The sequence below is a fragment of the Pelecanus crispus genome, chromosome 10 (assembly GCF_030463565.1).
Source record: "Pelecanus crispus isolate bPelCri1 chromosome 10, bPelCri1.pri, whole genome shotgun sequence".
In the NCBI taxonomy this organism is placed as follows: Eukaryota; Metazoa; Chordata; class Aves; order Pelecaniformes; family Pelecanidae; genus Pelecanus; species Pelecanus crispus.
The window spans coordinates 20,308,845-20,379,321 of NC_134652.1; the positions used below are offsets into that span (position 1 = coordinate 20,308,845).

At 42.9% G+C, this 70,477-nt stretch overlaps 4 protein-coding genes across 8 annotated transcripts; 3 read left to right on the forward strand and 1 right to left on the reverse strand.

The window, feature by feature from the left end:
* The first annotated feature begins 10,798 nt into the window (after positions 1-10,798).
* On the forward strand, positions 10,799-20,218 carry SLC16A12 (solute carrier family 16 member 12). The gene is made up of 6 exons (XM_075717857.1): positions 10,799-10,908; positions 12,927-13,030; positions 14,282-14,425; positions 16,862-17,453; positions 18,568-18,827; positions 19,956-20,218. Exons 1-6 carry the CDS (start codon positions 10,799-10,801, stop codon positions 20,216-20,218), a joined length of 1,473 nt encoding a protein of 490 aa, XP_075573972.1.
* A 5,217-nt stretch (positions 20,219-25,435) lies between these two features.
* Positions 25,436-32,908, reverse strand: LOC104029981 (interferon-induced protein with tetratricopeptide repeats 5). The gene is made up of 2 exons (XM_075717603.1): positions 32,825-32,908; positions 25,436-27,447 (listed from the first exon to the last, which is right to left on the reverse strand). The coding sequence occupies exons 1-2, from the start codon at positions 32,827-32,829 to the stop codon at positions 26,010-26,012; spliced, it is 1,443 nt and encodes a 480-aa protein (XP_075573718.1). The 5' UTR covers positions 32,830-32,908; the 3' UTR covers positions 25,436-26,009.
* A 4,902-nt stretch (positions 32,909-37,810) lies between these two features.
* On the forward strand, positions 37,811-50,669 carry LIPA (lipase A, lysosomal acid type). 5 transcript variants are annotated; one of them, XM_075717279.1, is made up of 10 exons: positions 37,892-37,913; positions 39,717-39,837; positions 43,460-43,658; positions 44,052-44,161; positions 44,795-44,907; positions 46,283-46,293; positions 47,051-47,063; positions 48,274-48,345; positions 49,403-49,474; positions 50,215-50,669. In XM_075717279.1, the coding sequence occupies exons 1-10, from the start codon at positions 37,905-37,907 to the stop codon at positions 50,446-50,448; spliced, it is 954 nt and encodes a 317-aa protein (XP_075573394.1). In that variant the 5' UTR covers positions 37,892-37,904; the 3' UTR covers positions 50,449-50,669. The 5 variants fall into 5 exon arrangements, with proteins under 5 accessions (XP_075573393.1, XP_075573395.1, XP_075573397.1 ...); XM_075717278.1 differs by lacking the exon at positions 46,283-46,293 and having other exon boundaries at positions 37,811-37,913; positions 44,795-44,931; positions 46,917-47,063; XM_075717280.1 differs by lacking the exon at positions 46,283-46,293 and having other exon boundaries at positions 37,834-37,913; positions 43,460-43,664; positions 44,031-44,161; positions 44,795-44,931; positions 46,917-47,063.
* Positions 50,670-58,116: 7,447 nt separating this feature from the next.
* On the forward strand, positions 58,117-59,011 carry CH25H (cholesterol 25-hydroxylase). The gene has a single exon (XM_009492456.2). The coding sequence runs from the start codon at positions 58,117-58,119 to the stop codon at positions 58,939-58,941; it is 825 nt and encodes a 274-aa protein (XP_009490731.1). The 3' UTR covers positions 58,942-59,011.
* Positions 59,012-70,477: the final 11,466 nt, after the last annotated feature.

Sequence of the window (70,477 nt, forward strand, 5' to 3'; positions counted from 1 at the left end):
AATTTTCAGGTAAGTGGTTCTTGTTGTTAAGCATTTGTAACAGTGCTGGAGAGGTACTGAATTTATGGAGATCTGAGAAGCTGAATGTGTATCCTGCTTATATAGATGCACATAATCCTCAGGCTTACTGGCTTGCACAAGGAAAATTTCAGTGGACCAACCTGCCAATCTTCTCAGAAAAGCATAAACTTTGGTTTTATCTAGAGGCGGGACAGAGCCATCTTTAAGCAGAGAAGAAAGCTGAGGATATAGAGTAGCAGCCTTAAGATGTTCAGTGGTGTTATTTTTATTTAGGAACATAGGGTTGGAAAGGACCTCTTGGGTTGTTTTTAAACAAGTCAAAGTCATAATCATACAGCTCTTGATAAATAGCCTCTGCTGAAATCAAAACAAGCTGTACTTTTTCAGTTAAATAGATAGCTAAAACAGGGTGCAGAATGGGACAGCTCTTTATTGGAGAAAATATATTAAATTAGAAATAGCCTTTGAATCCCAAGAGCTGTACGGAATTAGAGTCTATTTCCTGTGTATTTAAGAACAACTTGGAATCTAGCTGCCTGCCTGACTGCTGACTGTAGTGCCTACCATAGTATGCAGTTGCTGGGGGGCAGGAAGGAAAAGAAGGCTGAAAAATTGCCATTTCTTGACAATCCACTTGATAAACCCTTCTGCAGCTGTCGGCGTCTTGTGTGCTCATATCAAATACTGGGTCCTACTTGCATGTGCTCTACTGTATTGGATGAGATGTAGGAAATCAGTAAAGGGGCTACCAAGCCTCTGGGGAGGACACTGGTCAGTGGGGAAGGGAGATCCCTGATGCCATGGAAGTAGGGAAACCTCTGACAAGAAGGTAATTGGCTATTAATTGGTAATCAGTATTCTACCAGTTTTCTGTCTTCCCTTGAACCTGCTCCTTGGTTTAAGCTCATTTCTCTACTGCAGATTGTTACAGATAAGGTCATCCTTGATCCTTCAAGACCTAAAAAATTAACTCTTTCAAAACATGTTAAATATTTCATCTTAAACATTTCTTACGATCTGCTGTCACATAGCACATACAATGTTCGTCTTTGTTATCTAACATTTTTATTTCTCTCTCTCTCTCCCCATTCTTCTATCCTTTGCTACTCGTTCTGTGCCCTTTGTTCTTTTTTATTCATAGTTCTTTTCTTCTGGTTTTTTTTGTGTGTGTGTTTGGGTTTTTTTTTAATTAAAGAGGCAGCAGTCAGAGAAAAGGGAACAGAAAGCAAGAGTATTAAAGCAAGAGGTTAACATGAATTAATGTAGCAAATGACTACAAATAATTAATGCATAGTACACTCTTAAGGTCAAGAAAAGTAAGAAAGATAGTAGAACTGTCCTAGAGCTACATGAATAGGGTAAATATAGGAAAATATTAAGACTGCCCTAGAGCTAGGTGCATAGGGTGGTAAATGTAGTAAATACATGCAATTCCATTACCTTTCACTCCAAGCATTAATGACTTTTCTCCAGCTATGCTTAAGCTGCTTTATACTTGTTCTTCATAAAATTAATCTGCACGAATGTTCTCAAAGTGACTTTGAAAGCTGTGTACGTTGTTCACAAGAAAAATAGGGTTTAAATTAATTGGGTGCAAATGAACCTATTCTGGGAGCGTGTCCTGCCATTATGGACACAGAGACTGTCACAAGTTTCTCAGGCCTTGCCCCAACCCATCATCGCTGTGAAGGTAGCAAATTGCACATTCAGTTTTTGTGTATGTGTGTATATATATATATATCTTACACTGATCCAGAAAGAAAATTCTAGATGTCTCCTTCTCATTCTTCTCTCATGTGCATCTCTGTGTTATCAAACAGGTAAAAGTCAGTGTTGGATTCTGTGCTTATTTATGCTGGTATACATATTTGGGCCAGCTCCTTTGGGATAAACTGCACAAAATCCTTCCATACAATTCTGAAAGAAATTGCAAAGGCATCTTAATGCACATCCATTTTAATTCTGTGTAGCCAGGATAGTGCAAAGAAGCAGAAAGTAGCAGGGTGAGATGCCCGGTATGGTCCGGGGGCTGTGTGCTCCTGCTGTGGAGCGGCTGTGATACAAACCCGACCTTGTGCCTGTTCCTCTGGCTGAAGCCATCCTCCCAAATGGAGCATTTTCAAAAAGCATCCTAACTGTTTGGCAGGTGAGGTAGCATTTCTTGAGATGATGGAGCTGCCCAGGAACATCAATGCTGTAAACAGAGCAGCTGAACAAGGTAGGAAAAATGCAGCCCCCCGGTCCCCAGGCAGGCTGGTGTGACCGTACCTGCTATTCGTCCGTCCTTCACCATGCAAAGTCTTTGCATCTTCACATCACACTGTTGCAATATCATTATTGAATAGATTTGTTTAAGGAAGAAAATCTTTATGGTGGAAGGAGGGGCAGACAGAGGGGGCAGCGAGTGCTTTGCTGGCTGCGTGCCGTGTTTTAAAAGGTCAGTCGCTGTGCTGGCCAGTTGCTAGGCTGCCGTGGATTTCTGTGCTCCTTTCCCTGGCAAAAGGGACCTCGTGATGAGGTGCAAGGTTATAGTAGTACCTTTTTAGTAACTTCTCCCACTCCTTTCCCCTGGCTGAGCAGACCGAGTAAGGCAGGTGCTCTTAGGAGCAGTTATTTTCTTTCCAGGGTTCTCAAAAACACCTGCTGAAGTAACCGATAGGTTATTTATCCTGCCAAATTAAACCTAATGTATTAACTTGGGGAACAGAGTCACTGTTCAGTGAACTGTCAGGGCATGCTGGGTAACTGAGGCTTTCTTAGTGATTAGCAGAATTTGTTGCCACCTTCACCCCACTTAATCTTCTTTGAACTCACAGCAAAGCACACTTAATGCTTGAGTGAAAATTATCTACCAAAGGTTGCAAAGTGCAGAGCTCTTTCATGAGCTTTTCTTTTAACCCTGCTTTCCTTTAGCGATCTCAAGCAGCAGGAACTTTTATGCGTGTCTGAGATGTGTTATAATACCAACCAGCGCTGCCAGTGGGAATCAGGTCTTACAGTGTGAAAAGTGGAGCAGATATGCAATAGGAGTCTTATCCTGCACTGGAAAGGTTAAGAAAAAAATGCAATATGACAGCAAACTGAGGTAGGGCTGGGAAGGGGAGGACATGGTTGCTCAGACAAAGCATGTGCTTTCTGCCTGTTTGACTTTTATTTGCAGAGTCCACAATCTGTACTATCTGTAGTACGGATAATTATAAAACAGCACCAGGGTGTAAGCAAATGAAGTTTTTTAACCTCAGAATAAAATTTCCAGGATGCCATAGTAAATGTTTATTAGACATGTGCAGCAACAAGAAAGGTAATTATTTAATTTACCTGTTAGTTCAGTGTCTATGACAGGCATAGTACTCCCTGAAGCAAGTGTGAAGTCAAGGAGATGAGGTTTGCTCTGGTCCTACTGTGGTGAGATTGGGTGGCCTGTTTCTGCGTTGGCCAGGTATTTCTTATAATATGGTTGTTTTCAGTTGCTTGTAACCTCATTAAATGTTTGCTGTTCATGCGTACGTTGGCAGGCAGGGTTCTGTGAAAATAACAGCAAGTGATCATGTAACCAAATACCTAATCTATGTTTGCTTAGCCTGATATGATATCAAATTCTTCCCAAGTATGTTAACATACAGCTAAAATGCTAATTAGGGTCTCAGACCCTATCTGAAGCTTGCCTGAGAAGTTGGGCCAGAGATCTAGGCTGAGGTCCTGGCTAGGGCTCTGTACATGGAGATTGTTGACTCCTCTGAAAGATTTTTTGTATATTTCTGCTTACTGAAGGGTTACTGTTACCCCCTCTGGCATTCCTGGAATTCCTCCTCCACCCTTAATAATGAGAACTTGAAATGAAATCTTCATCCCTCTAGAAGGGGCAGTGAAATATACTGCTCAGATCCAAAATAAGAAGCCCTGCCTTGCCAAGACTCTGCAGAAGTGCTGCAAAGGTATGTCTGAATTGCTCGGGATCTCTCTGTGATGTTTCATGTGCTTATAAAACCCACCAAACATCATTACTTGTGATTGCCAGGAAACCTTGAGTAAAATAATTTGAACTTTATCAGTGCCCTGTTAATTCAGGTGGCTGTCATGGATTCTTATGGGCTATTCAGTCATCCAGGCATTTGAATGTAACATATTAAACTTGCAATAACACAATAAATCCACCTTTGAGGCCCTTAGTGTTAGATCAAAGTGTGGTGGCCACATGGTGCAAAGCACTGGTACTTGCTCTGCTTGTTCACATGAATTTGGCAGGATAATGTAATGGGAGACTTTATTGCCAAATCGGGTTATAATCTCTTTGTGCTGCTCTGGCTTCATGATAGATTGGATATCAGGTTTTCTTGTGGGTAGGTTAGACGCAGACACCCACAAAACTGTTGAATTTTGTTTTCCATCTAAGGTAGACTGGGATGTGGTGGTGGTTTCATAGGATCATAGAATGGTTTGGATTGGAAGGGACCTTAAAGAACATCTAGTTCCAACCCCCCTGCCATGGGCAGGGACACCTTCCACTAGACCAGGTTGCTCAAAGTCCCATCCAGCCTGGCCTTGAACACTTCTAGGGATGGGGCTTCCACAGGTTCTCTGGGCAACCTGTTCCAGTGCCTCACCACCCTTATAGTGAAGAATTTCTTCCTAATATCTAATGTAAATCTACCCTCTTTCAATTTAAAGCCATTACCTGTTGTCCTATCACTACAAGCCCTTGTAAAAGTCCCCCTCCAGCTTTCTTGTAGGCCTCCTTCAGGTACTGAAAGGACCCAATAAGGTCTCGCCAGAGTTTCTGTTCTCCAGGCTGAACAACCCCAACACTCTCAGCCTTTCTTCATAGGAGAGGTATTCCATCCCTCTGATCATTTTTGCGGCCCTCCTCTGGACTTGCTCCAGCAGGTCCATGTCCTTATTATGTTGGGGGCCCCAGAGCTGAACACAGTACCCCAGGTGTGGTCTCATGAGAGCAGAGTAGAGGGGAAGTCACCTCCCTTGACCTGTTGGTCATGCTTCTTTTGATGCAGCCCAGGATATGGTTGGCTTTCTGGGCTGCAAGCACACGTTGCTGGCTCATGTTGATCTTCTCATCAACCAGCACTCCCAAGTCCTTCTCCTTAGGATTGCTCTCAATCTATTCTCCACCCAGCCTGTATTTGTGCTTGGGATTGCCCCGACTCACGTGCAGGATCTTGCACTTGGCCTTGTTGAACTTCATCAGGTTTGCACGGGCCCACTTCTCAAGCCTGTCAAGGTCCCTCTGGATGGCATCATTTCCCTCCAGCATGTCAACTGCACCACACAGATTGGTGTCATCAGCAAAGTTGTTGAGGGTGCACTCAATCCCACTGTCCATGTTGCCAACAAAGATGTTAAATGATGCCAGTCCCAATACCAACCCCCGGGGAACGCCACTCGTCACTGGTCTCCACTTGGACATCGAGCCATTGACTGCAACTCTTTGAGTGCAACCATCCAGCCAATTCCTTATCCACCAAGTGGTCCATCCATCAAATCCATGTCTCTCTCCAATTTAGAGACAAGGATGTCATGCAGAACAGTGTCAAATGCTTTGCACAAGTCCAGGTAGCTGACATCAGTTCTCTTATCCATCAACACCGTAACCCCGTTGTAGAAGGCCACCAGATTTGTCAGGCATGATTTGCCCTTAGTGAAGCCATGTTGACTGTCACCAGTCACGTCCTTATTTTCCATGTGCCTCAGCATAGTTTGCAGGAGGATCTCCTCCATGATCTTGCTGGGCACAGAGGAGAGACTGACTAGCCTGTAGTACCCCAGGTCTGTCTTTTTTCCCTTTTTAAAACTGGGTGTTGTTTCCCCTTTTCCAGTCAGTGGGAACTTTACTGGACTGCCACAACTTCTCAAATATGATGGATAGTGGCTTAGCAACTTCATCTGCTAGTTCCCTCAGGACCTGTGGATGCATCTCATCAGGTCCCATGGACTTAGGCACCTTCAGGTTCGTTAGAAGGTCTCCGACCTGATCTCCTACAGTGGGCAGTTCTTCATTCTCCCAGTCCCCGCCTTTGCCTTCTGCTGTTTGGGTGGTGTGGCTTGAGTAATTGCCTGTGAAGACTGAGGCAAAAAAAGTCGTTGAGTACCTCAGCCTTCTCCATATCCTGGGTAACCAGGTGTCCCATTTCCTTCCAGAGAGGGCCCATATTTTCCCGAGTCTTCCTTTTATCACTGACATATATAGAGAAGCTTTTCTTGTTGCCCTTGATGTCCCTGGCCAGATTTAATTCTATCAGGGTTTTAGCTTTCCTAACCTGATCCCTGGCTGCTTAGACAATTTCTCTGTATTCCTCCCAGGCTATCTGTCCTTGCTTCCACCCTCTGTAGGCTTCCTTTTTATGTTTGAGTTTGTCTAGGAGCTCCTTGTTCGTCCGTGCAGGCCTCCTGGCATTTTTGCGTGACTTCCTCTTTGTTGGTCTGCATTGCTCCTGAGCTTGGAGGAGGTGATCCTTGAATAACAACCAGCTTTCTTGGGCCCCTCTTCCCTCCAGGGCTTTATCCCATGGTACTCTACCAAGCAGATCCCTGAAGAGGCCAAAGTCTGCTCTCCTGAAGCCCAGTGTAGCGAGCTTGCTGTGCACCCTCCTTGGTGCCCTAAGGATCTTGAACTCCACCATTTCATGGTCACTGCAGCTAAGGCTGCCCTTGAGCTTCACATTCCCCACCAGTCCCTTCTTGTTGGTGAGAACAAGGTCCAGCATAGCACCTCTCTTCATTGGCTCCTCTATCACTTGGAGAAGGAAGTTATCATCAAAGCATTCTAGGAAACCTTCTGGATTGTGGATGCCCTGCTGTGTTGTCCCTCCAACAGGTACGGCGGTGGTTGAAGTCCCCATTGAGGACTGGGGTTTGTGAACGTGAGGCTGCTCCTATCTGTCTATACAGGCCCTCATCAGCTCGGTCTTCCTGATTGGGTGGCCTGTAGCAGACCCCTGCCGCAATGTCACCTTTTGCATCAAATTGTACTGCTTGATGATCTGGTCATTCACTGATCCAGCATGAAGAATCATGTACCCGCTGCCTTAGGCATCAGATAACTTGATCGATATTTGCACATATTTAATAAGACAGTTGTTGCTTGGAACTATACAAAAAGGATGTATAACTGACCCTATTAGTTAAAGAGAAACAATCAGTCATTAGTTCATGTCAGCTTACTCAAAATGTAACATAAACCCTGCAAAACTGACTGTTGTCTGGATGTATGGTTGCTCACAAATTGACAGCACATGCTGGAAGGCAAATACAGAATGTGTCAAGTGGCAAGTCCATGGATGTGTCTGTCTTCTGTATCACGTGCCCAGCATCTTCTAATTAACTTTTGACTGAAGGCATTTTCAGCCTCCCTCATAGATTTTGTGAATAACGCTATACTTGCCTACACACGTACTTTCTTATTTTACTGCATTAGCCAATCTCTTGTACCTTTTTTCCTCAATTTGTCTGTGTTTGTGTCAGAGTTTGTTTCAGAACATAGTGGGGACAGAAGGAGGGTGTGGGTACACACTGGCACTGCTGTATGTTTGTCCTGAAGCAAATAGGTAAGGTCAAAACACGAACTTTACACTTCAAGCAAAACATCACAAGGCTTGTGAAGAGGCCAGTGATGTCCTTGGGGTCATGCAGGCACCTGCAGAGGCTGCTCAGAAAGCTCTGTCAGCTGCATTGGCATTTTTTTGCTGTGTATTAGAAAGTTGTGTTGGAAAAGGCAAACTGTCCTGGTCTCCATTCCAGGGTTTTCATTGATCTTTTATGTATGTAAGTCCTAGCAATTGAATACCTCAAAGCTGAGGTTTAAAATTGTAAACTCATTTGGATCTCATTTGCTTTGTGTGTTTTTTCTAATTAGCTGTAGGAATGAACTTGTAAAGACTGCATCCAGCTGGGACCCTTTAAACTCACTTAGAAGCCTTTATGCATGAGATACCAGGTTTAGTGGCTGCTTAAAAAAGCTCTTGTAACCCCAGCCATGAATTCTTGTTTGATCTTTGTGAGCTGCTGTGACCATTGCTATATAACCTAAACTATAGCTACATCAGATGTCCCGTTTGAGATGTGGCCTATTCTTTATAAAGAGTGAAGCACGCACATAATCAGGCGGAGCGGAGCACTGTGTATCTCTCTAAAGAGCCACGGAAATGGCAAGCAAAGCAGGTCATTAGAGATTTTCTTTTTATCATACCTGAGCTCTCTTCTAGTTCATTACTGTGGGTTATATTGTAATAGCACTTCATGCTGCAGTGAAGATCCCTATTGTGCTAAACTCCATATAAACACAGAGAATAACACAGACCTTGCAAAGACTTTATAATACAATTTAACTTATGATGAAACAGATGTTTGTGACAATGGAAGAGAAGAGAATAAAGACAGCATTAGTACATGTTCTAATGCTTATTGTGGGCATTGCTTTGAGCTGTGAATTATTACAATGCTTTATAGAAATATTTACTTACAAATAAATATTAGCAAAGCCTATTATATGAAGAGAGAAAATAGGATAGTAATTTTTATTTCCAAATAGTATACAGCATTTTTGGCCTAAAGTAAAATGTGTGATAGCTAACAGGCTGACTAGCACAGAAGCACAAATAAGTGGGACTTGACGAATACACAAAGACCTGGAACAGATATTTAATGGTAGCTTTTTTTAGCTTGTGTAACTGGGTGGTGGTGGTATAATATATTTTTGGCACCTTTTGTGGGTATTTCTTTTCACCGATGTTTTTCAAGGATACATTTTCAAACATGGTTACCTTAAATCACTGCTCAGAAGTGTTGACAAGCACACATTTTGTCGTGAGGTTACGAACGGTTCTCTTCGCTGTTCACTTCCTGTGCCAGTTCAGGTGCCTCATACGACAGCACAGCCAATGGCTTTTGGACTTAACCCCTGTCTTTGAAAATTGCACTTGATTTTTCTATTTTTAGTATTTATGGGCTGTGTTGTGTTAGCGTATAGGGCTTGATCATGCCCTGTATGATCAGCTGCAATTCTTGGGCTTTGAAAGCCAATTGGGTACATTAGGATAACGCTCCTTATTCTTTTTAAATCAGAAGACTACCCAAACTTTTTAAAAAGAGTCCACTGATTCTCTTGTACAGTGTTGTTACAGGGTATTATTTACAGCCTAGTAGGAATTCAGCTAAGCTTTCAAAGTGTTGTGCTTTTTGTTTGTTTTGTCATTCCTGTTTTCTCCTATTTTGTTCACCTTTAAGTTTGGCAATGTGTATATGTTTTCCTGAAATAATTTTGTAATGCTTTTGAGATGCACCTTCTGATATCTCAGAGGGGCAGCCAATGAATACTTCTCAAAGGTTCACCTGTGGTGATATTTAGGGTTGGCTCTGGGGTGCCTTGCTGTTTTGGGTCAGGGAGTTCTGGGCTTTGCAGAGCCAAGCCTTGAGCATCACCTGGCCGAACGGCTTCAAGGACTGAGAAGGCACATTAGTAGCCATGTAGCTTGAGCTGCACTTTTGAGGAGCTCTGCAGCCCTCTTACGTGCTGTAACAGGTAACAGTTCCTGGGAAGCTTGTGGTCCTTGTTAGCGGGAATGCTGCATATTCAGTATCTGTCATATTAGGTGATGCAGAAGCTATTTGAGGTTTCTTTCTAAGCAAAACTGAAAGATATCCCAGATAGTTTGCTTATGTCTTATAAATCTTTGATTCACCCAGGGGCTAGGTGCCTTCTGGTGATGGCAAAACCATGGTCTGAAACCCAGCACTGACAGCCAGTGCTGCGTGTTCCTTCACTGAGCAGAATGGGGTGTTTTGGGTCCCTCAGTCTAGCCCTGCCATGCAGTCACTGATGCAGGAAGGACTAAGGGCTGTTGGTCCCTGGCTGCTGGTGACACCCACAGTATTAGCAAAGCTACTCCAACACACCACTCAGTTACTCATACAGGGTCCAGTGGGCGCCATTTGGTCTCCCTGCAGTGTCCTGCAGCACTCAGTGTGCATTTAGAGTCCATGTTATGGCCTGGATGCAGACACTGCTTTGATTTAAGTGGGTGAAAGAGGGGGACAAGCTAGCTCTAACCTTCAGTGAATCATCTGTGCTCAGAAAATGAAGTCACCATGTCCTGCCTGATTACAGCCTTCGTCTAAGGTTTGGCTTGTGAGAACAATGAGGTCATTTCATCATCGGATCTTCTCTGATTTTGCAGCGAATGTTCCCTTTTCATACAAAGGTGAAAACTGTATTCCCTCAAACAAAAACTTCGCACTAAATTGTGTACAAGGAAGAATAGCTGCTTTGAGTGGAGACTGCAATTGAAAATACAATTCAGGCCAGGGACTGGTGTGAGCAGGGGGAGCCCACTGAAGGTAGATGAGCTGCAGTGGCTGGCACCAGTGAAGTGTGTGACTACGTGTATGTGCTGTGACATTTGTCGGGGAAAAGGGTGTCGTGCTAGGATGTAACTGCTGGGCAAATTACCCTGAAATAAATGAGAGCAGACACGGGGACAAATTCTGATGGCACTCGTGCCTCCAACAAATTTTCATAAACTGCATTTGAAAGAAAACCTTTGCTTTTATGCAGTAAAGACGAAGCAGCGTGTCCTAGCCCAGCCATGCAGGTTGCAGCACGTGCGACGTACCCTGATTCCCTCTCTGCCTGTTTTTTCTCTCTCTCTCCCTTCAGATGGCCAGTAACCCGTGTGCCCGGCAGCCCCGGCCTGCACTCGGCAAGCCGGCCGGACTCAGCCCCTGCCACTGAGGCAGGGAGGAGGGAGGAACCGCCCCGGCCTGCGCCATGGCCTCGCCCCAGCGGGCCCGCCACGCCGGCCCTCCCGATGGAGGCTGGGGGTGGATGATCGTTGCCGGCTGCTTCCTTGTCACTATCTGTACCAGGGCCGTGACGAGGTAAAGCGGCTGCTTCTTGTCTTTCTGACCTGTTCGTGGCATTACCCCTTTTTCTTTTCCCCTTAGGAAGAGGATTTGGGATCTCCCCTGATGTCCCACAGCCGCAGGGGCTGTCCTCGCTAGCTACAAACCTCTCTCTTGCTACGTTTTTAAAGGCTTCCTGAAATCCCTAAGGCTGTGGGGACGGCTGAGGGATTATGAGCCCTCTGGTTTTAGTCTCACCTCCTCTGACAGCTGCTCTGTCTCTCAACACCCTCTCCTTGATTTTTTTCAGAATCAAAGACTCAGGCAGGCGGCGTTCTTTCAGGCTGTGGTGGTTTGGTCAGGGGCGGGCGGAATCACGCAGGGTCTTTTTGGGTCTGCTGTGTCCCTCTGACCCCACAGCCGTGCTTATTTGTGCTGGTCCCAGTGGGTTTGCTTGGCTCCTGAGTCTATCTGAGAAACCTGTAAATACCCCCTTCCACTGCAAACATTTCAGGTACCATCCTGCCCGAGAAGGTCCATGCCCTAGAGAGGAGGCCCCTCTCCGCACCCTTCTGGTATCCAGAATATGTAGAACATATTTTCTCAAAAAGACTCCTCAGAAATAGAAAGAGCAGGAATAGACTGCTGCCTTGCATTAACGTAATGTATACATCTGGGGTGAGATTGCTTCCACAGCTGCTGTTGGGTGACTTTGATGTCAGCTGGAGACACAGGAGCCTGGTGTGTGTGAACATGGACATTTAAGCTATATTAAGCAGAGAGATAAGCACCCTGGTAAGTGAGGAACACTGAGACAGTGTCTTGTTGGACAGTCAGTGTAATGTAAATACAGTGTTTCCTACCTAAATTTTACATTTCTTTTAAAATAAAGCTGCCAGGTTTAGGGATCTAAAGTCTAGGTTCTTGGAGTCAACAGCATAAAAGGGATATGGAAACCTTGATGCAGTGTTAATTTATGTACACAAATGTACCAATTCCATAATAACGGTAGAGACTTCCTAGTTGGATTTAATTCCTTTTTCGTGTGTGAGATGTGTTACATCCAAGAAATCATTTAATGACTGGCACACATCTAGAGTATATACAAGAATGAAGTATGTGCGAGAAAAAAAGCTGAAGAAAGTGGTTATTCCAGAATGAAACTATGCAGTCTTTTAATCCGTTCTCCTGCAGAGAGAGGTAGAACAGTAACACTCGTTAAGCAGAGCAAAATAACCTCTCCTGGAAACATTTTAATAAACTGTTGGAAGGTCCATGGGCTCCTGCTGTGTTTTGATTCTCTGTTCATGAGGAGTTGCTTTTCACTTGCTTTGCACTTGTGCATCCATGAACACACAGCTATAGGTGGTGTTGGCTCTATAGGTACTATGCTGGCCCTGCCCTGCCAGTTCGTGCAGATGTGTATGCCACCATGAGCGAGCAACCAGGTCAGTGAAGAACTGGGGAGCTGGGGCTTTGTGTACCAGGGAAGCAACATCATGATGTGGGCTATAAATTGCTGGTCATAATTACAACTTCAATTTCATTTCAGTTAAAAATAATATGAGTTATAAAAATCTAGCAGCAGATACCACAGTGAGAAACATGGTATTATAAAATTCATAACCTCTCTGGAGTAATTCTCTGTCTGAATTAGGTTCTACATCAGCCTAATTGTCTACTCCCACTGTTGGGCTAATAGTTGGACACCAATTCAGTTGTTGCCAGTGCAAAACAAGGATTCTTCTCGGGCTGAATCACCCTAGCCTAGGGTGCCTTACACAGAGTACTGTTGGAATTATTCAACTTGCACACATCATTTCATGTCCTGCCCCTCATGCATAAGGTAGCCCTTCATTTCCAATATCCCTTAGAAACTATTTAAAAATTTCTTCATCTCATTGGGATTTAGGCAAACCACAGATTTGATTTTCCTGGGAGCTGGAGAGGACCTTCAAGTCGGTACTCTTTATACCTGAGGAGCAAGACCAGTGTTTTCTGTGATGCAAAATATCCCATGTTCAACAGATTGGTGTTCATGTTTTCTTTCCTAGGTGCATCTCCATTTTCTTTGTGGAGTTCCAAGCATACTTTGGGCAGGATTATGCCAGAACAGCTTGGATCCACTCCATTGTCGACTGTGCTACAATGCTCTGTGGTGTGTATTACCCTTTTAAGACTAATGTGGCTGCTTTTTCTTCAGCTCCATCTGGTTTTAGTGTGTTCACAAGTTGGTGGAGTCAGCTGGGAAAGATAGATCTTGTAGGCTCTCTGGGGTATGGTATATCCAAGCTGCTTCCCCCAGCATGGTTGTGCAGGAAGGGAGTGTCTTCATACTCCAGAAAAGCAGCAGACCTTTGTTTTGTCAAATGATCTAAGTTTTCAGAAATGTACTTTTGTTGAGGTCTAGTGGGACAAGTCGTGTTTGAGAGCTACTAACTGAGCGCTTGTTTCCTTTGCCTTTTGATTGGAATCATATTTGAGTCTTGGCACAGGATGTACATCTTGCCTTCAGATCAAGTCACAGTCACCCTCCTTTTAGCAAACTTGTATGTTTACAAATAGTCTTGTCCCTTAGAAGAAAATTCACTGTTACTAAAAATGACATGCATCAATGCAGCAGTTGTACCGAATTTCTCATGGGTTTACTTTAAGACTGTACAGCTGGGTGAAAATCCATGCCCTAATCCTGTGGAAGAGGGTTAATCCATGAGAATTGCTATGAAAGCACAGGGTCACAGCTGGAATAAAAGAAGCTCTCTTGTGTCAGCCAGGTTATATCTTAGGAAAAAAGAGAAATAAGGATAACTTTTTCCCAGCATTGCAGGTAGCAGAGAGGGAGAGGGCTGGTGATGATGCCCCATGGTAGAGGCAGGGTGATCTGGGAGCCATCAATGTTGGAGAAGTGCAGGAGAGGGGTGGCAGCCCTGGAGATGGTCCAAAAGATGTGAGATCTCTTCTGTTTGGGTCTGATGCAGAGCCCACAAGGCTAGGGAGGAGCGAGGAAGGACGCCTGCAGTTACTGAGGGCTGAAGTGCAAAATCCAGGTGGGGAGAGGTCTCAGTGTTGTAAGCAGGAAGCAGTGAACAGTGTGGGCTGTTGCTGTGGCCTCTGTTGACCCCAAAAACTGCAGAGTATCTGTGTCCCGTAATTACTTTGATCTACTAAAATGGCTGCTGAGAAAGCTACTGTAAATTTCAGTTTTATCCTGACTTTCAGGAAAATAATTTTTAGAAGTTTTTTGGTGCTCGCACCATTGTGATAGGGGGGATGTTGGAAGACCACTCGGGGTAGCTGTGATCGCCGTTTTCTCCTGCTTGCCTACTGCTTCCCTTTCCTTGATGACTGTTGTAACAAACTGTGTGTGAGGACCTGCCATTAACTACCAGCTTTATTTGTTTCTTTGAAGCCCCACTTGGGAGTTTAATCAGTAATCATGTATCCTGCCAAGTTGGTATCATGCTAGGAGGCCTGCTTGCATCTACTGGACTGATTTTGAGTTCATTCGCCACCAGCCTGGAACATCTCTACTTATCGCTAGGAGTCCTTACAGGTAGGAGGCATTCAGCCCCTTTGTTCCTGCCAGGAAAACAACATGGGAGTGTTAAAAATGATGGTCCTTCCTTTCAAGAGGGGTGATCTCTTCTCCATGTCATATTGCCACTGCACTGGTCAATAAAGATAACTCAGACCTGTTCCCCTCATTGTAAAAGAGAGGCTCTGGCTGCCTTGTGAGGGTTTCAGCACTCAGTGAGTCTCATACAGCCCAAATGCAGCATACTGCAAAAGCAACTCTTTGACTTCTGTTAGAGAGAGGACTATGGATGAAGTTCTGAAATTATGGGGGTCAGGAAGGACTGCTGTTGCAGGTGATACACAAAAATGTTTCCTTTTTTGCCTGTGATTTGGGAAGAATTTGTTATGGTAGGAGTTCTAGACTGTCCCAAAATATTTGCATATTAAAAAAAAAAAAGTTTAAATTGAACTGAAAGAGTAAGCAGGCAGAGGAGCACTGGGTAAATACGTGGTACCTCAGCTGTGCACCTTATTTTTGTCTGCATTACATTCCATTTGAAAAGCAAACAAATTGCTGGTTGGTAGTGTTGCTGTAGCAGCTCCTCCATTTGTGTTCAGGTATGGTGGTAAAAAATATCTTTGCTCTGTCCTATCTCCCCATGTTTGCTGTGCACAGAGGAACTTGAGAGGTGCCCACGGTCACACTGACATTCCATCCTCATTAATACTGACCTGGTAGCCACGGTGATATAAGCCCTTGTACTTGGTCCCCTGCTGTTTAGTAACAAGTTGGTGGAATTACTGCAGTTCACATGCTGCCAACAGCTTATTTGTTTTTTTTTTTAAAAAATAAAATCCTTATTGTAGTGCATGCCACTCCTGTATTACAATGTTAATCTTTGACAAATGTGTTCATAACAAATAAAAAGGCTCCTTGTAACTCCAGAGAGTGTGCCACATACCATGCTAATGCCACTGAGGCTTCCTTAGTGAGAACTGCTGTGAATACTGAGGTGAAAAAGCAGTAGTGCTTTGTACATGGAGTTGTAAAGAGCCAATTCTACAAGCAGTGAACTTCTAGTCTGTGGGGACTGATTAATGGAGAGATGAACTGTTTGTAAAGGCTAGAGGTGCTGCCCCAACCCAGGGAGGAGGTGGGAGCATAACTGGTGAAGGTCTCAATCTATAAAAGCCGCAGGACTTGAAACTGTGAGGAGTGAAGCAGAGGTGAGATGGGGGAGTGGCAATAAGCAGCAGAGTTCCTTCTAAGAGGTATGAAAATGTTTTCAGCCCCAAACTTTGCATTTCCACTTTTGACAGGACATTTATTGGCTTTTTTGGGGACCTATTTCCCCCTGCCAACTAGCTAAAAAATAAATGGTGTGTACACCAAATAGAGTATGATTTTCACAGCTCTTGAGTGATGATGAGCTACAGCTCAGGGCTGCTCCTCCAGCAATTCTGCCCACACAGGTCCAACCCCAGCTCTCTACCCTGCTTCTCCCCTCGCTTCCTGAGGGGTGCCAGAGTGGGCACCCACTGCCCAGAGCCCCTCTAATCCACTTATGCCGTCCTGGCAGGCTTAGTGCCCACCCAGCACAGTGCGGCCTTTGAGGAGGACGTGGCAAGCTGGTTACGGCACCGGGTGATTATCTCCTCTATTGGCAAGTTCTGCCAAAGGCAATGGGGACCATTTTACCCTCAGTGTAGGACATGCTCCAAAACCCTTGTCAGGAGCTCATTTCTGCAGCTGATATGTTTTAGTGTTAGGGCAAGCATTTGATGATTAAAATCTGCTCTCTGGTTCTGCAGCAGAGACCGCAATCTTTTTCCCAGTCCAAGAGATGGATCTTATTTGTTTACTAAATTAGTCATGGCTTTGTTTTTTGAGGCTTTTCCCCCCCTCTTTACTTATAGGCAGGGGTTTAAAATGGTCAGGACTCCAAGCAGCTGCTGCTTGGAGTTTGTTTAGCTGACTAAAAAAGGTTTATTGTAGAATATTAGTAACAGAGACAGACTCTTTGTACGGTGTTTCAGAGACCTGAAAATTAATGTTCAGGGTTGCAACAGACCAAAACACAAAGTGGTGCCTCATCAGGCCAGTGTGCCCAGTGCCAGCATCTGTGCAGACCCGGGGGCAAGACCTCATCTTGCATCCAGGAGGGGCTGACACACTATTTCTGACGTTCATTCATCGTCCTTGTTCTTGTTAAGTGAACCCCATCACTTCTTTCTGAGCATTGTTATCGTGGATTAATGATGATCCGTTAGGTTTGTCAAGTCAGTGACCCTGACAGAGGAAGAAAGGAGTCATCCTGGTTTGTCCTCACACTGTGACTGAGCTGCGTGATACATAATCAGAAAAAACTTCCTGTTAATTTGTGCTAATGAAAGTAGGTTACGTGGTTTAATTTAATGTGTTCCATGTGTCATGCTCAGTATTAAACCATCTGCACTGTGCTCTCTCTTCTAGGACTTGGGTTTGCACTCTGTTATTCTCCAGCCATTGCGATGGTGGGCAAATATTTCAACAAAAAGAAAGCGCTGGCGTATGGAATAGCCATGTCAGGAAGTGGAATTGGTACCTTCATCCTGGCCCCTGTTGTCCAGCTTTTAATCGAGCAGTTTTCCTGGCGTGGAGCTTTACTCATACTGGGAGGTTTTGTTTTAAACCTCTGTGTCTGTGGTGCCTTGATGCGGCCTATTGCTCTTAAGGAGGACCGTAAAACTGCTCCTGAGTCTCTTGAACAGGATTATGTCCCCGAAGCGCAGAAGCAAGGCTTAAAGCAAATGTCCATCTGTTCACCTTTAATCAAAGCGTGGTCTCATGAATGTTTATGCTACTGTTCGTGGAAGGAATATGACTTTTTACTGATGCCAGGCTTCATGGTGCTGGCAGTGTCAGTTTTATTTATGGCATATGGCTGTAGCCCTCTTTTTGTCTACCTAGTGCCTTATGCTTTGAGTGTTGGAGTAAGTCATCACCAGGCTGCCTTCCTCATGTCCATCCTTGGGGTCATAGACATCATTGGTAATATCACCTTTGGATGGCTAACAGACAGAAGGTAATGGCTTACAGCTAAGCAAGTGTAAGCTTTAGCTGGTGGGAGGCTGGATGCAAGTGACATGTAATACATATAAAAGTTAACATTATGGACTTTTTCTGTAGGATGTGTAACTTTAAAAAAAAAAAAAACACCAACATGCAGTCTAACTTTCTGAAATGCTTACTATTTAATGTTTTTGTCTGTTCTGAGTTTGTTGAATACTGCTGGTTTAATTTCTTTTTTTCCTGAAGAAATGATGTGTTTGTGCAAAGCTCTTGCATTTGACAGTGGAAACGTAACCCCCACCTGAGGTATGTTGAGCGTGATCCTCTGTACCTATTTCCTAAAGGATGTCACTCTACTTCCTCTGCCTTCCCATCTCTTTTGTGCTGCTGGGGAGGCACAGAAGTCATGGAAAAGGGTCAAAGGTCTGGCCCAACACTGTCAGGCATATACTCAGAAGAACTGACCTCAAATTGTTACACGTTTTCCAGTATATGAGAATTCGCCATGCTTTGCTAACTCAGCTCACTGCACCATCTGCGTGCAGCATCTGTAACATCAGTAGAGACTAGCTAAATTAAGAAGGATTTTGATTTTTTGACACATCCTTTACATGTATTCAGTTTGTGGGGAAAAAATCAATCATTGGTTTTGTGGGGCAGGGAGAAAGAGAATGGCCATCTCGCTTAGCTCACGCTAACTCCAGTGTTTGAGGGCTGATGAAAAGAAAGACAGCTATGAGAAGTATACTGTAATATTTTTTTTGTATAATACTGGGAGCACTTTGCTGAGCTGGGATGTAAAGCCTGATGGAATACTGCTTTGAACATTGAAACTTCAGAGGGCTGCAAAATCCCGGCAGCGGAGTGGCTCCCCTCACTAGGGGCAGCCCGAAGAAACAGCAGGCAGTATGGGCTGCTGCTTACTAGATGTTTCTGCAGCTGTAGGTCGGCAGCTTTCCCTACTTGGGCTCGTCAGTGTTGAGCTTCTAATCTTGAAGACTGTATAAGAAAATGGACTTAAATTTGAGCTATATAAAAGAGAGACTGAAGTGCTGCATGCCAGGGTATAGACACTGAGATGCTGTGTCCAGTGATAACCTTTTTCTCTTCTGTTTTGAAATTTGCAGGTGTCTGAAGAAGCATCGGCATTTTTGCTACCTCTTTGCTGTGGGAATGGATGGCCTCTGTTGTCTTTTCCTGCCGGTTCTCCGAAACTTCCCCTTGCTTGTGCCTTTCTCATTTACCTTTGGCTACTTTGATGGAGCCTATGTAACGCTGATCCCTGTTGTGACGGCAGATGTAGTGGGAACTTCTTCCTTATCATCAGCACTGGGTGTCGTGTGTTTTCTGCATGCCATACCATATCTGGTGAGCCCACCTGTTGCAGGTCAGTTCACAAATGACTTTCCTATAATCTGAATCTTATCACTACTTCAGATTTACCTGTTGGTATGATGTGGGAGAGGAAGGACAGCAAATGCACACTGAATGTGGAGGTAGCCCCTGGGCAGGGAGATAACGCACCTAGACCTTCATAAGACTCTAGATCCCACTTAAGCCTTGATGGGATAATTTCTACATAGAGAATGAGCTGAAATTTAAAAAACAAAACAGTATGGAATGGGGCTCCTAAGAACTGTTACATCACCACTTCATGTAGTTCAGAAATTGTGCAGGTAGAAGGAACAAAAGATTTTGCTGTAAAATTACACGATTTTGAAAATGTTACCTAAAGAGGGCTTCATTCCAAGGGCTTTTTTTTGGGGGGGGACTTAGTATTTTCATCTCCAGACTGCTTTGAACAGGTGGGTGAGACAGCTTTACTACTGTTTGGTCACAGGCTCATCACTGTAATATCAAACTATCACTTTCTCCACCAGTTCCATTACAGTGAAGTAAGGATGAGAGCTGTACTCCTATTACTCTTTAGAAAGAACTTGACAGAGTTTTGAATATTGTGGAAGGACAGAGATCTTTTTTCAAACAGCCATGTATATATATGTCTTGCATATTTTGTCTGCTGTTCACATCAATTCCCAATTAATCTCTGCTTCTGAAGCTTTTAATTTAATTTTCCATAGCAAAAAATACTGCAAAATTGAATTATTTTAAGTGATGCATGAGCCTAGAGCATAGCTCACTAGAAGTTTCTGTATGAGGATCTTATGCATACAATATTTAATCCCAGGGCTCTCTAAGCATGTCAAAAGACTGCTAGTTAAATCTATGCAGTTGAAAGATGTTTGTTTAGTTATTGTGGTGATGACTGCTGTGCCTTTTCTCATGAGTTTGACCTCTAAACAAAAGCCCATAAAAATCTTATCTGCCTGCTGAGGGCAAATCCCTCCCTGCCTCAGGATGTAAAAGTGTAGTGACAGTGATATAAACCTGTATTGTTTGATTGTATTTATATGTGATAACTCCAGAAGTTTATAAAACTCCTATTGATCACAGGATTTGTAAATTATTAGAATTTTGGTGGGCCTTTAAAAACCCATGACTTGTTTTCCTACAGGTTGGCTTGTGGACACAACTGGCAGCTACACTGCATCATTCCTCCTGTGTGGATTTTCTATGATATTTAGTTCAACATTATTGTGCTTTGCAAGACTAGCAAAGAAAATCAAAAGAACGCATTTGTGGTCACTCACCAATGATACTGGCACCAAGCAGCACATCTGGACAAATGGAGCAATAGCTTATTCTGTCACAGCAGAATTAGACCAAAAGGATGTTGAATTTTTGGCTGCAGATACAAACAGCTACAGCAACAGATGACAAGCGCTGTCAGGATTCAGCACTGCACAGCCGTGACTGAGACGGAGGTGGTTCTGTAGTGTTACACTATTGAAGATATTACTCCTGTGAAACAAGGCACCTCTCAGTTAGATTTTTCTGTCATGTCTTAGTTGGCAAAAATCTACATACAACAACAGTAATACCAGGCTAATGCAGTAATAGAAGAAAGCTAGACTGATAATAAAGAGAGTTTGTAGGTACAAATGTTCACAGATTTATTTGAAATCCAGTATGTCGACTCCACAGGTAATCTCAAAGATGGTAATTGGCTATAATCCAAAGAAAACTATAAAGTAATTAGTCACCAGCACTGAAGTTTAAATTATTTCAGAACTAGTATTAATGAAGTAAGCTTTTTGGTCTTCTGGTCTGTCATGTTTCAATGGATTAATCACACCACCAAAAAACCTCCACATTTATCAGTCTGCATTAAACTCTTTGCAAATAACTGTTTCAGATGCCAAAGTTTTGTTTTGTTTTATTTTATTTTTTAGAAAATCTGGCAGGAAACTGTGATTTATGCTGAAAGTATCTCTGGAGCAGCTTTAATTTTTATAGTGTGCCTGAATTTTGTATATAAGTTGCAACTTAACTTCAAATATGGCTTTAGACCTATTTTAAGCTGTCCCTGCTCACTGCAGGGGGGTTGGGCTAGATGACCTCTAAAGGTCCCTTCCAACCCAAAGCATTCAGTGATTCTGTGATTCTATTTTTCTATGCCCCCTACAGCAAAATTTTGAGGTGGTTGCTGCTTTTTTTTTTCCTGGATATCTTTAAATCTTGAATTTCTAAACATTGACATTCCAGGTATGAGCCTCCAGCTGATCCTTGTCTGGGAGGGTAGAAGAGCTGCTGTGGCTCCTCTGCTATCTGAAGAGGAGTAAATTTGTGCTGGGGGACAAGGCATGTTGGTAGACAAACCTGCTTTAGCTGCATTAGTTGGAAGAAGCCCAAAGGCAGCCCAGGAGACCGGAGGAGAGGCTCATGTTTTTCCAAATACAGAGCCTCTTCCTCCTGTAAAATCAGCAGCTGTTGAAAAAATTTAGAGTCCGTGCAAGCAGATGACCGAGAAACTGCCCACTCCACAGGCTATTAGTAAACAGGATGTTGGCAAAGTTGTTTTTGCGTATTCCAGTGGCAAGTCTGTCTCTTCTTGGACCCAGGAGCTGTATCTTCAGATGCTGCAAATTACTCATTTGTGCCAAGTGAAGAGCTGATCAGATCACTTGTTCTGGATGGCCAGAACACAACAGCTGCCATTTTCCAATGGTTTCCTGCTACTTCTGCGAGGAATATACTACAGCTGGCTGCTTCACAGGAGCTATAGACTCAATGTAGCTCTAGCATTGTAGCTGTAGGGTAAATTACAGATGTGATGATTTAATAAATAATGGGATGTTTCTACATTTCCAGAGTGAAACTGTTGTCAGCAATGGAGGAACTTCACATTCTGCAATGCAAATCACTTCTGTGTTTTGATGCTGTATAAAGCTGCATTCATTAGCTGTTCATTAGCAAATTGATCAGAGTCCAAATAATTTTTATCAGTGCTGAACTAGTAGTTTTGTTAATCGTCTGCAGTGTATTCAATGGTTGCTCATAGTGTCCTATTCCAGTCTGTGCCTCAGAAGGGAAAGCAAAATAGACTGATGTTCACAAATTTGATTTAGATCCAAGAGTACAGCCATAGTGGTATGATGTATTTTTTTAATGTATGAATAGTATGTGTATCCAGTAGTTCTATTATTCATGTGTATTTCAAATATAACATATTAAAATTGTTTGACTTCAGTTGTCTGTGCTCAAACAAAGCATTTCTTGCTGCCCTGCTTCAGAAGTGTGGTCAGAGCCAGTAGCATGACTTACATGCACAGACTACAGATTTAGAGACGGGAGTGCAAAAACTGCTTAAAACTAATGACATAACCGACATAACCTTTTTTCAGCTCTGCATGGCAGGTGAGTCATGGACCCGAATTTTGATTTTTAACATACGTTCATAAAAAAAGACAAATTATCCATAAGTATTTCTTAATGAGTTAGGAAGAATATGCACATTTGGGAGGAAAAAAGGGCGGCTTTATTAATTAGTAGTGGTGAAGATACTGGTTTAGCTCTTAATGCAAAAGTTTATATCAAAAAGTAGGGAATATGTGGTCTACAAAGAAGATAAGCTATTTCAACAAGTTATAAGTTGTGGCTGTCATTTACTTTACAAAAAAATTACTTTTTTTACCACATCATGACATGTCAGCAGTTGTTCATGCCAGAACTGCATATTATAAAAACCTGTTGGAATAATACTATGTGCATTTTTATCCCAGTAAACAATACTGTGTAATACATTATTAGCTTTTTTTTTTATTTCAAGATATTTTTTCATAGGCTTTTCCTGGTTTGTGTTTAACTTTGTTTCTTGTTTTAAGTATCTAATTCAGCAGAAAACATTCAACTGATTTTATACATAGACCTTTTGTAGGAAATGATAGAATTATTTCAGGGTTTTCTAACACTGTTTCTGCTCTGAATTAAGCCAATGGACAAAAGCTTATATACCCGAATGATGCTTTCTGTGCATAAAACACACTGTGAAATATCAACCCTGTCATGGATCTCCCGCGCTCAGATACTGAAGGAAGGAAGCATAACAAGAAATGACCTGCAAGTGGAAGAAATGGGAATACAATCCAGGTTTGCAAAACCTCATGCCAAACTTCTACACCCTGGTCCATACAACCCAAACTGAGCAGCTCATCTTCATCCTGCCATGTGAAATGTTTCAGGTGGCACATTATAGAAGTCTCTGGATTACACCATTTTTAAAAAATGATTTATTGTACCTGTGATGTTTTTTTAGAGATTATAATATTCAGACTGTTCTCCACAGAGGCTATTTCCTGGTGTGGCATGGTGTAGCAATAGGCAGAGATACCTGGGCTAGTTGGGAACAATTTCCCCAGCTACCACTGCGTGTTCCCACCAGCCCTGATGAGCACTGATGGATACGAGCTTGAATGGAGCACTGCACCGCTGAGCCTCTCTGGCTTCCTGGGACAGTGTGGTCTGACTTGGCTGCGGTAACATCTGTCCGAGACAGAAACAGACGGATTCTACCTCAGATGAATCCTGCCTGGGATAATACTCTATTCTGTGCAGTGAATGGGAATTCAGTGTGAGTGAGTGAAACTGCTTACAACTGCTGAAATTATTCCATCTGTTTCCATTCCATGAGGTGTGAAATGGGGAAATCATCATTCTTTTGCTGTTACTTATGTTCTATTGATATTTTTTTATCAGATCAGCCTTGGAACATTTAATAAATTGCACCTTGAAAAATTGTGTGAAAACAGCATTGGAAAAGTCAAGTACCTTCTGTTGAAAAGTAATGCTGTTTTCAGAAAAAAAGAGAAAACTGAGCCTGAAACATTTCTGCTAGCTTGGATGATAATTTATCTCCTGAAAAACAAAGGCTGTGCTACTAGATGGTGAATATATTTTATATTGCCACAACAACTCCTCGTCTGCTTTCTAAAGTGTTACAAATTTGTGTGAGAAGGAAGAGCTTGTTTAAGTTAAGCTGTAATAGTACTTCATGGTCAGCATAACAAAGTCCTTAGTAGGGATAGCCTCAATAAATAATACCTTCTTCTAAGTGACTATTCCAGTAGAGTTTTCTATATAATTTGGAAGGTGCTTTTGATTCATAAGTAAATACTTCCTGAAGGGTTATCTTCACTCCTTTTTTTCCCTGCACCACTAGCATAGGCTCCAGTGATGTATTCATACTTGGGTGCAAATTGAGAGGTGTTCGGCTTCTATGTGGGTCTGGTTTTGCCTATTGACTTGGACACTGCAAAATGCGTGTTTCGTTTTGTCCACTTCCCGAAGCTCAAGCTCAGCCTCTTCCCTCTGTTGCCACGCCAGGCAATGCAGCAGCACCACCCTGTGGGAAATAACATTTCTCCTCATTTACAAGGCACTAGGCAAGGACTAGAAGGCAGCGTTTGCACAGAGCATCCCCGGGTAGTACTGCGGTCCAGCGCAATCTCCTCCAGAGCCCAAAGAAGGTAAGGCACAATAAATAGATTTCTTGCATAACTATGCCTCACATTCAATTTCTTCACTGTGGCGAAGATCGAGCTGCTCTGAGTCTTTATTTTTCTCAAAATACTTTATTGCTTCTCCTTATTTCTGCAAGGTTCATTTTCCAGGAGAGAGGCAGGAGAGGCCCTGGTGGCAGGGTGTGGAGGGGAGCACAGATGTGCCAGCAGGGCTTTGGGAACATGCACCACCTCTTCCTTGACATCTTCCCTGCTGCCCTCTGTGCCCTCAGGAGGGTTTGGATGGCAATGATGCTGGCCTTAGAAGCCTCAAGATTGAGAAAGGCAGTGAGGTTGCTTAACATACCCTTTTGCCCACATAGCTGAGCACAGCACCATCGGTAGTCATCAGTTCCTGACTTCAACCCTACTGTTGGCTCCTGCCAGCTTTCAGGAGCGGTGTGTCAGTCCTGCTCCCAGTCCTTCCTGTTCCCCTCCCTTGCTGCTCTCTCCATAGGTAGGGCCACCTCTTTTTGTTAAATTGAAGCTGGCAGGTGGCTGGAAAACAAGGATGGATTTTGCCCCAACCCTTTCTTAAGAAGAAGATGGGGTTGTATTATGTACACTGTTAAGCTCCTGATTACTTTTGCTTGTATTATGAAAGAATCTTTGAGGGAGAGCTGAGAGAGGAGAGGTTTCTTGACGTTTCATCAAGACATTGCATTCTGCTGCCCTGTTCTCCAGTGCTCGAGCAACTCTTGGCTCTAGCTGCACTCTGCACTCTATGTCCAGTTGAGTACATTTCTTGTGTGTGTTTTCTATCCCTGGTTTGTCTCACAAGCATGGCTGCAGATACCCATCTCTTTGACATCTCAAAGACTGCCTTTCTTTCCTCTCCAGATGTTTGCTGTAGCAGTTCCTGAGAGTGCAGTTTTGGGTAAACTAGACAGATGTTCGTTTGTGCAGTTTAATTCTTCAGTGCAACACCTCTGAAGCCAGCTTTGCTAACAGTTTAGGAAAATAAATGGGGCTATCTCCTGACCCTTTCATATCCTGCCAAAACTTTATCCCTGTTACTTTTTTCAAATGGGCATTTCCCTTTCTTTCATCTGCTAACATGAGGATTGGTCAGCAGAGAGATACCAGAAGCAACAGCTGATGGATAAAATGCTCTTTAATAGTTCACAACAATAATACATGTGTTGTCAGCTTTCCAGTGAACTAGCCAAACAGCGGTTATTTTTCATAGGTATGTAAACTGAACAAGTCTTCAACAAAAGTTTCTTCTAAATAACACCTAAAAAGACATTTTAAAATACTTAAAAAAGCATCAGAAATTCTATTTGTGTATAAGCACGCCTTTCAAGTGGATAGATTAAATACAGTATTATTCCCTTATCTTTTTCTCAGTAGAAGGTAAGATCTAATTTCCAGCTTAGAAGTTCTGTGTTCTACAGATCATCACTTAAACACAACCTTTATACCAGCGTTAGCATTGAAGAGTAAGATAGCTTAGCTATTATTTAGTATTTCCAAGCATGCTGTCTTTTGGTGAACGAACAAACAAATGAACAATCATCATCTGCAGTTTCTACATTATCACCAGAAAGTGATGCCACCAGATGTTTTCATCTGGTTGTAACTTCAACCTTAAAAAAAAAAAAATGTTTTGGAAGTCTGTTGAAATGTCCTTGGGCTTGGTTTTTTGGGTTGAAGGATTTTTGGGAGCTTTAGCTTGAGATGGAAAGTCGTAGCTCACATAATGCACTCAGATATTCTTCATTGTCAGGATGTAATGCAATGGCTTTCTCATAGCACTCAATTGCTTCATGTTTCTCACTGCTTAGATTATGAACGAGTCCCAGTGTACCAAAATCTGCTGCATCTCCTAAACCTTGCTGAATTCTCTGTTCCAACAATTTCTTCAGAACATTTCTGCACTTATTCCTCATATAAGAATCTGTTTCAATTTTTAGCCCTTCTATGTAATATCTAATGGCTTCAGATTCTGATTTCATATGAAAATGCTGAAAATTGCCATAATGGTAGTAGAAGTCTTGTTTATCAGTATGAGATAGAATATTTATCTGAAACGCTTTCTGAAATGTCTCTTCTGCTTCTTCATACCTCTTTGCTACTGCATACATGTTTGCTAGATCAATATGGGCAAAAAAAAATTTGGGGTTTTGGTCACTTGCTGTTTTAAAATGAAAAATGGAAAGTCGGGTGAGTTCCTCCACTTGCCTTTGAGGTGGATATCTTGTAGCCTTTTTCAACTGAAACAGCTTTGTTTTGTAGCAGAGTCCTACTTGGTGATGCAAAAAAGCAGATTTTGGTGTCACTGCTAGAGCCTTTTTCAAAATCTCCAGTGCCTTGTCCGCTTCTCCTTTCCTTCTGTAAAATTTAGCAGCATATCGCAGGAGATAAGGAAGATCAGGGGTTTTCTGCATTGCTTCTTCAATGTACCTCTCCCCTTCATCAACTTGCTTTAAGTCCTGAAATTTTAATGCAAGTAATGCCATAATGCAAGTATCCTTTGGATTCAGTTTCGCTGCATGCTTCAGGGGCTCAAGGGACAGGCTTACATCTTTGCATTCTCTGTGAAAACTATCATCCAAACGATACATTGCTATTGCATAGCCGGCATTAAATTCTGGGTTATTGGGTTCACTCTTCAGAGCTTTTTCAAAGCAATCCCTTGCTTTCTGGTAGTATTTTGCCCCAAACTTTAATAATGCCCATCCTTGCTCAGCATAGATCTCTGGAAGCTGAATCTTCTGTTGAGCAGTAATTGAAAGATTTTTGCAGCTGTTTTCTACTTTACTTATATAAGTTTGAGCTTCTTTGTATCTCCCCATGTGGTAATATATCCAGGCATAGTTCCCCCAAGTAACAAGATTCCTCCTGGCAATTTCATCTGGATAATTTTTTTGAGCAACTTCTTCAGCTTTTTGGAGATTTCTCAGGGCTTCCTCATTTGAATTTTTTAGGTGGCATACATAGGATAGTAGATTATAATTTGTGATGTTGTTTTTTGTGAAAAACTCTGTCTGATCGCATATCCTTTCCTCTAGGTCATCAAGATCCACATCCTGCTTCAGCAAAGTCCATGTAAAATGACATTCTAGCTGCAGCAGGGAGTCCTTCAAGGAATTCTTGGAAATGGAACTGGAAAAAATCAAAGAAAAACTTACTTATACTCTATTTGCTTTTTGCTACTCTTATTTTTAAACCAGGCATGATATACTTGAAAAGCAGGCAATACCTCACCTGGTGCCACTAGTCAACAATATTTCAAACAAGCCAAAGCTGTGGGAAGCCATAGGTCTAAAGAGGTGAATAGTTATTTTAGTAATTCTCCTTGCCACCGTATGGGGGCACCTGTTACATAGCAACAGAGCTGGTGGTGGAGATGTCAAAGAGGAGTGCTAGTCTCTATGGTAAAGCTGGTGCACCTCTGGGCCTCAGAACATATTACCTATGCTGGGAACAATTGCTGAAGCCTCCCCAAAAGAGGTAAATCAAATAAAAAACTTCCCCGCAAATATATATCTCATGACTGGAATGCTGCACTGGAGGGCTATAAGCTCTTCAGAAGGGATAGGCAGGGAAGGAGAGGTGGTGGGGTGGCTCTGTATGTTAGGGAGTGTTTTGACTGCATAGAGCTCGACAGTGGTGATGACAAGGTCGAGTGCTTATGGGTGAGGATGAGGGAGAAGGCCAGCAAGGCTGATGTCCTGTTGGGAGTCTGCTATAGACCACCCAACCAGGATGTAGAGGTAGATGAGGCATTCTATAAGCAGCTGGCAGAAGTTTCGCAATCGCCAGCCCTTGTTCTCGTGGGGGACTTCAACTTGCCAGACATCTGCTGGAAATACCATACAGCAGAGAGGCAGCAGTCCCAAAAGTTCCTAGAGCATGTGGGGGATAACTTCCTGACGCAGCTGGTAAGCGAGCCTACCAGGGGAGGTGCCTCGCTTGACCTGCTGTTTACTAACAGAGAAGGGCTTGTGGGAAATGTCGAGGTCGGAGGCCGTCTCGGGCTTAGCGACCACGATATGATAAAGTTCTCAATTCTGGGTGATGCCAAGCAGAGGGGCAGCAAAACTGTTACGATGGACTTCCGGAGGGCAGACTTTGGTCTCTTCAGGACCCTGGTTGGGAAAGTCCCTTGGAAGGCTGTCCTGAAAGGCAAAGGGGTCCAGGAAGGCTGGGCCTTCTTCAAGAAGGAAGTCTTAAGGGCGCAGGAGCGGGCTGTCCCCGTGTGCCGTAAGACCAACCGGCGGGGAAAACGACCGGCCTGGCTAAATAGGGAGCTTTTGCGGGGACTCAGGGGAAAAAAGGAGAGTCTACCGCCTTTGGAAGAAGGGGCGGGCAACTCAGGAGGAGTACAGGGATCTTGTCAGGTCCTGCAGGGAGAAAATTAGAAAGGCAAAAGCCCAGCTAGAACTCAATCTGGCCAATGCTGTAAAAGATAATAAAAAAATTTTGATAAGTACATCAACAATAAAAGGAGAGCCAAGGAGAATCTCCATCCTTTGCTGGATGTGTGTGGGAACATTGTCACCGAGGACAAGGAAAAGGCTGAGGTACTTAACGCCTTCTTTGCCTCTGTGTTTAATAGCCAGACCAGTCATCCCCAGGGTACTCAGGCCCCTGAGCTGGAAGACAGGGACGGGGACCAGAATGGAGCCCTCATAGTCCAGGAGGAAGCAGTTAATGACCTGCTATGCCACCTGGACGTTCACAAGTCTATGGGGCCAGATGGGATCCACCCGAGGGTACTGAGGGAGCTGGCAGAGGAGCTCGCCAAGCCACTTTCCATCATCTATCAGCAGTCCTGGTTAACAGGGGAGATCCCTGATGACTGGAGGCTTGCCAACGTGACGCCCATCTACAAGAAGGGCTGGAAGGAGGACCCGGGGAACTACAGGCCTGTCAGCCTGACCTTGGTGCCGGGAAAGATTATGGAGCGGTTCATATTGAGTGAACTCAACAGGCAAGTGCAGGTCAACCAGGGGATCAGGCCCAGCCAGCATGGGTTCATGAAAGGCAGGTCCTGCTTGACCAACCTGATCTCCTTTTATGACCTGGTGACCTGCCTGGTAGATGATGGAAAGGCTGTGGATGTCATTTACCTGGACTTTAGCAAAGCTTTTGACACCGTCTCCCACAATATTCTCCTCGGGAAGCTGGCAGCTCATGGCTTGGATGGGCGTACTCTTTGCTGGGTAAAAAACTGGTTGGGTGGCCGAGCCCAGAGAGTAGTGGTGAATGGAGTTAAGTCCAGTTGGCCGCTGGTCACGAGCGGTGTTCCCCAGGGCTCTGTTTTGGGGCCAGCCTTGTTTAATATCTTTATCGATGATCTGGATGAGGGGATTGAGCGCACCCTCAGTAAGTTTGCAGACGACACCAAACTGGGTGGGAGTGTCGATCTGCTGGAGGGTAGGATGGCCCTGCAGAGGGACCTGGACAGGCTGGACCGATGGGCCGAGGCCAACTGTATGAGGTTTAACAAGGCCAAGTGCCAGGTCCTGCACTTCAGTCACAAAAACCCCATGGCAACGCTACAGGCTTGGGGAAGAGTGGCTGGAAAGCTGCCTGGCCGAAAAGGACCTGGGGGTGTTGGTCGACAGCCGGCTGAACATGAGCCAGCAGTGTGCCCAGGTGGCCAAGAAGGCCAACAGCATCCTGGCTTGTATCAGGAATAGTGTGGCCAGCCGGAGCAGGGAGGTGATTGTTCCCCTGTACTCGGCACTGGTGAGGCCACACCTGGAATACTGTGTCGAGTTTTGGGCCCCTCAATACAAGAAAGACATTGAGGTGCTGGAGCGTGTTCAGAGAAGGGCAACAAAGCTGGTGAAGGGTCTGGAGCACAAGCCTTATGAGGAGTGGCTGAGGGAACTGGGGTTGTTTAGCCTGGAGAAGAGGAGGCTGAGGGGAGACCTTATCGTTCTCTACAACTACCTGAAAGGAGGTTGTAGTGAGGTGGGTGTTGGTCTCTTCTCCCATGTAGTTAGCGATAGGACGAGAGGAAATGGGCTTAAGCTGCACCAGGGGAGGTTTAGGTTGGAAATTAGGAAAAATTTCTTTACGGAAAGGGTGGTCAAGCATTGGAACAGTCTGCCCAGAGAGGTGGTGGAGTCCCCATCCCTGGAAGTGTTCAAAAAACGGGTAGATGTGGCACTTTGGGACATGGTTTAGTCTAGTCTACCCTTGATTGGCTTAGAGTAGACTTGGTAGTGTGGGTTAATGGTTGGACTGGATGATCTTAAAGGTCTTTTCCAACCTAAACGATTCTATGATTCTATGATAGAGAAAGTGATATAGTGCCTTTCCCATGTCTCTGTGTATTTTATGGTTTGGATTATAAATTTCATTTTGAATTTCCTGCATTTGTACATCCTTGTTTGTTGGATCATAGCACCATTTTTATGATTGCATCCAGTAACTGGCTCTCAGATCCCACCAGTCTCCCCAGTTGCTGGCATTTGGGTGTACAGGTCCCCAAGGATGCAACCCCACTCCACTTGCTGGTACAGACCATGCACTCACTCACTCACCCTATGGATCCCCAGAAGCTGGCTTTGGACATCCAGTAGCTGGTCAGAGATCCTCTCTCTACCCTGGGTGCCTCACCCTTAGACACACGCACGCACATTGACCAGACCCTGTTTACATACAACTGGTCCTTAATACCCCTTTACCCCTCTCTATTTTTCAACATTTGTACCTGCTCAAATCACCCACATCCCTTGTTTCCCTGCCTTTGGTCCCGCTCCTCAGACATCCCATAATAAGTCTTGTGCAATCCCCAAATGCTTTTCCCTGCATCCCACAACGTGGCCCATATCCCTAGGCGGTTCAGACTGTAAGGCACTCCCATGGACCCCTGGTGCTCGATGTCCCCCCGGCCTGTAGGGCTGAGGGTCCCCTGGGAGGCCCGGGTGGGGGCTCATGTCCCTGACTTTGGGGAGCCCCCACCTGCCCTTGTGCATCTGTGCTCCTCCGTGTGCGTGGGGATGAGCTCATGGCTCTTGGGACTGGCCTGGAAGCAGCCGGGGCAGGGTGATATTTGGGTTCCCCCTCCTGCCATTGCCTGCCTGTGCCCCTGTGTGGGTGTGTTGACCAGCTTTTATCACTCGGTCTACCAAAGACAAACTTTTACAATGCAGAGGAGATAACACTTTAGTCCATATTGTGCTCTCACTTAAAGGAGGAATTACACACGACTTTATAACTGAGGCTTTTCAGTCAAATCCCTCTTTGTCAGCAAGACTTCTCTGCTCTCCCTCCTGTAAAACCTAGGGGGTCTAACAGCCTGCGTGGTACAACATGTGCTGCCGCTCAACTGCAAAATCATTTAAAACAGGAGCTGTCTTTTGGGTAAAAAAAAAAAAAAAACAGTGAGTGGAAAGACTGGAAAATTATGAGGCAGCAAAACAAGGAGGAATTGGGAAGCACTTTTTGCAGGTTCTGGGACAGTGGGAAGGACACTGAATACACATTTCCACCCAAGCCACGTGACAAGAGAGGCACTGCAGGGAGGTCAGACAAAAATGGTATTTATAAATGCTGTTAATACATAAGTTTGTCTTACAGACTACTTTGCCTTTCTCAAATACTGCCCAGCTGATGTTTTTGATTGGTATTAACAACAGTTCCTAATTAGAAAGCTGTATGTGAGGTAATTATAGTTCTTCTGGGATAAAGGGAAAGTGAGAGTAAGTTCCCGTTATTATCACTATCTTGTTAGAAACCTTTGGCTACAGGTGAATACCACAGAACAGATACTGGTTGGCAAATCAGCAGGAATAGCTTGAAGCATTTGAGTAGTCACATTCAACTCAAAATGAAATGTGTATTGTTTTTTATCGCCTCAGCTGAAAACCATGACAATGTCCATGGCTGAAAACGACAGTGGAGAGTAATTATTGAAAAGACATTTTTGGAAAATGAATATTCATGAATGTCACAGAAACAGGTTTGTGATGCAGATTCAATACAGTTTAGCTTAGTTCAATACATAATTGGTAAACGCAATTTCCAAAGTTGTCATAAACATCTTGGCTTTGCCCTATTTGAGAATGTGTGTGTGCGCGCCTCTGTGCATACGTGACAGTCTTCAGAAAATGTTACCCCCTGCCCCACTCTTATGCTCCAAGCTGCAGCCCGGAACCTGCACTGCCCTGTTTGGTGGTCCTCGCAGTAGTAGAGATCAGAAAGGAAATTCTCAAATGCGTTGGTGCCAGGCACCCATTTGACTGGGCACCAGCCTGGATTTCATCCCTGAACTGCATGCACACAGTTTTTCTGACTGTCAGCTCTCTTCACGGAGACTGGCCCTGGTTGGGGAAGCAATAACATTACAATATTCAATAGCATCCTTATTTTATCTTGATTCTTCCAGTAAATATTCTGTAAAATATTTTCTCCTGTTTGGATCCCCAAAGTCCCTCGCTGCTTACATTTATGTAAAAAATAAGCATTATTTTCCTGTGGCATAGCAAAAAAGCATCTTTCAGAGACAGGGTTGCTTGCTTACCTCATGGTTCTCCTTCTCTGCTTGCTTGTCTTAAGGTAGTGTCAAAGGAGCACGGCTCACTGTTGTTATGATCTCCTTTTTATATCCTCCAGTGCTCATGTGACCTGTGAGCAATTTAATGGGAAGCAGAAAGTGAAACTTCAGCTTATGTCTGAATCTGCAAAAGAAGCTGGAACAGCCACCAGCAGGGAAATAGAAACTTCTGAGTCACAAAGCTGCTTCTTTCAGCCTGGCTCTGTGCCATGCATTACACTGTGTTGTGAAGAATGCGGCAACAGCTCCTAATAGCTCCCAGCGTTTACTTTGTTCAAATCTAGAGGCATTTACAATAAGAAGAATATTTCAGGCTAGTATAGGCTGACCTGCTTATCTCGCATAGGCTAGGGAAGGGTCATTTTCCCCTCCTGCCTCTGCTGATGCATCTTTGCACAATTTTGCACCATGCTTTAGGCTCCTGTTTTACCGGTATTGTGTTATCCACGTAACACTCACACAACGCCTTATGGCCCCTGCCTGCACTCCTTCATCCTGTGTCTCCAGATCGCAAGGTCCCTGCTGTTGTACCAGGCCTGTATTTCTCTGCGCTACGTCATTGTGTAAGAGTACTAAATATCTCATCCCACCTAGAACAACCGTTTGTTGCTGCTCTCTACAGAAAACTGCAGTTGTACTGTGCAAAGATAAACAAAAGTAAAACAAATTAGATAGACAGTCAATTCAAAAAATCGCTGTTGCAGTTGTGCCAAGCAAAACAAAGCTGCAGGCAGGTGAGGACAAGCTCAAACAGAGCAGGCCTGGCAAGCCTGGGTCCTGAGGCTATGCAAACTCAGCGCAAAGCTTACGGCCTGTGGCTAGCAACAGCGCTGCTGCGTTGCAGGGCTACGCGTTGGCAAAGAGATGGGGCACGGGTTGGGTGCTGGCGCACCTATGGATATAAACAACTCGCTGATGCTTAGTTTAAAAATAAATAAATGCAGACCTGGCTTGATAAAATTGATTTCAGGGGTAACAAACAGATCAAAGAAATAGTGTCTAACATATGTAAATGGCACTGTATATAGTAAAGTCAGATGTAACCTGAAGCTGCAGACCAGTGAAGAAAAAGAAAGGTGTAAAAGTGTGTTAGCAAACATATAAAAATAACCCAAAGTGGATCCTGGGGAAAGGAAGTAGAAACCACCACCATCAGCATCATGTTTCTCCCAGAAAGGACGCCAGTGGCTGATGACTGTTGATGTTACTTGCTCCAGCAGCCTGAAGATCCTGACGTGAATGCCCACAGGAGCAATCTTCTAGGGGAAGGAATAGAAACTAAGAAGTGTCCATGTGTGTGTAACAATTTTAACCATAATTTTACTATTATTGTGAATTTTTCTGTAAGTACTTTAACTGCATTATTTATTCTTTCTCTTTCTGTAATAACTAGGTCTATACTAATGATAATTCTTGCATTAGACTAAGATTTTCATTATACTAACAAAATAATTCTTGTCTTTACCTAACTATGTAAGATTTGCTTCCTCTTTACCCATAAACAAGGTATTTTAAGTAACTTCACAGAACCTCTCTCTGTTCTTGAATCCATTCCATTTTAAAATGTGAGAGTATGTTGTTAAGAAATATGTTTAATTAGGTACTGTCTAATGTCCTTTCATAATTAATATCTGTAGAATTTAAGCCCCCCCCCCCCCCTTGCAGGAATAAGCAAATAAAAATGCATATAAGGGTGCCTCACAAGGCTTCTCAATGTTCCTGGTATATGATAGTGTCAACTCCCCTCATTTTGTGAGTTTTTTAGTGGAGGATGCACAAGGTTGTCCCTCTGTCCTAACAAGCCACGAAGTCATTTATATCAAACATTATTAGCACCTTAGAACTGCTGCTGCCATGTTCATGTTCAACCTCTGCAATTACAGACAAGAATTAACAGTATTCCATGTTTTTATTTATAAATTTATATAATCCCTGATGGCCAGTTTGTATGTTTTCAAGAATTTTAGGTTCTGGCTTACAAAAGTTTATTTTCTGCAGTGTGAACAGTCCGTACCCCCACCCTCACAAGCGTGTAGGAAGCATCTATGTAGGGCGGAGCGAACCTCTGGATCCTGTGGTAAGCCGCACTCATCCTCCGGGTTTGGCCAGGTCGTGGCTCTATCCGTCCGGCTCCAGCGACCCTCGGGCTGTCTGGGGGAAAGCTGGGACAGCCTGCAAGCCCCTGTGGAAGCACTCTGTCCGGGAAGGCTCCCAGTGGTGTGGGCAGTTTCAGCCTGCATGGAGTTGAATTTGCGGTAGGCAGTAACTCTTCAGAACACGGCTGTCCTTTTCCTTTCCCTTCTTTCCCTTCTTTTAAAACCAAACCAAAACAAAACAGTCTCACATATGAGAACTTTCGGTTTCTACAAGAAGTTGGAGAGTCTTAGTAACACATACCCCTCTTGTGTCTCATTTAAGCGATTTTGTGTGTATGTGTAGTGGTGGGGGGGTGTTGGAGCTGATGTTTCAGAGCTCAAGATAGTGCAGCTACTACTCTGAGTAGCACACAACCTTCTAGCAATCAGGTATTTGATAAGTGGTGAAAAGAAGCAGTGAATTGGGAAGGAAAAAAAGATTAGGGTATCTACACAGATTCATGTATTTCATGGAAAATAAAGGTTGCAGGTAGTTGTAGAAAAATGTATTTAAAAGGTTTCTGCAAGGCCAAATTCAAATCTAGACATTAATGATTTGCTATGCTACTAAGTATCTATGTGTTTCTTGTCTCTGTTTCTGTCCCAGGTGTCTGTTTTCCTTGGTACCTAGCTTGGTACATATGGGAAAATGCAGGAATTTTCCTTCTGGAATGCAAAAATTTGCCCTAGTTTCCATATTTTTACAAATTGAGTTGTATCTGCATGTTTTGGTTTCATGCAAATGCCTATTGAATAAAATAAGTGCAGGAAAGTGCTTAAAATAGAGGAAGTAAGAGAATAGTTATGCAATGCCTTTCTGCAGCCATCTTTGTAACTCACTTGGCACAGCACAGGAAAATTGATACGTACTCTACAGCCCCGCTGCTTTCACTTCGGGGAAACTGCCTGGTATCCGAGAGAGCTGCATTGCACAGCAGCAAACGCAAGGACTTCTTGGAAAACACTTGTGCAGAAATGGGCTGGAAACAACAACTGCATTCATACTTAATACAAAGACTTTGTTTACTTGAGTGTTACATACATATGCAAGAATAGGGAATGGCTTCAAAGATATCTGTACATTTTAGGGAGAAAACTCACATCTGTACATTTCTTTGGAGCTGAGATGGATACCTGCTGACAAAGAATTCTCCCCTGGTAGTGTTAGCCCAGCCAAACAATTGCCTGAAATGCAACTTTCATTATTAAAATATTGTAAATTAACTATAGCGTAGTAAATGACAAGGATCGCTTTAAGTATTCTATTTTATGCTCGTTTCGATTTAGCCTAGTTCAGCATAAAATTACTATGTTCGACGAGCAGCAGTTGTGGCATTTTATAACTTGGGTTTTCCCTTAGGAGGGAAGAGTACCCTGTAATTAATTTGACAGAAAGCCCAAGTAAATCGCTGAGCGATATATTTGCTCTCCAAGTTCTTTAAAATCAAATGACCCTAAGAAAGAGGATCCAGGAATGCAAAGGGTTGCGTAGTGTCACTTGTATCGAGTGATGTCTCCATCCATCAAAACAAGGGGACGCTATGAAGACTTCAATGATTTTTCAATTGAAATCTTAATGCTTTCTAAACAAACAGAAACATTTCTGTTCTTGAGGCATTCCTGCTCTACCACTGTGTATTTGGTGTCAGGTTTCTCTATTGCTCTGAAGATGTCATTATGGGTGTAGTAACATGACTATTTGTATCAGAAGATTGAATCTGGTCCAAGTTTTTGCGAGCCTGGTCGCACATCCCCTGACTACAGCCGTGCCTCTCTGGGAAATTACAGGTGTGCAATTCAGTGCCGGTTAGCTGCCCCAGAACACGGAGATCAAACAGGTTTGCAGGAAGCTGATGACAACCCTGCCAGAGCTGTGTGCCTGCGTCTGCCTTCAGCCTCTCCTTGCTGCTGCCTTCACCCTGGAGACTGCCGCGGGCTCTGCGGCGGGGTCAGGGCAGAAAATAAAATACACCCTCGCAGGGCGGCACGGTGAGGGGGTGCTGGAGACTGGAGCAGATGCAGCGGAGGAGGGCTGGGAGGGAAAGGTTACGGGCGCCGCTCTCGGGGCCCAAAGGTTTCTGAAAATGGAGTCCGGGGGGGGGGGGCGCATCTACACACGCGCTGCTTGAGAAACGCTGAATCACGCCGGCTCAGGCAGCCCAAGGCCGCGCCCCCCGGCCCGCCGCCGGGCGAGGGCTCCGGCCTCAGGAGAGGCAGCCGCGGGCGGGGGCTGCGCGGGCTGGGCGGCCACCGCCCCGGGCGGGCTCCCTCCCCGCGGCGCCCGGCGGCGTGGGCCGGGCGGCGCCAGCCGCCGCCGATAGGCCGCGCCGCATGGCCTGAGCGGCGCCGCCGGCCGAGCGCCCTCCTCCCGCCCCGCCGCGGCGGGCTGAGCCGCGCTGGGAGCGGCGGGAGGGGGCGCGGGCGGGCCCCGGCGCCGCAGCAGCTCTCGCCCCGCCGCCGGGCCGCAGGCACCCGAAGGGGGAGGCGCGAAGCGCTGCGGGACACACCCGGGCGCCCGGCCCGGCCCGGCAGCGCCGTGCGGCGGGGGCCGGCCGCGCTCGTTCTGGCGCTCGGGGCCGCACAGCGCCTCCGGCCCGCGGCCGCCTCCCCGCCGCTGGCAGGACCGCGGCCGCCGCCGTCCTCGCCCCGTCAGCTGGGCGGCCGCCCCCGCCCTGTCACGCGGCCCCGTGCCGGCCGCCGCGCCCGGCGGAGGCGGCACATAAGCCTCGGCGGGGCCCGCTCGCTGCCGCCCTAGCGCCGGGTTCCGCTTCGCCGCGGCGCGTCGGGGCCTCCCGCCCCCTTCCCCTGGGGCCAGGATGCGGGGCCTGGTGGTCGCCGCTTTCCTGCTGCAGAGCGTCGCCGGTTCGGGCGCGTTCGCCAGAGGGAGGAGAAACGTGGACCCCGAAACGAACATGAACATCGTGAGTGGCGGCGCGGGGCGCGGCGGTGAGGGGAAGGTGCCCCGGCCGGGCAGCGGGTGTGGCCGCGGCGCTGCGGCGGGGCGAGGAGAGGAGCAGATGGGCTCTGCCCCGGGCGGCCCTTGGCGCCTGCACGGCCCCGCGGGCGCAGCCCGGAGCCTCCCGCCCTCGGCCGCCGCCGGGAGAGCCCCGGGAGAGCTCGGGCACTGCTCAGCGGTCAGCCCGCTGCTGCTTGCGCCGCTGCTTAGGCGTCGTCTTCCTCTTCTCCTTCCAGGTCCTCCTTGGACCCCTGTTGCCTGTGGCTGATCTTTCTCTCACGTATTTTCTGATCCAGACCTGTGCTTTCTGCTAGAGTCGGAACACTCTCTTTCTTAACGGCTAGAAAAGCGCACGTTTATGAAGCGTACTTGTGCTGCTGGCGCGATGCTCCCGTGTTCTTACCCACAGCTGCTTTTCTTCCCATCTGGCATTTACTTTTTTAACCTTATTCTCCTTCTGCAGCAATAGCCAACTCCAGAAAATATTTGCTGTTAGTAACTGGGACTAGTTGCTCTTTCCTCTGCCCCGTCTAAACTGTGCTGTTTTCTTATGTGTGCCAGAAGGTATGTCAAACTAGAAATGCTTAAGGTCTATAATAAAAGAAGTGCTTGAGTTGTCAGTGTCATCTAAATATAATTTCCAGGACTGAAAATAATCATTTAGTCTGAGGCTAATAGCATTTGAATGGAATTTAGCCTTAAAATAATTTTGGAATGTCAGTGTCACTGTGGATGATTAAAGATACATGTAAAAGAAATAGCATGTTTAATTAAATGCTCCTTCTCTTCCTTGCCCAGCAGCCTAAGAGTAGAACACCAATCGTGTCTTGCATTTCTTACATTTTCTCAAGGCACGGTTGGTGTCATAAAACCAATTAAATAGCAAGTTCTCTGTCCTAATGGAGTTGCATCAAAGGAAAGTAGCATAAAAGCCTAAGAGATGGGAGATAAACCTATTAATGAAATCAGTGTTGAACAACTGAGGCTTTTTTGTTGTTATTTTCTTCTTTGGCTTGTCAGCAAAGTCACTTAAAAGCTCTGCAACAGACACGAGGTTTGAGGAGAAAGGTGAGTAGGAAGTGGCACATGGATACGAGCTGAGGTGGCAATGTCAGCAGCTCGCGCGTGTGAAGAGTGTGACCTTAGTGTTTTAAAGCTGCTTTGTGGTTCATTCCGGCACATTGCCTGGACATGATTGTGTCCTCTGTACAACAGAGAATTTGGCATAAAGTTCAGATAGAAATTTGAAGTGTTTTTAAAGAAGCCTTTCCCTTCAGGATACATGAACTCATCCTTCCTTCTCTTCTTCCATGTGCTGCTGTAGTGCCAGTGGCTTTTTGCTGTTCTCACTTGTTTGTTACTGGAAGATACTGCTTTCCTTGAGAGCAGACAGTTTCAATTTTTGTCTGCCAAATCTGTGTCTTGGTGCTTTGCCCTGTTATCATAACCTCCTTTTCAACACTTCAGTCTCCTTTGTCACTGTAAGCAGCGTGTGAGTAACTAATAGACAGTGGATGGGGACAGGCTGGGGAGTCCTCCCAAATTCCTAGGATAAGATTTGTGCTCTGGCTAGTTCCTGACTCCATACTGGAATAAGTCTCATAAGAAAACCTATCTGCATTGAATAGGTGGGTGGTATGGCACATTTCTACCACATCCTTTAATTTCACATTGCTGTCTTTGGAAGGAACCCAGAGTACTTTGCACGTGTTAATGAACTGAGGCGGCTGGCAGTCTGACTCCAAGGTGGTTTCTTTTCTTTCTTCAGAGTCAAATTATTACCTTCAGGGGATACCCTAGTGAGGAGTACGAAGTGACAACAGAAGATGGGTACATCCTTTCCATTAACAGAATTCCTTATGGAAGAAAAGGCCCTGAGAGGAGCAAAGGTAGGATTTATTTGTGCTTGAAAAAATGGGAAGTCATGAAAAAGCCCTCTTTGATTTATAGAAGTTTTGCTTCTGTAACAGTCCAGAAGAAGATTAAAGACTCTATGACCTACGCAGTTAGACTGTTTTATTGGTGAATGTTATGGCCAAAATGGATTAGGCCCATATAGAGTGACTTGAGTAAAGGAAGGGGGAAGGAGTTAGAAAGCTATACTTTCATGGCATTCCCTTTTTGGGACATTAATACAAGCCCTTCACTGTTGTTTGATTTTTTTTTTTTTTTTTTTTTTTTTTTGAGGGGCTGAGAGGCCTGGATTTTCTCAGAAGTGGAAGATAAGGGTTGAGATTTTGTGGGTTTTTTTTAAATAATAAAGTCTCTTGAAAAGAGATCAATTGTAGCATTGTTGGGCTATTTCAAACCCCATTTTTAAAAATGCTTTTTTATAACAAGTAAGTTTGTTAAAAATGCCCGACCATTTTCAGAAGTAGGGGCAGTTCACATGCCTCTTCTGGTGAAATATAACTAAACTATAAGAGTTCCCACTAGATTGTTCACAAAATGATTACTGCCTGATTTCTGCATAAAATAAGAATTAATTTGTTAATTGTAACCTCTCTGAAGCTCCCTTTGCCGTAAGGTACAAGCCAGACAAATACTGCATACTACTGGGGTGTCATATCTTACACAGCTGCTTAAATAGGTAAAACACTATAAGAAGATAAAATCCCTTCAGAACATCTTGAGTACAATACATTTAAAAATATATTGCAAATTAGGGTATAAAACAGGTAGTTGACAACAGTCAGCCCAGACCAGGTGATTTTATGGATGTGATTTGATGGGGGACTGGGAGGAGCATTGGCATGTGCCACCAGAGCACTGTTACGGGCTGTAAGAATTACTGTGAAAGCTGGTATAAAACCATGGAAGGGGTGCAGGGGGTGTACAGGTGAGGAGGTAGGGGAGAGGAAGGATAGGGGGAATGTGAGGTGAAACTTAAGGGAGCGATATGAGCAAAGGTTTTTGCAAGGACTGAATGATGGAATACTTAAAAAATGAGACAAATGTATGTGGAAGAGGAGAGGCGTGTAGTCTTTGACTTGCTATCCTCATGCACTGCATATGGAATTAACAATCTATTTGAACAGCAGTGGCTGAATTTGGTATCAGTCTTGTCGCCACCCCTTATAAAAGTTTCTACAGACAATCGCATGCGTACAGCAGCAGCCTGTTTGCATAGAAATTGTACACATTCTAAGGACTGCCTCAGAACCCTTTGGACTGAAAAAAACCTAGGATGAGAGGTAAAAACATGGAGCTCACAAAAGAAACCAGTGATTGCCCTATAGGCGTGGGTGTGAAGAAGACCCGTGGAAAAACCCTCTCCTCTACCAAAGGCCAAGCAACAGTCTTCCTGACCTTATCTGTTGGTTCTGTATGAGTTAGGATGTTTGCACTGTCCGCCGTCTCTCACAAGGTGGGTGTGTAAAGATCAGTGCATGGAGGAGGCCAGTCAAACCTGGCAGGTGTCTTTGTATTTAAGAATTTCAGAGAAGCCCACAGGAAAAAGACAGGCTGCCTTTGTACCTGTTGATTTTGTCGAATCCTTCATTGATGACATAAGCAAACAGAAGTTTCCTGAGCTGTGGGAATTCTCCACATTCCCCTTGCCACACCCTCGACCCCAAGTTCATGTTTTGCAAAGTGCTGTAATTTTAAAAACAAGGATTACTGAGCACACTTGGGGAAGTGTGATCTCCTAAAAGAATGAAGATTTCAAAGTTCATGTTGATCTTAAGTTTTTATAGACTTGGTATCTTTTCTCAGAAAGATACCAATGATGTGTTACTGCTGACTTAGCGTTATATACGCCCTAATTCTTTTGCAATACCTGCATAATGTGAATAGGATCCCTTGGAATTGTGTATCACATGATGTTTTGGAACAAAACCTACCGTTCTTCAGCTAAAAAAAAAAAAAAAAGGGAAAATGTCCAGAGAACCTAACAGCAAAGCATCAATGATTTTTGGTTTTAGTATTAACTAAAAATCTAAAACAACTGCATAGCATGGGTAAGAAGGGCATGGAAGTAAGTCTGTCTTCAACTTCTTGGGGATGCAGTGGAGAGAACAAAATGTTCTACAGCAGAAAAGGTAGTTTAAGGACCTACCTTTCTTATTCCCCTTTTGGGGTTTTTAGGATCAGAGGTGATACAAAATTATTATTGTCCAAGTCAGTTTGTCATGTGATTGTGCAAGTCATGTGCAGATCTGGTGACTGCTTGGTAAAGTGAAAAAGGAACTGGCAGCAATTGGAGGCTAATAGGAGAACAGAATTGAAGCATTAGAACAGTTAAATGGTTTTCCTCTTCCTATGTTATGAAACATGCAGGTAGCAGCTTGAGGAAAGCCTGTTATTCAAAAAAATCAGAAGTTGCTTGATCTGAGTTTAGTAAAAGGGAAGAAGGTATCGAAGCTAAAAGTGAACCATTACTGAAAAACAATTTAATGCTAGGCTTGAAAATCCTGCACATTGTTCATAAGGCAATGAAGTATTACTGCAGCAGAGTAAACACTTGTGTTGAACTGTACTGTCTCCAGTGCCAGTTTGGCACTGCTGGAGTTTTGCTCTGGTTGCAGGAACAGTATGCCACAACATGTTTTTTTTAACAGAATGGGAGAAGCAGGCACCGAAAACGTTCCTCATCTCAGGTATAAAGGTTGCCAGGAGGGAGCAATATTGCTAATTTGGATTTTGGAACTCACAGCAAACGTTTACGCACATGACCTGGAATGGAGGGTGTAGGTGACTGAAATGGTTGTGATTTGGTGGTTTCTGCTGAAAGATCCAAATCTAAATTATCTATGGAGGAAGTATTGCATGAGTTAGTACTGCAATAGAATGATGTGTCATTGGAAGAGGTAAATTCCTGAGTAATCTCTGGCATTGAGCTAAAATTACCATGTTATCAGATTTCAGTTATTAAAGCAGAAAAAAAAATGCGAAATACCTGTGCTACTGTGAGATACAGAGACAGGTCTTTGGATTTTCTGAAGGTCACGTTCCTCCTAAAGAATTATAAGTTAATTTATTTTCTTTGTATAGAAGCAGGAACCTTCAACTTTTTTCATCTGTATGCCACATAAAGGTATCATTTCCATTTTCAGGATGGGGAGAGGCTTCCTAAATTCCACCAGCATCTTACTGTGGTTCTTTTAACTACTTAAGTCAAGGGGAGAAAGTCCTTTGAAATGCAGACTCCCTTGTTGGCTACTCATACTGCTCTTCACCTTCTGGCAGAGCTTTGGTAGTGGAAGGGAGTTGCATAGTGATGATATCAGTACCAGTTGCAGAGATTTCCACAGCTCAGCACCCTAGTTTGGCATTGTTTTAACTGGAAAACAAAGATGTCAGTAGCACATATATGGGAATGCCTTCCCCAGGTTTAGGGGCAGGGCAAGGGTCATAAGTAGTTTAGCTGTCTCTGTGTTTGGGCCACTTCACTGAGTATTTATATTCAAAGTGCAAATCTAAAGCAGACTTTCAATAAATCACTTGAATTATTCATAGGCATTCAATTGCAGGTGACCAGGAAGCTATGATAGATGCTTTATTTTTCAGGTCCGAGGCCTGCTGTGTTTCTGCAGCATGGTTTGCTTGCAGATGCTAGCAATTGGATCACAAACTTGGATTACAACAGCCTCGGCTTTATGCTGGCAGACGCTGGCTATGATGTATGGCTGGGAAACAGCAGAGGGAACACCTGGTCCAGGAAACATACACACTTAACAGTGAAGCAAGAAGAATTCTGGGTTTTCAGGTATCCTCCTCTTGCTAGAGAAACTAGAGAAACTACGCATGCTGTTTGTGAGCAGGCTTCTCCTCTTTGCCCATCATCTCAGTTCAGTCACATTGTGAATATACAAGATTTTTTTTTCCTGGTTACATGTGCTGTCACATATGTAGGGGCAGTGAAGAGGAATTTTATGGTCAGTATAGTGTCCTGAGACAGCCTTCATATGTGGTCAGTAGAACGTTAATTGCTTTCACTGGTGCTTGGTGTGAAGACGCTATCACCAGAGCGTTCTGCTTCATCCAAAGGAAGCTTTTCTTTATGCCCGGACAACTGATCTGCAGTGCAGTAAAGCTCTGTGCAGCTGTTCCACACTGATAACTTTACTTACACAACAGACTTCTTATCTTTGCTTTGTAGCTTTGATGAAATGGCTAAGTATGACATTCCAGCCTCAGTGGACTTTATTTTGAAGAAGACTGGTCAGGAACAAGTATTTTATGTTGGCCATTCACAGGGCACCACAATGGGTATGTGAAGAGATGCATTTGTTAGAATATACTGTGTTTGAAATGATATCAAGTTTCACATGTGTGGTTTAATGACAAAAAAATAGTGCTTTTGAAATCTACTTCTTCTGTTTTTTAGCTGCTTCCTGAAATATTGATGAATATTAAAAAGAAAAGACAACCTTTCTGTATTTACTTAAAGTGGGAAGCTGTTGAAATGATAAGTTGAAGTCTCGGGTAGCCACCAGTACAGTTTCTATTAAAATAAATTGATGAACTGTGCATAATAAAATTAGAGTGATCAGACATGTACAATAAAGATTCCCATTTCCAGAATATTTTACTGTATGTAAGGCCTGGCTCAGGTGCTTTTAGACCTGCAGATAGAGCGAGCTGGTAGTGTTGGGTTTGTTAGCATGAACTTGTTTTTCAGAAGGAAACAAATCCTTCTGATTTGCCTCATTTAATGTGTTCCACAGTAGCTAGGTTAATGGAAAATATCTAAACTGATCCTAGAGACAACAATCAAACTATTAATCTAAAAATGCTCGTGCACACTCAACATATCTTAGATTTTACAGAATCACTGCCAGGTAAAATTCTCATCTAACTTGTGTCAGTGAGGTTTGTTAATTATTCTCATATTATTTACAGCTTTCATTGCCTTTTCAACTTTGCCACAGCTGGCTAAGAAGATCAAAATGTTCTTTGCCTTGGCACCGGTAGCTACAGTCAAGTTTATGACTAGCCCTCTGGCAAAACTGGGAGTGTTTCCTGACCTGCTACTCAAGGTTTGTATTTGAGTGTAAATGTTTTAAGCCAACTGAGGTGTCCCCCTTTCTAGTTGAAAACAGCATAGCAAAGAATGTTAATAGCTGCAATTAGATTAACATGTTTGACAAGAATACTGGGCCAGTTTTTCCATAATAATGCTATGGAAGTAAGCAGTAGCTTCTCTGGCTTTACCGCTGTCTAATGAAACAATTTGCATCAGTTTAAAGTATTATTTTACAATTACAACTGAATAGATGGAATAAAATTATGTTTTTCCATGTGCATGTTTCTAGAATGTATGCTACAGAAATCACATGATTAATTAAATAGTTGGTCTGTTTTAAAGAGTCATATGATAGCTTTATACAGAATACTTTTGAATTGTCATGAACTTTAACAGATTTGTTTCACAATTAACCATTTAGTATTAGAAGAGGATCCTTCGGGGGGTGATTAAGGGCAGCAGCTTTATTTAGATGCTGTGAATCATCCTCTGGAGGAGTTTACATTTCCCCATTAACAGCAAAGGGAATGTAGGCAGACTGACAGGCTGCAGTAAGTGCTTGAAGTCGGACACTGTGAACACCTTGCTATGTGTAATTTTTAACCATTACTTCTCTTTTCACCACACATGGAGATTCCTACACAGAGCTGTTTGTTCTGTGAGATAAACCCTTCCTTAAAGTACCTTGTACATGTTTAATGCATGTCTGCATTATTAGTTTCCTGCTCCAAAGGCAGATACATAAAAGTGATACTAACAATTGTGGTCTCCTGTTCCTCGTGTAATGAACTTTGACTAACGAGGATAGTAGCTGATCAGTGCCCTGTGCAGATGTTCATGTTGTGCAGAGGAACTTGATTCTTACGGTGACTTGCAAAAAAACTGGAGTGCAGAAGTACATGACAGTCACAAACCCACGGGTCAGGCATATCTTTAAAGAGCTGTGTTTTTATGGAAGTGCTCAGTGGGCCATTTTCAAATCCTAGGACAATTTAAAAATACTCATGAAGAGGAAGTAGCCACCACAGCTTACACAACTTGGTTTTCTTACATGGTTTGAAGAGAGGAAGTTGCAAGTACAAAACCATTTAACATTAGCAGGTGCACGTTAAAATATTTTAGCCTTAAACAATTCTGACAACAAGAAGCTGTGTAGTACTCCTGTAAAATACTGAATTTAATACTGATAGAATTTGAGGTTAGGTTTGGAATTCTTTAATGATGATTGCAGTTCTCATGTACTATTTGTGGGGGTAGTGGACTGCATAGTTTGTAGCGGAAGCACTAACTGTCACCTTTCCATTGGACCGTAAATGATGTTGATAAGGAGATAAATCATTTTCATATAACACACCTGTCACCAGTGCAAATGGAAGTAATTACATCAAGAAAGTTGTATAAAAACTAAGACCAGGTCATTCTATGCAATTACATCTTTGTCCTATTGTCCTAGATTTGGCTGGGATAGAGTTAGTTTTCTTCCCAGTAGCTGGCATAGTGCTGTATTTCGGATTTAGTTTGAGAATAACGTTGATAACACGGTGATGTTTTAGTTGTTGCTAAGTAGTGCTTACCCTAGTCAAGGACTTTTTCAGCTTCCCATGCTCTCCCAGGTGCACAAGAAGCTGGAAGGGGGCACAGCCAGGACAGCTGATCCAAACTGCCCAAAGGGCTATTCCATACCATATGACCTCATGCTCAGTATATAAACTGGGGGGGAGTTGGCCGGGGGGCAGCGATTGCTGCTCGGGAACTATCTGGGTATCGGTCAGCAGGTGGTGAGCAATTGCATTGTGCATCACTTGCTTTGTATATTACTATTTTCTCTTCCTTTTCTGTCCTATTAAACCGTCTTTATCTCAACCCATGAATTTTACTTTTTTTTTCCTGATTCTCTCCCCCATCCCACTGGGGAGGGGGAGAGTGAGCAAATGGCTGTGTGGTGTTTAGCTGCCTGCTGGGTTACACCACAACACCTATGTGTTTGTTATTTTGTAGGACATGTTTGGAAAGAAACAATTCCTCCCTCAGAATTCTGTGCTGAAGTGGCTTGCTACCCATGTTTGCACCCACAGAATACTTGATGACCTTTGTGGCAACGTATTCTTTCTTCTGTGTGGTTTTAATGAGAGGAACTTGAATATGGTATGTTTTGGTGACTTCTAATAGCTGAATTACTGTGAACTCTAATACAGTATTGACTGTGCATCACTGTACTGATTGTCCTTTACATGTAATTAGAAAAAAACCTAATGCTGCCTTCATCATACTGAGTTTGGATGAATATCTTTCCTTGGTATAGATGCAGTTGCCCAGTTTGGATGGTCAGAATTAACCTTTTAAAATGTTACTGGAAAGCTAAAATACATTATTTTAGATCTGTTGGAAAGTGGGAAAATGAGGTGAATTAATATGGTGGTGCAAGTATTTAATTCCTTTTGCAAGGAATTGAGGAATAGAGATACAGTTTTCAACCATTTTCAAGAGAACTGTTGAAGTTTTCTGGTCTCTCGGTGGATGTGTGCAATTATATTTTCTCTGGGACCAATTTCTGACTGTGCTGGTGGCTTCATCTGTGGTTCTAGTTCCAAAGGACTTGTTCGCAGGACTTGTTTTGTTGTCTAAAAGCTAGTTCACAGCAACTGGTGTGCGACTGCCTTTTTTCATAATGCTTCTTAAAGTGTTTCTAACTCCCTGAAATCAGTAGAAGCTGGTATCAGTTTACCCACAGGTGGATGAAGGCTGAGGATTTTTTTACTGGAATGAGATAGAATTAGCATTATTTTTTTTCACCATTCTGTGTGCAACAGTGTACATTTTTTGTATTTTATACCAAGGTGAAAGTGCAGTTTTTTGATGTTTTCTTCCCAGCACATACAGTTTTCATGGTTTTAATGGTGAATAATATTTTTTTTTCTGCCAGGATTTAAGTTTCCCCTGGGTATTTTGGACTTCTAAACTCAGTGTATGAAGTTCTGAATCACTTTGGACTGACAGCTACTAGTTTAGATGTAGAGTAACACAAGGTTTCTCTGGAGGTCCATCTAAATATTCGTTAATGTGCTCCCAATTTTTACAATACTAGCACTTTTTAGAAGATATTCTGAATATATAAAAAAATGCTTAAGAGATATGATTGCCAGGTTTAAAGTTCAGCTTTAAAGTTCTGCAGTTAATTGTAAGTAATCCCCAAAACATTTGAACCTTTTACCTCATCTGTATATATGGCTCCAGTTAACTTTTGTTTATAACAGTTTTAAGGGGAATGGAAAATTTTCTGTTAGTTGTTCAAGAAGCAATAATGGTGGCACTGTTGTACTGTGAGGAGTAAACCGTATTAATTATCTTGTTGCAGAGCCGAGTGGATGTGTATTCAACACACTGCCCTGCGGGGACATCTGTACAAAACATGATCCACTGGAGCCAGGTAGAGTTTCCAGAATCTAAAAAGTCCATGACTCTAGCTTGTTTGTAGAATACTGGTGTCTCTGATATTTAGATGGAATAAAATGCCAAAATATATATGTAGCATAGCCCAAGTGAAATTCTGGAACTACCAGTTGTCAGAATGGCAGCTGTTTGCTGCAGCTGCTTTGATGATACTGACTTACGATGGCTCACCCCTCTTCCCTATTTCTTTGAAGATAGGCTAACTGTAAGCACTTCAGGCCAACAAACAATACAGTGGAATAACTTAACTCAGAGGTTCTGTAACAAGCATGTGCTCCCTTTTCAGCAAACCCGGTTTTGATTACAAGTTATATTTTTAGCCAGTGAAAAGCAGCAGGCTTTCTGTTCTGTTTATTCTGTTTGGCTTCACTTTCTATTTTACTAGTGTATTTTGAATTTCACCTTAGTGCATGATTTCATGCTTGTGATGATACTGTGCCTGAAGCTTGCTCAGCAGGCTGACAAATACGAGAAGACATTTGCCGTGGAAGCAGTGATCAGTGCTACTTGTGATCTTGTAACTGGACTGGGTCATCTATTCAGAAGCAATGTGTCCTGCTGCACATAGCTGTTCAAGTGTTGGCTCAGAAGGAAATTTGTGAAGACTTTTTTTCTAGATCCCTGTTATATAGACTTCTGTTTCTGAAAAATAATAGGTGGTAAATCATACAGAGTAGACTTTCTAAGAAAACTCCGTGCTGTGTTCATACACATTTAGACAGCAAGATAAATGTTTCAGAAGTAAGCATGGAGCTGTCACATCTTGGCTTTGGATACACTAAACTGTTTTCCTTAATCTTTCCTACCGTTGCTATGAAAGAGTGTAAAATCTTAAGGGGCAAAGTCTAATGTTAATGTTTCCCACTCCTGTGACAACTGGGCAAAGCAATGACACTTGCCCTTGTTAATACTTGGCATTTCACTGTTTCTTGTGTCAGCTGCCTTTGCCGATTCTACAGATGACCTATACTTTTTTAGTTCTGCAATAGAAGTGTTGCAGTTCTTTGTATGTGTGACTATTTGTTTATTTCTAGGCTGTGAAGACTGGGGAGCTCAAAGCTTATGACTGGGGAAGCAAGGCTGCAAATATGGCACACTACAACCAGGTAGACATCTTTTATGGATATGTTATAATTCTTGAGTGTCACAAAAAAAGTCCTTGGGCACTTCTCTGGGTGCTGTGTTTATGCTGCATGCTAAAAAGCTAAAACAAAACAAAACAAAAAGTTGGGACTATAGAGCTCTGACGTTGTCCTAAGTCAGCATGGAGCCCACGCTTGGATGCAAAGTTGTGATGGCACACTGTTTCTTGAGGGTGGTCCTGCCTGCCTAGATCATGAGATCCCACTGCACTTTTCACAATAAGGCACAAGACTGTCAATTCATGTGTATTGCTTATCTTCAGCCTGTTTAATCTCCACACATGTTTGTTTCTAAATTGCTGTGTGCAATACTAAAAATATTTTGCCCCTTGTCACTTTAGTGACTGGGAAAGATTGCAGTATCATACTTTCAGAGTAGCAGTCACTTCTGGTGTTTGATTAGGGTTTAGAAATAACTTGAATGGGATGCGTTCTCTGAGACTTGTGCTACCCTGCTGTCTTGTAAAATCCTCAAACCACATCTTTACTGCTATGCATGCTGTAATATTGCAGGACTCTTGGAGTTACATTTTGTGTTGAGTCAGGACTCCATCTCCATCTCTAGCTGCTCAAGAGAGGAAAAGAAAATGAGAATCTGACACATTCTTCTTGCATTTGCTAGTATGTTACTACTACTGCAGTGTAGTACCACACTGAAGACTTGTTCTTTCTAATGCTTTTGTTTTCACTTTCCCACTCCTCAGTCTACTCCCCCTTTCTACAAAGTAAAAGAGATGACTGTACCAACCGCAGTGTGGACTGGTGGACAGGACTGGCTGGCAGACCCAAAGGATGTTGCTATGCTGCTCACTCAGATCACAAACTTGGTTTACCACAAAAACATTCCAGAATGGGAACACTTGGATTTCATCTGGGGCCTTGATGCACCTTGCCGCATGTATAACGAAATAATTAACATGATTAGGAAGTATCTCTAAACCAGCATGGTATTTCAGAGTATTAGTTCACCAGGAATTCATCTCTTTGGAACATATGGTTTTCTGGCAACAATGCTACATTGCTTATTTATGATGCATTTTTAAAATGCCAGCAATGACTACACAATTGGATTCATATTTGGTTTGTTTTTCGCAGTATTATTTCTCTCTCCTGCAGAAATCCTCATTGTATCCTGCTGATCTTGCACACAGTGGTGTGGTACTCAAAAAAACAGCAGCGTGACTTTGCACAAAAGGAGTATGTCATGTGCATGTAAATTTAGTGACATGTCTGAAAGACAAGTTAGTCTGTTCAGCACCTCAGGTGCTTGACAATTAAACCAGTAAGTATTTCACTGTGCATAAACACTGCCACTTCTCAGTACATTGCCATTTCTGAGTACCTTTCAGAAGTGCTCCTTGTACTGCAGTGACCCATTTAGTGCTGGTACTTTAAAAAGCACTTAGTGACTTTTTGCTCTGTTATTATTTTAGCCATCAGATAAAAGCTAGCTACATCAGATGACTTTCTTTCTCAATATTGCCCAGAAGAGCTGTCATGAAGCCAGAGAAGATTACCACTGTCAGTTGAAATCTCTTATTTTGGGACTGATTCATTGCTGCATTTTTCTTGATTTAATGCGGTCCCTGAAGCCTTTCATGTTTCATGTACCAGCTATGGATAAAGATCGTTATTTGCCCCTGCAGATTCCTGGAACAAGAGAAGCGGTTTAAAGAAATACCACTTTCAGTTAGCTTTGCCAATAGGTTATGGCTTTTATGGCGAATTATGTAACATACTCGTGTTTTGTTTTCTTTGCACTGACCACTAGAAAACAAGCTTCCCCAGTGTACTACTGGCGAGGCAAGAGCCAAAGCATATAGCTTGAGTGACTTAATTTGTGTGGACTTTTCCCCTTAATCATCTGCTGCTTTGAAGATCTGTTTACCTCTTAGCTGCTTATGTGGTGCTTGCCACCATTGTGTTCAGCAAACATACAACACCCTGGTGAAGGCAGGCAGTATTAACGGCAGTTTCCATTTGTCTCAGTTTCCACTTCAAAATGGGGCTAAGCCCCCATTTAATGGGGGGAAAGGATTCACATCTGTTTCAGGACTCTGACTTTGGAGCTGTAATTGTCTGTGGTATAGGTGCCTTGCTGTTTCCATTGACTATATAGAGGACTTTGGCTCCTCTGAATTGCACGGAAGTTCCTTGCCAAATGGAGATATATGAACAATCTCCAGAGTCAGTCCAGATGATAATGTCTGTGCTGTGGTTGGATTCAACCAGATTCTGTCAGTAATCCCAACAGGATAAAAAGCCTTTTCTACCTGGCATAGAAAATAGTGTATTTTAAACTGAGGCAAACTTTTTTTGTTAAAAAAAAAAAAAAGAAAATTGCAGAAAGATGCATAAGCCATAAATTAGGGTTTGTTTGTTTGCGATTTTTTTTATTCCTAATTCAGACTCAGGGAATCCTTAGGCTGTGTTTAACGAAAAAACAGTTCACAATACTTCAGTTGCGATTCCTAGCAGGACCTCTAAGTTTGCTTTATATTTGTAACAGCCATATTTGCTTCACCTTGCTGTGCTGAAAGGAAGTTTCTGTAGGAATCTAAAGTGGTTAACTTAGCACTTGTGAGGGTATGTGATACAGCAAGACCCATGTGCGTCATGTTTATTAAGCTTGAGATATTTCAATAAACACAAGACCTGCTTGGAGTTCAGAGCAATGTGTTGTGTTTCACTTCTTGTTTCATGAATGCATGTGAGTCTTTGGGACAGAATCCAGAAAGTCAAGTCTGTTTTTCACAACTATTCGTCCATAGGACAAGTACAATAAAAAAGTAAAATAGACAAGTAAGCTTCCATTTTGCTTTTGTCCTGAAAGAGACTTTTCCTAAGCCTAAAAGGCCATTCATGTTGTTTTGGAAGACTTCTCTGAGACTTTTAAGTAAGGTACCAATTATAAATAACTGCTCAGAAGATGGAGTAATTTTCTAAGCCTCCAGGTGAGGCTCCTTTCAAACCACTGACATGGTGGAAAGCTTCTTGTATCACATTCTTAAACCTTGGGTAATTGGATTGCTTAACAGACTGTCTGGTAATCTCATAAATAGCATTTAACCACATAATAAGGCAGGGAACTAATCTTTGCCGTGGTACCTTTGATCCAGTTTTTCACCTTTGTCATCTTCAATAATAAATATGCTCAGGCTGTACCTTTCTGTACATTCTGAATACGGTAGATGTGCAGTTAAGAGAGGAGGGTGTATTAAATCCTATGTGTTGCCAGCTTTGTCAGCTGATGAACCCCCTGCGTGCCTGAAAGTAAAGCCAGAACAGTGGAAGGTTTACACAAAAGCCATTATGGGGCTTCTCTGCTTCGGTGAAGCAGGGATGGCTAATGGGAACTGTGAGCCGCTGTGCTCTTCCTGGCTTGCTAAAGTTACAAGCACTGTGTGACACAAACTTGGAGAGGTGTCAGTGGAAAGAAATGTGCAAAGTAAGATACCCTGAACACGGAGGAGAAGAGTGAGAAGCTTAGTCTAATAAGAATGAGCAGTGATGAATGGTACATTTTTCAAAGCAGATCTTACTTAGTGACTGTTCTATAGACATCTTTGTGTCATAGGTGTATACAGATGATGTTGAAGCTTGGCTGAATGTCAGCTTTGGATAATACAAAAGTGTACTAGCATAACAGAGGGCATTGGACACCTTCTGCTGACTTAGTCTCAGCATTTAGTGATGTGACCAAACTCTGCTTGATAGCCAGAAGAAAGCAGTCCCCATTCAGCTGATGGATTGCCAGACTCACAGACCTTTGTGCATCTGAAGTGAATGCACGATCCGGGGCTTTGACCTAGAGATGTACAACACAGTTGGGCATACGAGGGCTTACGCAGACATAAAGGCACATGGCTGTGTCCACATGTTGTGCTTAGAACTTGAAAAGGATTGTTTTGTAGTCAACTGCAAGTATATTCACACTGATCATTACATGCGGAAGGCCTAAGGATGGTAGAGTGTGTGTGTTAGTGGTGCATACTGAATGATGTACTAGCTCAATGCAGAGCATTTTTACACTATTTAGTGATTCTGTAGCTAGTGATAACACTGACAAAAGTTTACACATCAACTCAAACAACGTGGAAGTGCCTCAGCATAGGAAGCGGTGGTAAAACAGAGCTCTTACTGCCTTGAGCCCTGTAAGAGAAACATTTTTTTCAGCTTGGGAACAAAATAAACCAGTTTTCTATAAATTACTCTTTATGGTGAATGTGCCGTACAAAAAAAAAATGGAAACATGAATACTTTAATACAATGAGAAGTTACAAATGGCTTTAATCTGTAAGATATGAGAGAGAAACCTTGAAGGCTGAATAGATTTCCTGATATATAATAAAATGTGGCTCTTGGTGGAAGATTTTCTTATAGTTAAAGCATTTATAATGTCTTCTCTCTTTCTTTGACATCCTACAAAATACAAACTCACCTCACACTGCAGCATTGCCCATCACGAGCATGCTAATAACGGGCTCTCTTCTCCAGTAGCCTGTTTTCAAATAACTTTATATGAACAACATCACTGAATCATCAATGAAATAAAAAATTATGAAGGTTGGATGGACAGTAGCCACACCTGTAACATAATTGCCTAAGTCTTATCTTCTGAGGATGCTGAGCTGGAAAATGTCTGTATTGAATTCTGACTCCTCCAGAAATGATGAATGTGTGTAGTTGCAGAGGATGCAAATCGATTTCTCACTACTGAGTTATGAATCCTGAATGAAAGAATTTTAGGATCTTTTCCTGATGGTTATTATTTTGAAAACCAATCCCGATAGGGTAAAGCTTGAGAATTAACAGTTTACTTTGCTGGCAGCTTTCCATCCCCAGACATTGTTAGGGATTCATTAAAAAAGACCTTTGATTAAGCTTGCCTTCTCTGCTGGCTGGAGAGGTTTTCAGTGAAGCTCGGTTGGGGAGGTGCAGTGTCGCTATGAAAATATTTTGATTAGGAAAATGTGTTAGTTCTGTTAGGAAAAGTATTTTGTGCTTAGGCTAAAGTTTTTCATCGAAACTGAAGAGGAACGTGTGTTTGCCATCCTCAAGTACTCAGCACAACCCGTGGGCTCGGGGTTCAAGCTGCTTACCTGGGGTGTGAGGAGTAGAGGCTCATGCCCCTTCTTTGGATTCACGTCCTGGACTTGAATGTCAGTATACCTAAACGTAAGGAGACCACAGATTGAAAAGATGTAAATAGGCAAAGCTCCCTCTTTCCCTCCCAACCTGTCACACCTGTAAGGCCTGCGGCAGATCTGCGCCTACCAGCTTCTTGCCCTGCTGCAAGGCAGTGCCTGTTGTGTTTCGGGCACCGCCTGAGCCGTGCTTGCTGACGGCTGCCAGGTGAGCGGAACGCCAGCGGTGAGCTGCGGCCGGGCCGGGGGCGGGGCCGGGGGCGGGGCCGGGGGCGGGGCCGGGGGCGGGGCCGGGGGCGGGGCCGAGCTGCGGGCCGGGGGGCTCGGCACCAGGGGGCGCTGTTGCACGCGGAGCCCCAGCTTTCTCTGTTTTTTCAGCACGGTCACGATTGCGTTTCAGATGAGAGAAGGGACTGCCTCTGCCTTCCTCTGCTCTGCTTACTGTCCCGCTTCCCTGCTACTGTCCTGAACACGTTATTAACCCTCTTCCTCGGCACCCTTTTTCTGGTAGAAGGCTCAGCATGCGCTGGGATGTTGCCTTATCTCTGGTACAACAATAATCCTACTCTGCAGAGGGGGAGAAGAGGAGGAGGAGGGGAAAAAGAAATTTTGCCTCTGCTGCTGTGACATTAGTTGCAGTATGTTAGTCCCGGTTTTTCCGTTCTGCTAACTTTTCCTCATTTTCCGACCCACGTGGTGTTTTGCTGTTTACCTTATAGCTTGTGCCTAACGGTGCAGCTTGGGGTAGGTGCTTGCGTCTTGTGCTCATGTGGAATCTATTTAAGACCCTTTGCGGGGCCTCATTCCAAACTATGTGCCCTTCAACCTAAACTCTGTAGCAGGAGTCTTGATTTTTTGAGAGACCCATTTCGAGTCTTGTAACACATGGGAAAGTTTGGCAGCATTGTAAGTTGAGCGAAAAAAGCTGGGGTTGTGTTACTGAATTAAGTACAGAAAGGATTTGTGTCTACTTCGTCTTTTCTTCACGTTGTACCTTGCACTGATGAAGAAACCTAAGCTAGCAGAGCACAAAGATGCGGTAAGTGCTTTTTGGTGGCTAAGCCCAACAGCTTGAACTCAGTTTCTGGAGAATAAGGGGTTGCCCTCTCTGATGCATGAGGATTCATTTTTCTGAGCTTGCTCGCTGAGCCTGACTCAGCACCCATCCAGGTGAGCCTTGCCGGCAGAGCCCATCCTGCAGAGTGCTAGCAGATGGGGTGCGGAGCGCGGCTGGCTGCGCTGCCGGCCCTGCGGTGTGGGGAGCCGGGCTCCGGGCTGCGCCAGGCTCCCAGTAAGTTCTGCTCACCTTGAGCCTTGCTTGTGCTTTGTGTTGCAGGATATACTAGTAATAAGCCTGCAGAATTCCGTTATTTTTCCTTACGGGATTTAGGAATATTTTCCTATGACCTAATCTGCAGGCAAAATGCCTATTCTTTAAATTTTAGCTTACAGGCAGCAGTGGTTCTAAAACTTCTTGAGAATTCACATGGCTGTTAGGGATTAGTCTGAGGAGTGTCTTTAGGGCAGCTGAGCAATTTCTGTCAATCTCCCTTTAGGCAGATTTGGAATACATTATAGAATAAATTTAGTCTCTGCATAATTCTAATAAAATAGAGGATTGCGTATCCCATCTGGGAGGCTTAATTTCTGATTGTAACTACGTAAGTCAACAGAAAGCATCTTTCACAAGAATATTTTCAGACCCAGACGGTGATTGAGTTACAAATGAATTTTTCGTGTCCTTATTGTGAAATGGAGGTCAGGATAAAATACAATCAGAAGATTGAAATGAAGCTCTTGGATATAGGTCCTCATCCATTAAATTACTGTCTCTCACTGCGTTTTAGTTTCACTACATTCAACAGTCTGAATTAATTGAGTTCAACAGAACAGTCTCACAACAGCAGAGAATCTGAATCTATTTCTAAAATATATATGGAACAGGGAGAGTCTTTGAAGGCTGTACCATACCTGTCTCCAACAAAGAACTTCTGATTGCCTGAATAATAGCACAGATAATGTTACTGTTTCAGTAGAATCCTTGAAGCCTAAGGAGAGAGCAAAATCTGCGCTTCCTTAAGAGCAGAATCTCTTGAAGAGAAAAAAGTCGAGACTGCAAGTAAACTTAAGTATTAGAAGTCCATGCATAGTTCAGAAAAGGTCACTGCTAGTTAATCATTCTTAATTATTGAGAAGCAAGGAAATTGTGTCTTCCATTTTCCTTCATCAGATTTCTTTTCTGAATAGCAAAGAACTAAAATCGTCTGAACAAGCTAATAAAGCCATCCAGGAAGTTGAGCTCATTTCCAATATTAGAATAGATGCTGTACCTACAAAAGAGGTGAGTTCATAGGAAGCTGATGGCAAGGTCTGTTTCCCTACATGTTCAAAGCTTTGTTTTTCTTTTTCTGAAAGCACAAAAGAAGTGATGTCTTAGTGGTTAAATCAAAACCTCCATCGTTTACCCCTAAAATACTTTTAGCAAATTAGAAATATTGGGAGTCAAGCCTGCTAACTTCTGTCTGCTGTGTGCTTGCCTGTGGTCAAAGGAAGATCCTTTAAAGGACATAGGTCTAACCAGTGGATTTTTTAATTGCATGTTAGTTTGATACTTGGGTAAAGGATGATTTCCATATGATATTGCTCAAAGAACTGTTGAGATGTGGAGTGAATATTGTAATAATGCAATAATGCACTAAGTGTCTGTTTGGAGGAATAATGAGGTTTTGTCTTGTATTCTTCCTAGCAACTGGGGGATATTTTGTTCTTCAAAAGTTGTTGGCTCAATTTTGCATCTAGTCAAGCCAGGTGGATTTTGCTATGTCAAGTAGATACAGGAGCATAAAGGAGAACACGACCTCAAAAGTAGATGGAGATAAGTCACAGCCACCGCATTCAGACTGGAAGCATAGTGTAGTTCTCCTAAAGGTTTTGACTTAGCCTGTTGTATACCCAAGGGATCACTAAGAAAATGTGTGTTTGCACACATCCATTACCCACCAAACATCCACAGGTCAGACCTGGGGTTTAGGTACCTGTACATCTTTGGTAGCAGTCACATAAAAAAAAAAAAAAATCACTAGTAGGTTGTATTTCCTTACCTGTAAAGGCAAAAGGATAACAAAGGATGACACAATTTTAAATTAGTAAGAGACAGCAGTTTTTCGAGTGTGCACTACGTGGAGTGGAAAATGATCCTACCTTCTTTCTCTGAATTCCACTGTTAAGAGTTCTGCATTTCTGCTTAATTTTCCTATCATGCAAGTCTCTTGTAGAGCTCCACTGATTACCCTGGCCAGCTAATTCTGTTACATTATACAGCTTCGGTATAACAGGAAAGGGAACTTCCTCTTTAAAGCTACGTATTTCTCAGTAAGGATTTCTGATGGGCGGAGTTTTCCCTTGAGCAGGCTAGATAAAGGCTTGCAGGATTTCCAGACGTCTCAGACTGCGATCAGCATGAACCGCAGCCTGCCAGACAGAGCGCTGCTCAGCTATGCGATGGATGGACAGCGGGACAGGTTGTGCCTTCAGTCTCTTTGGGACTTTGTCACAGCAAAGGAGACATTGATCAAGTCACCATTTTTTCCAGTGCTGTTTTCTTTTACAGCATACATGGCTTTCTGTCTTCCATATATTGCACTGGACTTTTTAAGCACTAGACTACCAAATCTGAGAAAATACAAAATCCAGCCGCAGAACTATCCAACTCTTGGAATGATGGTGCCTTGCATTATTCAAAGCGTGTATCACCATGTTGTTTTCATCTTCCCGGTGACGTTTCTCCATTGGTACTGGAGACCAATGAATCTACCAGTGATAGCTCCAGAGCTTCCTGAGGTCCTGCTGGAAGTAGGAGTTTGCCTGCTTCTGTTTGATTTTGAGTACTTCCTGTGGCATTTGCTTCATCACAAGGTGCCTTGGCTCTACAAGACCTTCCACAAGGTGCATCACAAGCATGTGTCAACGTTTGCTCTTACTACACAGTATTCCAGCATATGGGAATTGCTTTCGCTGGGTTTTTTTGCTGCTATCAACCCAGTGCTCCTCGGATGCCATCCTTTGACAGAAATGATTTTCTTCCTTGTAAACATTTGGTTGTCAGTGGAGGACCATTCAGGATACGACCTTCCATGGTCAACTCACCACCTTGTGCCTTTTGGTTTGTTTGGAGGAGCACCACATCATGATCTCCATCATCTGAAGTTCAAATCAAACTATGCTCCTTACTTCACCCACTGGGACAAACTCTTTGGGACATTCACAGAGTCGCATTCTAATTAAGGATATTTCCCTGTGGATGAACTCTTATTTTTTATAGACTAAACTGGGACATTGATTTTTCAAAGACATGCAGAAAATTGTGTATTTGAAGCTGCCTGTAAAAACAGTAGTTATTTATAACAAATCCCCTTAATATATGTGTATTTGTATGTATAGTTGGAACTGCCTATGTTAAATGACTGCAAATGAGAGGGTATATATCTGTTGCTTAAATTTGTTTGACTCAGAGGTGTAAGGGAAGCATTAAGAGACATTCTCTCTTCTTTCCTTCTTTTCAGCTTTCATAAAGCATGTATTGTATTACTGTATGATGTTTTATACATACGCCAGAACAATTATCTTACTGTTGTAGGATGATTTATGATGTAAACAGAAAAGGTACACATCATGGATTTTGTGGAGTTTAATCTGCCAGAGTATATTATTGCACAGTGATGTTGTAAAATATTGCTGCCAAACAAAGCTAGTTGGCTAACTCTGCAATAATTTTGATATTTATATTTTAAACCTTGAAGTACTGTCTGTTTTTAATAGAAAATAAATATGGTCATTCTTTTAAAATTATATTCTGTTTAGTTTTATTCATTCCTCTTCATATTAGGAACAGGTGTAATTCCTTTTGCATAGCTATTGTTTATTTGAGTTTCAAAGTTTCAGACTTTTCTTACTAAAATATTGTCATGTTATTTCAAAAGTGAACTACTTTTTCTCCAGAATCACGTGTTATTTTTAAATAGTTTTCAATTTTGTAGAAATAGAATATTGAAGAATGCAGTTTAAAAAGCCATGGTGAAATTTTATGATTACATTTGTGAGAAGCTTGCATAATTTTCACTAAATTTATGGTCTGAGAGCAGAACATTAAGCAGCCACTTAATAAAAGGGAGCATTGGGCCTCCACAACCACATCAATTAGTTGTTACTTGCATGCAAAAACCTGGCAAGGAATATAAACAGAGTTGCTACAAAATAGATTATTCTTTCAAGCAGAGTTCAGGGAAATAGAATCAAACCTCTCAGAATCTTAAACCGTAGAACAAAATGGCTACATGTTGCTAGAAGAACAGTTGTATATAGAACATTGTCATGTAGTCTCACAGAAGTCACACTGAAAAAAATAAGCATGAAGAGAGAAGCAGGTCTTCCATGTCTCATTCAGCAGACATCCATATGGACTTCTTATGTCCATTACATAACATTTTAATGCTTATAATCTTCTGTCCTTTATTACTAATAAATCTCTCAGGATAGTGACGGAAACAGAGAAAGTGCAAATAATACAGAGTGTGTAATGAACACTTATGCATCATCATCCAAAAATGTCTTTGTCATTATGTTATGTCTAGAGGATTGTGTGACCTTACAGAGGCTGTTTGTCCAGGAGAAGAGAGAACCCTTAGTAGTTCCAACAATGTGAACTTATAAAGGGAACAGCACTTTTGGACACTACATCTTTCTGATGATGGGAAATAATTTTCATAAACATCTTCATAAACAGTACAAAATGCTGCAATCTTACTTAACTACTCTCTCTGCTCTCTGGATATCACAGAAGAGCAACCCTTCTTTTCAGTGGTAAGAACGTGACACATCCTGAGAGCAAAAACTGAGGCTTAAAAGAATACAAAACTGGATTTTTTGCCATGCATCTATTCAGCTGAAAGAATTCCCAATCTTTCTGATGGTTATAATCTTAAGTATTTTGGGGTGTGCTACAAAGAGAAGGAAGTATTCTTTTTTCTGCCAAATGCAGGAGGCAAAATACAGTCTCTGATTTCTTCGAGCTATTTAGCCATTTTGAGGTATCCCAAAGTTGCCCTCTCAGTTCTGGAAAACCCGCTTAATTCAGCTTGGCAAATACTGAGCATCTGACAGGGGTGCTCTGTGGTTTCAATGAGTTATACTTTATACTATAACTATACATTGTAACTATACATTATAACAGTCTGTTTCATGTAGTATTGTCTCTCTAAGTAAGCAAGGTTAAGGCTAACTGGTACTTGCTATAGGAAGCCTATGAGCAAATCCTGCAAGAAAGGCTGTAGCTGAACCCACGGGGATTATTCCTCTTTTTTGCATGAAGCTTAAGAATTGATATAACACTTACACAGTACTTCACTACTGGAGAAAGAGTCTTAGCCAGCTGCAGGCAAAACTATGCTTACTCTTCTCAGATCAAGTGAGATAGTCTCATTTGGCATCGACAGTGTAGCATAACAGTGGCGAGGATGAGCAAAGTGGCAACAGAAGAAGGGAATATACTGCATGATGATCCTGCCTACTCCTCTCTCTGTCGCATCCTCAACATTTGCATGACGTCAGACACACACCAAGAATGCATTTCCTCAAACATGGAATTTCCCCCAGGTTATATCTGTGCTGTACCTCTTGCCAATCAGAACTGGAAACTCGGTTTAAAGTCTCGCTATTGCATGAACTTGGAATACTAAAAAAAAAACCAACCAAACCAAAACAAAACCCAGAAAAACAGCTGTCAAATGAAAATTTTACTAGTACATCTCTGGAATGGCTTATTTGAATTCCATGCTAGAAATATCTGTACTTCATCATCATGACATAATCCTAGCATACCTTGTCCCTATTTCTCCAATGCTTTCAAGGAAACAGCATCTACACAGTGAAGGATTGAAACCATTTGCGTATTGTGTGTACTTTGAAGCACTTTCTGTAACAGTGTACTATAATATAACTTTAGGTGTATGTATGAGAAAAACTCATGAGCAGAAGAACCAGACAAACATGTAACTTCAGGACTTTGCAATTCAATGAAAAGCAAAATATAGACAAAAACATATACTGAAGATAAAGCAAATAAGAGTTGTTTTTTTTCCTGTTTTCATTGAAAGTTCAGCATATACTGTAGCACTGAGCGTGAGAGCACAGCAAGTTCTGTGTATTGATGGTGCTGAGATTTTAAAACAGGATTTTACAGATGTTACTTTCTATATTTGCATTTCCCCATGGTCTTTACCACAAGTGTTTACCAGACAAATGGAACGGCGTGACACTCTTTTGTAAGGGTTTATGTGAGAAAACCAACTTTCTCTCTTCTGTTCCAAACTTCTCCTAGTTTCCTTCTTCATTACAGTGTGACGTGATGTGCCACACAGATTTCCTATCTAATCTGCCGCAAGCTAATCTGTTGTCATTTGTGAGTAAACAGAGGATGTTTGTACAGACCCTTGAAGCTATAAAATGAGATTTTTGATGCTGCTATTGTCCATTTTATATCTTTAAAAATATTAAATTAATAAAGGTCAAAGAAGTAAGATTTTATGCATTTCTCTTTGTAACTGTATCTTAGTTCTTAGGCACATGGTTAAATATTGAACTCTTTGTCTGGTCTTACAGATTGCAGGCATTCCCAGATTCTCACTGGCAATTTAGCAGTATACTTATCTTGAAATTTAGACTGAGTCTTTCAAATGGTGCCTGGTTTGGAAGTTTTGAGGTAACAGTATAGAACACTGCAAAAGGACAGGTTTTTGCTTAGAGGGTGTGTTCTCAGTGCTGCTGTAAAGTGTGCTCCTCAGGTGCTTCAGAGAGAGCGTATGAAGTTTATAGGCATGCCGAGTCAATATTCACTACTGGAAAAGGCTTTGTCCTTATTCATGTTGATCAAGCTTTACAGGGGAAAACGAACACAGTCTACAGCAGTGATTTTTTATGATTTGAAAAATAATCTATGTCATTAATGGATTTAGTGACTCAGTTAATCTAATCTAGTGTGTCATCTGGATTAAATGAAAAACTAGTATCTCTTTGGACTATCAGACTGTGCTGTCTCTAAATTAGTTTGAAGAAATTTGTAATGAAAGAACACTTAATTGTCATCCGTTGCCCCTCAATGTTATTGGAAGGAGTGAATAACTCTTTGATGTGGCTTTATCTTAGTGGACTCAGCAGTCACTTCAGCGGTTTTACTTACTCTTGCTTTCACGCACAAGTATTAAGCTTCCACTATTACCTGCCTACATCCATGCAACCCTTTTTGAACCAGTTATGGCTCTGTATCTGAAAAGATCAGTCATCTTGGACTCTCCCAAAATACAAAACCCCTGTGGATTTATTTCCAGATTACCTTGCTTGAGAGACTAACCAATGTGAGCCTACTATCACATTTACATGTGAACTGTGTCTAAGACGCTGGCTTTGTGTGCTGGTCTTGGGTGATGTGCCAGTTTGCTCAAATATTTAGGCTGGTCCTGCATTGCTCAGTACAATCCAACCTGGAAGGTCTTTGCAGCACAGTCTGGAGTTGTGTTTGCAGTATGTTTTTCTTGTAAAAACAACTGCCAAAAAATTGTTTTCCAAAACTTAAATGTGTTTCTAATTTATGGAAATATGAAGTTGCTTAGGACACAGAAAAAAATCCCACACCCCCCAAAACCGACCAACGCAAGCATTCTGGACTTTAAAGGGAACAGAACGAATGCAGAGAGGCCTTTAGCTGTGGAAAATGATTTGGAGTTTTTTTAATCCTTCTTTTCAGACTTTCTTCTTTTTAAAAAGGTTTGAAAAGCTTACTAATCACCTTGTCCCCCAAACTGCAATGATTGCCATGATCAAGGCTGTAGGTGTAGACGGGGAGGAGAGAAAGGAGAAAGGGAAGGGAAAGTGATGGGTCTGCAGGCACTTCCATCACCGTCCCTCGGTGCAGCGCACGCTACCTGGCAGGTACGGATGGAGTGCTGCACTGACATATCCTCCCCACCGCGGCACAGATGCTTTCAGCCCTCAGGTTCTTACCGCTGGAGTGGTACAGACTTCACATCCACACACAGCTTTTCCTTTCTGTTATCTAGTTCTTTTTGGAAATTTCCACAGCAGCACAACACAGCAACCTGCAAGAGGGAACTCCGCCTTTGGTCAGCATAAATGCAAACATACTTTTGTGTCATGAGGTATAAGATTAAGTTAAAAAAAATCTACAGGCACATGGACTGGAGTTCCATGTTCAGATTTGAGATAACGGGTTTTACATGTGGGAAACCAAAAAGCTAATAAACCAAGCTGGATGGTTAGTAGGCCAGGCAGGCAGAAACATGACTGCTTTTGTTTCAGTCTCCTGAGAGAAACTTCAATACTACAGATACGTGATTTGGAGGGAGGTGGAAGGATGTGTTACCTATACTTCCAGGGAGAGTTTAGATGGCAGGTAGTTTTATTTGTCCTCAGAACTAAGCAGCAAAAAATTCAGGGGATTAAGTAGCCCAAAGTCTAGGATGAGCTGTAAAAAATCAGTTTTTAAGTTGAGCAAGAGGTACCCTCTTTATCGAAAGGATATGAAAAAGCACTGCTAGAAAATGTATTGATGTAAGGCTGTTTACACACCTCTTCAGATATTCACAGAAGCTCTGGAAGATTACACCCCTAAGAAACCACACGCTTGGGTAACTACAAAGCCCCTTTAAGTGATTTATTTACAAAACTTCTGGAGCTCATTTAAATAGCTGACACAGTGGAAGTTGTCAAGCTGTCCGGAAAAATGAACATGCGCAATACATGGGTGCTAAAGGCTGCTGCTGATTTATTACTATGTGAGCCTGTTCCTCTGACGTTTGTAGCTTACAAAACCTGCAAGCTCAGAGGTGGACTAGTCAGTTGAGCTTCCAGAAAGAGCAAATGCCTACCAGCTGCCTTCCCTTTTTCTATCCTAGCGATCTTCTCCACTAGTATTCTCTTTTCCTGGTAACCCCAAAACACCTCCCTTGAGCAGCCTCTGACAGCCTCCCCTTCTCCCTTAAGAAAACTGGCTGAGTACTGCCAGCTGCTTTGCCAGGTTTGCAGTGTTTTTTCATTTAGGCGGTCAGATGATCACGCCCTTGTGCCTGCATCAGTTGAGAACCCATAATATACTGCACACACGTGTCCTGCTGCAGAGGCTTAGCCCTCACAACCTGTCCTGGAAAACTGCGTCTGAGAAGGCAAGCGCTTGCCTCTGTCCCTTTTCCCCTCCTACTCAGCTCCATGCAGGCTGGCTTGCATTTCAGGTGTTTTCTCTCTAGGTCTTTCCCCCTGTGGGAGAGCCTCCTGTTACCTTCCCACCTGCGTCTCTAGAGCCCACTTGAGCCCAGCTCAAAGAAGCAGGAGAGAAGGCTTTCCCCTCCTGACTCCTAGCGTGGGGAGGTCTTGGTTTGGCTCGCTGTGCTCGCTGAAGTGACCTTAACTCACGCTGGACTCCTCTGCTGTGTAGTAAGTGTGTTTGCGGGTGGGGGGATAGCTCAAATGCTCCCATGTGTGGTTTCTTCCTTGGATGCAAAGCAAGTGCCGGCTCCTCTGGTGAGGAAGCGGAGCAGACTGACGATGTGCGAGGGGAAGGGTCTCTGGTGGGTCTGTGCCTGTTGGGTCAGCAGGGCCAGGCTGATGTAGAGCTGCAAGATGCAGCGTTTGAGGGTGTCAGAGTTTCTTGCCAGCTACAATTCCAGCGTGATCAGGCCCAACCCAAAGTTGGAGCCTCAAGAAAGTGAGTAATGGCTTAGTAGCTCTGCTACTAATGAGGTGAGGAAAGCAAAAGAATATTTAATTACTCGTTCTGTGGTGGTGTTTGTTTCTAGCTAGCGTCTTTCCTCTGTTCCCAGAGCCACGCCTCATCCTGGATTCAGCAGTGTTTGATGCTTCTTGTGACTTGCCTGTGGGGAATTGCTTTTCCAGTTTATGACATCTCCATTTCATATTACACAGCATGCATGATTCCTAAGCCAGGAAGCTGAAGCAAAATCACTACCTTGCAACTGGCTGGCAGACAATTAGTCTACGTAGCAACACTCTTCTGCAAGTACCACGACTGATAGTTTACTGTTTTATCTGCTTTCTAGCAAATCCCAGCGCTGTGTTTATAACCAAACCCCCCCCTCCCACCACTGTTAAACCTAGGCCCTAAGCCTAGTGTTCTGCATCCTTTTCATTCTGGAAATTAATTGCGTAGTTTAGCCCATATCCTAGATGCATGACTTCAACTTTGTTTTCCTCTCTTTTTGTGACTCAGATTTGTATCTTGAGTAATGGAACCAATTTTTTTAGAAGAAGGAATTTCATTTCTGTCCACACTTGGCACAGCTAGCAGAAGAGCACTGTTCTTCTCTGAAAGCTATGGACAGATAACAAAAGAGCAGAGCATGTTATATGTGGAAAAGCACATGCACTCAGCCATATCAGCATAACAAGCCGATTCTCTGTTTTATTTCCTTTGCCTGTTGAGCTTCAGCTTACTGCTTCCCTGCTCTTCTCTCAGACCTCTCAGTCATAGGGTAATGAGATAAATTAGTGCTCATGTACTAGCGTCAGTATAATTTCTAGAAGTTAACCATCCTGAGAGAGCCTAAAAATTTGCGGTTAGCACTATTTTGAATACTATTATTTATAATACAATTCTGAAACCCTCACCAAACTCTAGGTGCCAGGAGCTCTACACACACAGAGGAAAAAGCTATCTCCCAGGAGGCTAGAGGCATAGTATGGACCTTCTGTATTCAGAAATGACTTATAGCACCTGCTTCTTGCTGCCAAACTTTCTTCTGAGACCTAAGCATTCCCTGAGGATGAATTATGTTTCTAATCATTACCATTGAACAAAAACAAAATGAAGAACAAAATCCATCAATATACATGTTCTTCATCCGCTGTGAGCTGATGTATTTTTCCCACTAGGTCTGAGAGTAAGAAATAAGAACTAAGCATATAACTGTAGGGAGTTTATAAGTCAAAAAATACGATGATAGCAGTGGAAAGTAAATAGATACTCTTTCCCTCCCAAGCATTTTAGCAGAAAAGTTCAATTGTATGCTTTACCCTGCTATGCCAAACAGCTTTCTTGGTAACTGCACCTTCCTGCTAGCTTCAGTGAAGTTGTGAAGAAATCTATAACGTGCATTTTGTGACAGCTGTATTCACTTTGTTAGAAGAACTGAATAAAAACTTTCTCAATACAAGCATCTAAATTTGACTTGGCAGTAATTGGTCCTTTCGGACACCTGGAAAGCTGATGGGTGTGTGTTATCTACAAAGCACTCACAGCCGAACAAAGCAAGTAATGGGGCTTTATTTATTTCCCAGTGCAGTTATTACAAATCTTGATTATTTAATGTAGATGTAGCACTTGTTAAGCTTCTAGCTGGCTGTGGCAAGGAGAGGAATTTAGAAGCTCGTTTTGCTTGTTGCAATACGCACGATCAAAGGTGTAAAATCCAGTGTTGTGTAAGGGTTTTGTAATAATTATGCTGTTACAGCTGTGTACTTACACTACTTCTGCCTTTCAGCGTAAAAATTCCTGACAGCAGCATAGAAAAAACTTAATATAGGATCCAAAGCAAGGTTTGGACTCAAGTCACGCAAAGGTAAGTGGTGTTTACTCTACCTTTTCCAGTGCCCTCCAGGGAAGAACAGCATTTTCATTCCAGAATGAGAATGAGAATTCCAGAATGAGATTATTAGGAATGGATGTGTGGCACTTCTGGTGATTGTCCAGCAATATGTGAGGTAGCTCATGATAGTGCATATATATCCATTTTAGATAGATATAAAAATATATAAAAATAATTTTAATATATATAAAAATAAAGCCCCCTTGCTTGTTTTGTTTGTGTGTATATGTGTGTGTGTGTATATATATATATATAAAAAAAACCCTGTGGTATATAAGCCATGGTGTAAGAAAGCTGGAGATGACAACAAACCAGAGTCGTGGCTGGTGGTTTGACAGGCAAACTTCTCCACAAAGGACTGAGAGGGAGCACTGATGGGGAGATGTGGGCATGCATGCTCAATCTCAGGAGCAACTTAAGGGTTTTTCCCCTAGTCAGGGTGTGCTGACAGAGAACAAGACAGCTGAATTGTGTGGTGGTGGTGATAGTGTGATTTTTTCACTCGTTTCAGAAGCAAACAACACTTATGCAACTGCAGCATCTGTCAAGGTCTTCCAGTAATTTGTGGACTTGTAACACAACTCAGCAGAACTGGACAGGGCAGCAGAGGTCCCAAAGATATTAAGTCTCTCACATTTTATGAAAATCATTAGCTGGGCAGAGACAAGAGGTATTTACATAATTTTATTTACCCATTTACAAAGAGGCAGGGAGGAACCAACGCTGGTTAGCTCTGTGTGAAAGCAGTCTGCCAGCCCCTGCACAGATGTGCAGCTCCGGAGTAATTGCAGCCTGTACAGTCTGTTCTTTAGCTAAAGGCCAAGCAAGATACAAGTGTGATGTTGCAGTGGGTGTGTGTGGGAGGTGAGCTTTGGGGACGCAGGAGAGGACTGAGGATTTTGTGGGACAGTATAGAAAACCTGGAGGTAGCTGGAGATACTGCTGCATCAGGGAGGACCTGACAGAGGTTCTGTGGTTTTTGTGGTCATAGTGTGTAACTCATAAAGACAGTAATTCACAGGAAACAAGGATTTACAACTCACAGGCAATTTCTTTGATTTGAATTATGACCCTCTTTCTTTCGTTGAAAAGGGTGAAGATAAATGTGACAAAACTGGGGAGCCAACTCCTGATTCAAACTGAACAGTTCTGCAGAAAAGACCTAATGATGAGCTCAGCAGTGTCATGCTTCTTCACAAGAAGGTGAACTCCAGAGCTGTGACTCCTACTTGCAAAAAGGGAGAGCAGCTCTTGCAAGAGGTGCTGGTCAGTGCTGTAGGAGAGGGAACAGTGGCAGGCTGACCACATGGAAATGAAAGTGGTGGGAAGCATGGAGTGAATTCTAGGAGGGTAGCTCGTATGACAGATATTCTGTGCATTCTAAACACCTATTTGTACTCATTTCTGGAAGTCTGTTTGATGTGTTATAGTACCAGGAGCCTTTTATGACAGGAATCTTCTTATCTTTAGCTTTCATTGCTACAAGAGGACTGGCAGTTGGTAAAACTGTGCTGCTGTGCTTCTTATTTTGGCTCTCACTGCATGCTAACCTATTTGAATTAGCTAACTCAAATAGTGTAATGCATTATAGATACAGTGCCCCTGAATGGTTTCAGGTATTTGCTGTTGGTCTTCAAAAAGTCTGATGTATTCACAGTAAGAATATGCTGCCTGAAGCGCAACCAGTGAGGCTTAATAACAAATATGGGTCTGATTTAAGAAAAGAGGAGGGGGAAAAAAAGAAGGGGGGAAAAAAAAAAGCAGAGAAACAGTATGCCTAGGGATGCTCGACTTCTGAAACCACACCAAGGGTGGAACAAGACAGAAACATCACCATAAAGATCAGTGGTAGTTTGAGTGGCTAAAAACACTAGGAGAGTTGCAGTTTACCTGACATTCACTGAGAAAGGTAGCTTCAACCTTGACTAAATAATCTTTGTCCTAAAACCAAGTTCCAAAGTCTATGGAAGTTAATGAAGGAAGGAATTCTGTGAACTTCAGAGCCCACATTATTTTAGGACTGATAATTGTAGCCAATGAAGTTTTGCTATAGAGTGGCAGCAGTTCTAAGTGAAGGCATGGAAATGTTGTGATTTGATTGCATGAATATGTAATTTCCTGTTTTTTTAATCATCACAGTCCACCAAAAAATGTTTGCAGTATCATTATTGAAAACTTTTTTCTAGGTCAATCACTTCTCTTAATTTATCTAGTCTAGATGAATTTAAGACCCTAGATTGCATGATAGTAATGTAAAACATTATAAATTCTGGGAGTAGAGACATTAATCATGAAATGAAGTAGCCTTTTCTGAGAAGGAAGGTACTCCACATTAAGTGGAGATGAAATCACTATGAAAAATTTTCCTAGAAATTGCAAATTGCTTTTATTTGTCTCTAAAACCATAAGGTCTCTGAAAATTGGGTAGACTAGTCAGGAAGCTATGTGTAGATTCAGTTCACCTGGCTTTTTCTTCTTCTAAGTGACTGTCCGGTAGATGCAAACAGACTAGTCTGTCTCAAACTGTGTACTCTGGCCTCCAGTTTCTTTTCCTGTAGCAATACACGCTGTCCTCTCCCTTCCACACCTGATCTTACAAATATCTGTGAATCCCACACCCTAGCAAAACCAGCCGTAGCCTCACCAGCTCAGCTATCCCCCCGGTTCTGCATCTCCACCTCCAGAAAGCCTCCTTATGCAGGGTAGTTCTGGCTCTTTCACCATACTTCCGTTCTCCTGTTCCTATGTGGCTTAGTACATCCCTGCACCTGTCAGTGAGAACAAGCCCTGGGGCACATCTGAAAATGAAACCACTCCAGCTTTTTTTCTTTTCTTTTCTTTTTTTTCTTAATTTAGTTTCTCTTTAGCAGTTTGCTGTCAGCTTAAGCAAGTGACAGCTGGCTAAAACATCGTGTTACCAGATCCAGAAACGCTTCCTCTTTTGGAGATCAGCTGAAAAGAGCGGCGCTTACTTTGCTTGAGCAATACCCTGAAAGCATTCCCACTCACCCGCGGGTATTGCATTGATCTGAGTTGTGTCATGCCAGCTGATGTAAGTTATTTTGGATCTGGAATAGGAAGAATGAAAAAACCACGCCTGAGTGGGCCCTGATTCTTTCTCCCAGGTAGAAGCTTGGTTTTGGCTTGCAGCA

Coding starts and splice junctions, on each gene's coding strand:
- CH25H (XM_009492456.2), top strand. CDS start 58,117: ATGAACCGCAGCCTGCCAGACAGAGCGCTGCTCAGCTATGCGATGGAT.
- SLC16A12 (XM_075717857.1), top strand. CDS start 10,799: ATGGCCTCGCCCCAGCGGGCCCGCCACGCCGGCCCTCCCGATGGAGGC. Junction 13,031..14,281: donor CTGTGCTACAATGCTCTGTG/GTGTGTATTACC, acceptor GTTTCTTTGAAG/CCCCACTTGGGAGTTTAATC. Junction 18,828..19,955: donor GGTGAGCCCACCTGTTGCAG/GTCAGTTCACAA, acceptor GTTTTCCTACAG/GTTGGCTTGTGGACACAACT.
- LIPA (XM_075717280.1), top strand. Junction 39,838..43,459: donor AGGCCCTGAGAGGAGCAAAG/GTAGGATTTATT, acceptor TTTATTTTTCAG/GTCCGAGGCCTGCTGTGTTT. Junction 44,932..46,916: donor TTCCTGACCTGCTACTCAAG/GTTTGTATTTGA, acceptor GTTATTTTGTAG/GACATGTTTGGAAAGAAACA.